A 72,089-nucleotide genomic window follows, 5' to 3' on the forward strand; every position below is an offset into this window, starting at 1 on the left:
GAATGTTGTAGATTAAAACTCTTCTCTCTGTACCTGGAGGAATGGTTACTTGTGTTGAATTGGTGGATTCAGTCCTTGGTTAAATCATCTTCTGATATTAGAAGAACAGTGATTAAAAAATTCAAAGACCCTTGGGTTAGACTATCTGGTTTAGGATTCCAAATCTGCCATGTACCTTTTGGAATTTAATTTAGTCTCCTTTGCCTCAGTTTTCTTATTGACAGAATTGAGATAAGAACCCCTATTTGATAGGATACTATGAAATTTAAATGAGTCAATGCACGTCGTGTACCTAAAAGAATGCCTGGCTCTAGGAAAGCTCTTGATGATTGTTATTTCTCTCTAATATTTGTTCATGATACCTTGTAGAATTAATTCATTCTTTTGAGCATTTTACTGTGGGCCTTGATGATTCTATTCTTTTTTTTTTAAGAGAGAGAGAGAGAGAGAGAGAGAGAGAGAGAGAGAGAATTTTAGTATTTTTTTTTTTTTTAGGTTTTTCGGCGGACACAACATCTTTGTTGTATGTGGTGCTGAGGATCGAACCCGGGCCGCACGCATGCCAGGCGAGCACGCTACCACTTAAGCCACATCCCCATCCCTGATTCTATTCTTTATGACACTCACTTTCATAATTATGACCCTGGGCTTGTGAAGTAACTCAGTCCCATTAAATCCCTGCTCCTTTTTGTTTCTGACATTACCATGTTATTAGATTTCTGCTGTGACCTCTGATTTCTAGAGAAGCCCACACCCTGGAAATCATTCTGTGGCTCTGAAGCAGGAAAGAGCTTTGGATGCACTCTTTCTTTTCCTTATAGAAATATATCCTCTGTTATTCCAGACCCTAGGTGCTCCTTTTGTTTCCTTTCTATGCTATCAAAGGAGTTTTTCCTAAAACTTTTAGTAACAATCAATGCACATCACACAAAACACCAAACATCTCCCAAATTCCTTTGGTGCTTAACACTTTTCTCCTATTTTTTCCCCTGAACTTAGACAGTTTTGATTTGGTTTGAAGAAAACAAAATGCCCAGAATCTTATCACTTAGGTTACGAGCCTTAAAACAACCACAGACTTGTGGCTACCGCAATCACACCACAGCCATTGTCATCTGGAGGGCAACATCCTCGGGCCCTGGCAGTGGGCGTACTTCAGAAGGAAGTGGGCAGCATGTGCCTGTGGAAAGAAGCACACTTTAGGAAACTGTTTTGGGAAAAAGGGGGCAGTATTTAGGAATTGGGATTATTTATCTCAGCAACAAGATTACTATGGAAGGCTCAAGCTTTTGAAGGGTTAACACAGAAAATAAGGACTACCTGTTCTTCATCTCTAACGACTCCTAAAGAGAGGGCCCAAAACAGCATGAGGTAATTCAGTTAGGTATGAAGGGGAACATCCAGATGGTGAAAGTGGAACAGGGAAAGGAACTCTCAGAAGAATACTTTAGCATCTGGAAGAATCCTGAAGCAGGACGATCCTTCTCCTGGCACGCTTTCTACATCTGCCATCTGTAAAACACACTGTATTTTTGTGAGTGTGAAATAACACCTGCATTCCTCATTATGAACCTTGAATATCCTATGTTACTCATGCTCACGGGAGTGTGTTTTGTGTGTATTTCATATACATTTCCTATACTGCCAACCAATTGTGGGTTGAAAATCCTTTACAGAATGGTACTGAGCATGTGCAGATGTTTTCCTTGTTATTATCATTTAAAAAACACAGCAGAACAACTGTTCACACATCACTGATGTGGACTTAAACAGTATAGGCAAACTGGAGATGACTTAGAGTACCCAGAAGGGTGTGTGAGGCCATTTTGCATGTGAGGAGCCTGGGATTTGTGGGTCTGGAGGTCCTGGATGCTTATTGTAGGACAGCTGTATACTCTCTGTACTTTGTTCTCTCTAGTGGTTCTGGTGATACAGTCTTGGGAGGTGGAAGGAGAGTAGGCTTCAGAATTGGCATAGCTGGCGGGCATCTCTGTTGCACTGTTTTGAATCTGAGATCCACCGCTTGCTTATTGTGTCTGAGACTTGGTCTTCTGCTATAAAACAGGATGATTAAGGAATAGGTCAACCAACGTATTGTGTCACAAATACAATGCTAGCACATAGGAGTTACTATGTACATATTAGTACATTTGTATACAGGCATTTAAATATATACACATACATACATGTGCACACATTAAATAAAAATACTTTATACACTATGCCCTAATGTGGGACACAAAACTCCCTGAACAGATACATATGCATATAATAGGGATAACCCTTCGATCTATAAGAAGTTTCTCTGTGTGGTTTGTTCAAAGAAAATATTAAATGGAAATTCAAATAATTATTTGGTCAAAGAGAAAATAAAAATCAAATGTCAAAATATCCAGAAAATATTACTAATTAAAACATTACATGTCCAAACCTATGGGCTACGACTAACACTGTGTTCAGAGGTAACATAATCTTAAATATTTGCATGGATAAGCAAGAAAAATGAAAATAAATGAATCAAGGACCAATTTAAAAATGTAGACAAAGAACAAGCTTAAGAAAAATCAAATGAAATAACTGATAATAATAAAAGCAAAAACTGATGAAATACAAACAACAAAACTATAAAACTAAAGAGTAAATTCAAGAGCTGGTTCCTTGGAAAACTAGTTAAAAGGAGAAAAGCACAATTACATAAAATAATAAAAATGAAAATGAGGAAATGACCACAGATATTGAAGGAATGGAAATAATTGACTTTAGTTCAAATTAATACTGAGATGAAATGGAATAATTTATTAGGAAAAGATAAATTGCTAAAACCATTCCCAGAAGAGAAAGGCCATTTATGGTATTGAGAGATCACTGACTATGGAAGAGAGTGATTAATGGTTTCTTAATGAAAGTGTTCTTCTGGGAACATTAGCTGAAGTGATTGTAAACAGGAGGGGGGATCAGACAAAAGGAGGTAAAATTACCGTCTATAGATAATGATTGCATATGCCACAACCCAAGCAAATCAATGGAAAAATTTCCACTGACCATTAGCAAATTTCACAAGTTGTCTGTATGCAAAATTCATAGAAAAAGTATGTGAGTAAAAACATAACTACAAAAACATACAAAATATTTTAACTGGGGGGGGCGTAATTAAAAAATGTGCAAAGTTCCATGAAGAAGGTTCTAGCATGTGACCCGGAATGCAGACGAAGTCTTGTCTAAATGGAAAGGATGCACTGTTCCTGGGAGACAGACTGAAGATCACCACCTCCCCCCACCTCTAGACCAGTCCCTTTATCCACAGCCAGTCAAGAAAAAAAAAAAAATGACAGAAATCTTTATTTAGTTATTTTTGGTATTAAGTAAAGTTGTTTGAAATTTCAAAAGGAAAATTGAGTATTTCAGAATAGCTGAAATAAATTCTGAAAATAAAAGCAATGAAAGGCAGCAAGACATGCAGACTTTAAAACATATTATAAAGCTGGGTTATCTAAAATGCACTGTGACTAGGGCAGGAACAGGCAGATCATTCATTGGTTGAAAGCTAGCAAGCCAAAAAGAAGTGAATTTGGTTTTACGTCTTGATAGGAGCGCAGCTCACAGAGGTGTTATGTGTGTTGCTGAAACTCAGGGAAAGCTCAGGCCTGATTTATGTATTTCATTGCATGTAAAGTTTATCTTGGAAGAAAAATGCATAAAAAAGCTGAAACTTTAGTCTCGTGGTAGGTATACTAAAGTATTTGAAGAGAAATGTGTTGTTACCTGCAATTTATCCTGAAATAAATCAGAAGATCGGAAAAATCAGAACATAAGATGGACTGATAGTGGGCCAGAGAGTTGCACTAATGAACACTATGTAATTATGTGAAATTATATCATCGTTGCTATATGCTTAAGTATTCCCTTTTAAAGTCTTAGGAAAATGGGTTCAGATGTATAAAAAAATTTAGTATGCAGTGAAGATGACACTATAAATTTTTAAGTTATAATCTTAGTAATGGAATGAAATGTTTTGTTTTGTTTTTCCGGTTACAAGTTCCAGGGTCCAGAATGCAGATGAGATGGTTTAGGCATGGGGACAGAACTGCCCTGGAGGACTCTCCCAGCTCCCGTGGTGTGTCCTGATGGTGTGACTTCAGAGGCCCGAGGGAACCCTGGCGCCCCTCCCAAGAGAGCTCTGTGCTGGGCCAAACAAAGTCTGCCGGAGCCCTGTGGTCCAGCAAGGGGAGGGCAGGTCCTGGGAACTGGTGCCCGTGCAAAGGGCTGGGGGAATGCAGTCCTGTACAGGAGCACATGCGTGGGTCAGGTGTACCTCTGCTCCTCAGGCCTGGTGATTGTTTACTCCCTTGAGTTTTTTGTTCAATTTGTCTTTCATAGCGACAATTTAGAAGTGAGAATAATTTATTCAAGAGTTCTGAGTTATTCACAAAGTATCATTATTTAACTATTGGTTGAATATTTTTCTGCTGTTCAACATTATATTCATACATTTCTCAAAGACTATATGGAATGGGTGTGGGAAGAGGTGTTACTCTCCTGAATGTAGCTTCAAAATTGGGGGGTCTTGGGGGCTCACTGGAGTCCCAGCAACAGTAACCCACCCCCATGTAGAGAGAATTGGCCTGGCTTCTCAACTTGAGGGGTACTAGCTTTGCGGTGTTGGTGTAGGGCTCTTTTTATTTGGGTGCCAGCGTCGGGAGGGATGTATTGATTTGGTATCCAAAGGGGAACACTAGAAATTCAAACAGGCGGGGATTCTCTCGTTTGGAGAGCTCTCCATGAGAGCACTAAAGAAGCAGTTTGCAGGTGTGGCCAGAGCTGAATGCATTTTTTCATCACACCTGGAATTGACCCTGTCACTCTTGATGTCAGCCTTTACATCTTGAAAAACTTACCTTTTAATTATGGAGGTGCTAATGCCTCATTTCTAAGAAAAACCTTCTTTAGCTTTCGGTTTAAATGGACTTAGTGGACAGTATTCCAGGCTTTGGAACTCTGTGCCTGCCTGAGCCCTCCTGCAGCAGGCCCTGGAAGCTGCCAGTACGAAGGTCACCCAGCTCTGCCACTCACGTGTCGTTCCTGCTGCACATTATTTCCATGAGGTGTGAGGTATATAATTAGAAGAAGGTCAACAAATGAGCTTCTAAATGTGATCATAGAAGCAGAAAAGACTTCAGGCGAGTTTGTAAAATCCAGTGTTTAGGCAAGTGGTGCTTGGGAAGGAGCTGAGGCTGATGGTGAGGACTGGACCCTGTCCCTGATTCCAGCAGCCCCCCTCCCCCCTTAGGAGCCCACACTCAGGGCTGTGATGTGGCTGAGAGGTGACACACTGGCTTAGCATGCACGAGTCCCCTCACAACCAAAATAAAACAAGACTCCCAAACCAACCGCACACAGAGCCCACAAGGATTAGAAAGCTCCTCACCTCTAAAGCTCAGGAGCGACAGGCTCTGCAGAGCATCGCACACTCTACAAGGTAGGCATTGCATCTCCATCCTGCAGACACAGAAACGGAGGCAGAGACAATTGTCATGTTAATTTATACATTTTCAAACGGACAACTTGACGCTCAACAAATATGAGGACATGTGTTGACCATCTTACTGAATTCCTTAACAACTGAAGGAAGAAGTAAGATGTCATCAGCAGGTCAAAGTGCACTCAAGAGCCAAGCTCAGGGGCACACTCCTGTAGTCCAGAAGGATTGAAAGTTCAAGTCCAGCCTGAGCAACTTGGCAATATCCTACTCAAAATTAAAAATTATAAAAGGGCTGGGTATGTAGTCCAGCAGTGAAGTGCCTTTGGGTCCAATCCCCAGTAACACACACTCACACACTCACATACATACACATTCACACACTCACATTCATGCATACTCACACACACTCACACTCACTCACACAAACACACACACTCTCACACACTCACACACACCCACACTTACACTCACACACACCCACACCCATACTTAAACATATACACTCACACATACACACACTCACACACACTCTCATACACACTCTCACACATATACACTCACAGCATTTAAGAAGCAAGGATAGTTATTAGGATGAGATTGTTGAGCTGAATATAAAATAGGTTAGCATCCAGCAGGCCATGAATATTAGGGGTTGTTTCATTTAAAAATTTTTTAATTAACACCCATTAATTGTACATATTAATGAGGTTCAATGTGATATTTCTAACATAGGGAGAGTGCATTGGTCAAATCCAGCACCCTCCCTTGCCCACACACACCTTCCCAACCTCTGGTAATCACTATTCTACTTTTAGAAAAGTTGACGTTTTTAGCTTCCATATATAAGAGAACACGTAGTACCTATCTTTCTGTGTATGGCTTACTTCCCTTAACATGATGACCATCCATTTGCTGCAAAGGGTGGGATTTCATTCTTCTTTATGGCTGAATACTACTCCATTGTGTATATGTACCACATTTCTTTGTCCTTTGTCTGTTGATGGACAAGGATTCCTAGGCCAATTCTGCATCTTAGCAGTTGTGAATGGGGCTGCAATAACATGGCCATGCAGGTGTCCCTTTGCATGCTGACTACATTTCCTCTGAATATACACCAAGAAGTGAGATAGCTGGATCATAGGGTGGGTCTGTAGTTTTTGAGGAATCTCCATGTTCTTCTCCATGAGGCTGTACTAATCGACATCCCCACTACCAATGTTTAAGAGCTTTTCTTCACACCCTTGCTAGCATTTGCTATTTTTTTTAAAATAATAGCCATTGAACTGGGGTGTGGTGTTGTCTCAGTGTGGTTTTGATTTGTATTTCCCCGATGACTAACAATATTGAGCATATTTTCATATATTTGTTGACCATTTGTATTTCTCCTTTTGATCTGTCTTTTTTAATATTTATTTTTAAAATTTTAGGTGGGACACAATATATTTTATGTTTATGTGGTGCTGAGGATTGAACCCAGTGCGTCTTGCATGCTAGGCAAGCACTCTACCCCAAAGCCACAACCCCAGCCCCATAAACTATTCTTTTTTGTTTGTTTGTTTGTTTTTGGTACCAGGAATTGTACTGAGCCACATCCCCAGCCCTATTTTGTAGTTTATTTGAAGATAGGGTCTCAACTGAGTTGCTTAGTGCCTCCTCACAGTTGCTGAGGCTGGCTTGGAACTCACAATTCTCCTGTCTCAGCCTCCCCAAGCCGCTGGGATTACAGGCATGTGCCACTGCACCCGAATTGTCCTTTTGAAAAGTGGCTATTCAGGTCATCTGCACATTTCAAAATTGGATTGCTTAGTTTTTTAAAGTTTTTAAAGTTCTTTTTATATTCTGGATGTTAAGTCTCTGTCAGAGAACTGCAAATATTTTCTCCCATTCTGTAGGTTGCATCTTTGGCTGTTGATTGTTTCCTTTCCTGTGCAGGAATTATTTTTTTCAGTTTGATGCCATCTTATTTGTCAATTTTTGCTTTTGTTTCCTGTGTGTTTTGGGTCCTATCCAGAATAATCATTGCCCGTAACAAGGCCTTGAATTAGAAACTTCATTTTCAATCTACCGTTTTTGAAAGTATCAATGGCTCGTGGCAGTTATAAGATTGAAAATGATTTTTGATAACATATTTTTTATCTTTTTTGTTGATGCCATTGTTACTGGAGCTGTTAAGAATATTTTATATGCCATGACAATCTTGAGATACATTTCTGATAAATTTTATAATTTTAGTACTTCCAGAGTAGATGATTCCTGTTTGTTTTTTTTTTTTTTGAAAAAGATTTAACTCTTCATAAAAATCAGTTCTGAATTTAATTTTAAATGTAAATTTATACAATGACATTTCAATATTTTTCTCCAGCATTTGTATCTTATGGAGATTGCACAAGAAATTTCGTGATTTGTATGTATTTCAAAACATCTGTTTATTCATTCTGTTGTTTTGTCATAAGGAAAAATCAATTGTAAAATGATCTAAATCATTCATACTTGGCTTATCCAAAGCTTCATGTGATAATAGTATTATTTTCCACCAACATGATAATATTGAAATACAAGCCTTATTTTTAAGACTGTGGATATTTGTCCTGCAAAGCTGGGCAGGTTTTGAACCTGGAGAGTCCACACTTTCCTGCTGAGATTTACTCCCAAGCACCAGCAGCTCCTGGGCTGGGATCCCTGCTGCCACAGCTTCAGGTCCCAGCTGGCTCCACTCCTCTGCTTCTCCTGCGCTCTGGACTGTCCAGGGCACTGGCCTGCCTGTGGGGCTGCTGTCTTGTGCCTGCTGTTCACAGTGCCCATAGCCCAAGCCTGCCCAGGCAGGCTGCAGCCAGCGTCCCAGTGTCACATGCTGCCCCCTGGGAGGTTGCCTCTGTCAGGAGCCTCTCCAATTTCCCACTGAATTGAACTTACGAAACAGGTTCAAGGGTAACATTAGTAAGAATTTCCACACACTGAGAACAGAGCATTCAAGCAGGCAGGAGGCCCTTCTCAGCCAGGGACCTGCCTGACTACATGTCGCAGGTCCATGAAGCTGGCCCTGTAAGGACCCTTGGGGCTCTGGGAGTGCAACAGACTTCATGATTTTCTTCATCAGTTCTCTCTCCTCTTCATTTTCCATGCTGTACAAGCTCCATTCTGGTGCATTGGTGCAGGAGCTAATATTTAACATTTGGGTGGATGAGGGTAAGTGTACTAGACCAAGAAGGAACAGTCTGTACAAGTCAGAAGATGCTGATAACACAGAGGCCAAGAAAAGAGAGAGTTTCAAAAAGGAAGTAACCAAAGGAGTCAAGAAAAGCCAAGAGGTCTAGTGGCAACAGGACCGAGAAAGTTGCATTGACTTTAGCCACACAGAGGTCAGGTGATCTTGGGTCTTAGGAACCTTAGAGATGAGCTGTTTTGATGGAGAAATGCAGGCTGAATCAAAACCGAGCTGAGGAGTGAGTGGGGGTCCTGGCAGGAGGATTTGTAGACTCAGTCCCTCTCAGGTGACCCTCAGAATGGCCAGGGAGCCTTTGTGTATGTCATTTCCACTTCCTCTCTGTTCCTGCCATTGAGGCTCACCAACAGCAAGCTCCAGGCTTGGAACCCCCTGTGTGCCCGGCTGGTGCTGAGCACTGGTAGGGGCTTATCTCTAATTCTCCTACAACAGCATGCTAGTCCCTGTCTTCCAAATGGAGAGGGACTTCAAGTGCCTATGTGACTTCCTTAAGTGCCATGGCTATCACCACAGCCAGCGTGAGACTTCTGCAGTGAGTGGCACTTTCTTTGGCATGCCAGGAGGAGACCCTGGGGAAGAAGGCCACTTAGCCTGTATGGAGTCGCCTCTTATCTTCATCAGTCTCAGTACATCTCACATTTTGAACACAGATTGGATAGACCTTGCACAATGTATTCTAGTGTCATTTGTTAAATCTCTTGAGACTTTGAACACAGATTTCTCCATACAACACCTCAGTCAGCAGAAGTTTGTAGAACAGGGAACTTGATTGTGAATAAAGAAAATCCCTCAAACAGAAGCCTTCTTTGAAGAAGTTATAACCAGTACTTTGTAAATTCTTTTCAAAATAAGAAAATGAACATGACACTTCCCAACTCATTCTATGAGGGCACTCTTACCCCAATATCAAAACCAAAGATGTTAAAAAAAAAATGGAAAAAGAACACAGACTGATCTCTCTTGTGCATAGAAATGGAAAAGTCATCATGGAACAGGAGAAAATAATTGCAGACCAAATTAAAAATCTAGTATTCAGCATATACAAAAACTCCCACAACTCAACAATAAAAAGACAAGCTTACTTGGAAAAGGGCAAGGGATTTGAATGAACATTTATCCAAAGAAGATATGAAGGAGTCCAATACAGGCATGAAATCATGTTCAACATCATTTGTCATTAGGGAAATGAAAGCACATCCAGGTTGCTATAATAAAAAAGACAGACAGTAACAAATGTGGATTAAACTTCTTTGCTCTTCAAAGCAGGAGAGAAACTGGAACTCTCACAGAGAGCTGGCACTTCGAAAACAGGCTAGAAAAGTTGCTCAGAAAAGTTAGCATACGTTCACCTTATGACTCAGCAGTTCCATTCCTAGGTGTCTGTCTGCATGAGGGAACAGAAGACAGAAGTTCAAAGAAAAATGACATGAATGCTCATAGTAACTTGCTCCCTCATAGCCAGCAGACACACAGAACAATCCAAGCATCTGTGAACTGAGGAATGAGTAAACAAATGTGGCATCTCCTCATCATGGGGATTAGTACTAATACTCAGCCATAAAAAGGAATGAAGTACTAATTCACAACATGGTGGAACTTTGAAAATATGTGCTAAACAAAAGGACCCTTATTGTATAGTGCTATTCCATTTATATGAACTATCCAAAACAGGTCAATCTATAGAGGCAAAAGTAGATCCGTGGTCACTCGGGGCTGGGGGAGATGAGAACAGGGACTGACTGGGAAAGGGATGAGGTTACTTTGGAAAGTGAAGAAATATACTGGGATTAGATGGTGGTGATGGTCACACAAACTTGTGAATGTACACAATCCACCGAACTGTGTGTGCACTACAAAACAGCGAATTTTGTGATGTGTGAATTATATCTCAAATTTTTTTAAGTAAATTAATTCTTAAAATAACAAAAGACCAATTTTGATTTGTTGATCTTATCAATTTTCTTTTCTTTATTTCATGAGTTTGCTTTCTAACATTTATTGACTTCTCTCTTTTGCTTATTTTATGCCTACTTTGCTTTCTCTTTTCCAGGGTCTTATGGTTGACATTAAGGTTATTGATTTAAGATTTTCCTTCTTTTTAATGTTAGAATTTACAGCTGTAAGTTTACTTCTCATCATTGTTTTTGCTAGATCATATGAATTTTGTATGTTGTCCTTTCATTTTCATTCATTTCAATTATTTTCTAGTTTCTCTAACCAGTTCCTTGACCCATGGGTTATTTGGACATGTTGTTATTTTATTTCCATGTATTTGAGAATTTCCTGATTTTTCTGTTAAAGAATGTATAATCTGCTGCTGTTGGGGTACTGTTCAAGAGATGTCTGCTAGATAGATGTAGCTGGTTTCTGTGTTATTCGAGACTCCTATTGCCTGCATGCTATCCTGTTGTTCTAGCCATTATTGAAAGTAGGATATTAAGGTCTGTAAGAACTATTGTTGAATTGTGTATTTTGCCCTACAACTTAGTTCATTTTGTTTGATTGTATTTTGTGCTATGCTGGTAAGTGTGTGTATAGATACTTATCATCCCTTTATCATTATCAAATGTACTTCATTTTCTCTAGTATCAATTTTTGTCTTAAATCTATTTTATCTGATATTAACAGTTACTCCATCTTTAGTTGAAGTGTGGTTTGTATGACATACCTTTTTATATCCTTTTACTTTTAAACTATTTGTGTCTTTAAATCTAAACTATTTGTTACAGATAGCACATAGTTGGATTGCTTTTTAAAAATCCATCCATCTACTCCCATCTTGTGTTTGGAGTGGCTAATCTATTCAAATTTAATGTGATAACTTACAGAGTGGGATTTGCATTTCCAATTTGATTGATGTTCTTCTATTTGATTTTTGTTCCTCTATACCTCTGTTACCATGATCTGTTGTATTAGTAGATATTTTCTAATGTATCATTTTAATTCTCTTATAGTTTATTTTACCATAGTTTTTGAGTTTCTTTCTTAGCAGTTACCCTGGGGATGACATTGAATGTCCTAATTTATAACCATTTAATTTGGATGAATACCAACTTAATTCCAGTAGTGTGCAACAACTCTGTTTCTATAGAGCTCCACTTACACCCTCACTTTTTTATTGTTATTATCATATGAGTTGCATCATTACACATTGTGTGCCACCATTGTTGGTCTATAATTATTGCAGTCCTCTTTTCAATCAGATAAACAAACAAACAAAAAAAGAATTCCAAACAAAAATACATTTATACTGTATTTTAAATTTATCTGTGTAGTCACCCACAGAGAAGTTATTTGTATTTTCCTGTGGTTGAATTTTCTCTCTGGTATTCTTTCATTTACCCTGAAGAGACTTGCTTTTCTATTACTTATGAGCAACACATTGTTTCAATTTTTGTGTATCTGTGAATGTCTTAATTTTCCATTTATGTTTTTTAAATAGTTTTGCTTGTTAAGACATTCTTAGTTGATAACATTGTTCTTTGAATGTCATTCCACTACCTCTTGGGCTCCATTCTTCTCTTAAGAAATTGGCTGTTAATCTTATTAGGGCTTCTTTGCATGTAATGAATCACTTCTCTTTTGCTTCTTTCAAGGTTCTTTTTGTCTTTGGCTTTCTGACAGTTTGAATATGATGTGTCTGGGTATAAGTCTCTTTGAGTTTATCCTATTGGAATTAATTGAGCTTTTTGGCTATGTTCATTAATATTATTCACAAATTTGGGGGAGTCTGGGGCTATTACTTCTTCAAATATTCTTACTTTGCCTGTTTTTCTCCTCCTTCTCCATTTCCTTTTATTCTTATTCTTGGATTCCCATTATGCATATGTTTATATGCTTGAGGATCTGTCACAGATCTCAAGGTTCAATGAATTTTTCTTCACCTGTTTCTTTCTGTTCCCTGGATAAGATAAACTCAATCAAACTGTCCTCAAATTCACTGGTTTTTTCTTCTGCTTGCTCACTTAAGTCATTGTACCCTTCAACTTCAGGATTTCTGTTTTCTCTTTTCAAAATACTTTCTATCTCACTACTGATATTCTTTATTTGATAAGACAATATTCTCATACTTTTCTTTAGTTATTTGATAAGATTTAAAGTAACTGATTTAAAATCTTTGTCAGTTAGTTTAATTTGTGGGTTTCATCAGAGACATTCCCCAACTTATGATTTTTTTGACCTCATGGTGGTGTGGAAGTGAGATGTATTTTGAGTTTTGAATGGGATCCTTTCTTAGGATAACAGTGTGCAGTATAGTACCTTCTCATGATGCTGGACAACCACTGCCTCCAGTCCGCCATGCAATCATGAGGGTGAAGTATCAGTGTTCTGAATGTACTTTGTCGCTGGTGTCTTGGGATATTGCACCTGTGTTTTCACATCCCCTCATGTCTACAAAATGCTCACTGTGTGTCTTGTTTTGAGTGAGAAGAGGAAGGCAATTACTCTTGAGATAAAATTCAAAATAATTGCCCAGTATGAAAGTATCAAGGCAGAAATGGCCATTGCATGCTAGTTAGGACTTTCACCATCAACAACCTTGATCATCTTAAAGGATGAGAAGCTTGTCAGCAATGCTGTGAAACTGTCACTTAAAAATTGCCTTTAAGAAGAAAAGAGATGGCCTCATTGATGATATGATAAAAATGAGTTCTTCCTTGAATGGAAGACCAGATACAGACGTACATAACACTTAGCCTAAGGATGATTCAAATGAAGGCAAGGAATATTTTCAACACACTAACAGAGCATACCAGTATTCTAATACACACGCAAATGTTTGTAACAATTCATGAATAGTTCAAATGCTTCAAAAGTCACCATAATTTTTATAATATGAAGGACAGTGGTAAGATAGCAAGTGTTGTTATTGAAGATGCTGAAGCTTTTAAGCAAGAGCTGCATAGGATAATGAGGATGAGAAAAATCTGCCAGAATAAACATTCTATGCTGATGAAACAAGCTTTTACTGGGATCATACACCAGAACATCCATCCATCCATCAAGAATCCAAGATAATGTTGGTTTTCAGGGCATTCAAAGACCATGTGATAATGCTTTTAGATGGAGTCATTGCTGGGGTCAAAGTAAAGCCTTTCACAGTTAGTTTCTTGGAGAACTCTAAAGTATGTAAGGTTGTGAGAAATCACATGTTTTTGGTTTATTATCACCATAACAAGAAAGCCTAGATGAGGCCAGCAAATTTTGAAGGCTAGCTTTTGAACTGTTTTACTCTACAGGCAACGGAATATCGTAGACAAAACAATATGTCACTCAAGCTTCCTCTGATTTTAGACAATGCTCCAGGGTATTCACATCCTACCAGTCACATGTATTCCAATATAAGGGCTGTGTATTTGCCACAGAATACAGTCACACTCATTAGTCCAAGACACAATAGTTTTGATTCATTGTACGGTACATGCTATCATATATATGCCAAATGTTTGTGCAAGTTATTGAAGCCACTGAATCCAGTCAGAGGTTCTGAGCTTTGGAAAAGGTTTAATATTCTGAATCTTATCCAGAACATAACTGCAGCATAGGAAGAAATCACACAGTCATTCATGAATGGCATTTGGAAGAAAGTTTTGAAGGCATCTGTGAACACATTCAAAGGCTTTACCAAAGATTTTGCTGTTGACAAAATGGTAAGTAACAAGGCATCAGTGATTGGGGAACAGATTGAACTGAATACTGATAAAGAGGATATTCATGAGCTTTTTTTGGTACTGTGGTTGAAGAGCTTTCTAACAAGGGGCTGATCAAACTGGAGGAATAAAGAAGTAAAGAAATTGAGGCGGAGAAAGAAAAATATATATCCAAGAAAGTTCACAACAAAGAAACTGGTGGAGGTGTTTGCTACTACCAGCAATGATATATGAATGTTTAAAAAACGGCACCAATTAATAGAAGTTCCTTGGATTAGACAAAGGGAATGAAGGGAAGGGAGAAGGTATGGGAATAGGAAAGATAGTGGAGTGAATCAGACATAACTTTCCTATGTTCATATATGAATACACCACCACATTATGTTCAAGCACCAGAATGGGCTCCTAATTAGAATAAGTTATACTCCTTGTATGCCCAAATACACTCTCCTGTCATGTATATATAAAAAGAACAAATAAAAAAGAAAGAAAATGGCAAGTGGCACCAATTATGAGAGATCCTCCTGAGCTGACAGGCAAGACAGGTTGATACAGGAGGCTCTCTTGTTTGCTACTGAGAAATTCATAATGCAAATCAGAAACAAACTGTAAAGTCAAGATGACATTTTCCTGAGGAACACTATGGTTGCCAACCTATCAAGTGTGAATGTCCCAGTGCCTTCTTTCAGTTATTCCCAAGCCTCATCAGAAGACAGCCAAGTGGATAGCCCTGTTGCAGTCGCATTTCTATCATTCAGCGTCAAACATTTTCCAGGACCTGTGCGCTTTTTGTTGTGATAATGGTGAGCACCCATATGACCATTCTCTTTTTCATTTTCAGTCTGGTATCCAATAATCACATGAGATAGTGAATGCTTCATTATAAAATAGCCTTTGTGGTAGATGAACCAACCATGGGCCAATAGAAACACTCTGAGAATGTTTCAAGTAGGCTAGGCTGAGCTATGATGTTTGGAAGGTTAGATGTATCAAATGCATTTTTGACTAATGATATTTTTAATTTACAATGAGTTTGTTGGGACATAATCCCACTGCAAGTTGAGGAGTAGCTGTGATTTTGATTACTTCTTCCTACTGGTATATGGACCATATATTTTTTTTTGTTCATTTGCATGTCTCATAACTTGTAGTTGAAAACTGGTGTTATGGTTTAGATGTGAGGTGTCCCCCCAAAATCCCACATGTGAGACAATGTGAGCAGGTTCAGAGGAGAAAGGATTGGGTTGTGAGAGCCTTGACCCAATCAGCGAATTAATTACCTGATTAGAATAATTGAGTAGTAATTGAAGGCAAGTAGGGTGTGGCTGGAGGAGGTGGAGCATTGTGGGTGTGGCTTTGGGGTATATCCTTGTATCTGGTGAGTGGAGTCTCTCTTCCTCCTGATCACCATGTGGCTGCTTTCCCCCTGCTACACTCTTCTGCCATGATGAGCCCCAAAGGAATGTAGCCAGGTTTCTATGGACTAAGACCTCTGAAACCATAAGCCCCAAATAAACTTTTCCTCCTAAAATTGTTATGGTCAGATATTTCAGTCACCCCAGCAAAAAAGCTGACTAAAACAACTGGGTTTGAATTATATAATTTGCCAACTCTTGAAATCAGATTCTGCCCCTCCCAAGAGTTTGTTGTTGCTGCTGTTATTCATGTTTGTTTGCTGAGTGATTTTCTGCACTGATTTTGTGCTGTCTGTATTCTTTGTCTTTTGTGGCCATTGGTCTTTCTGCTCAGTTGGCTTAGTGGTCAACTAATGATCGAACAGACATTTCCTTAAATGCCTGGGACTATGTAGTCGCCCAGACTTTGAAAAAGGGCTTTCACTTTGTGAAAGTGTTAGAGAATGCCTTTAATGATCAAACCGACAGTTAATAAATTGCCTTACCCTGCACTTCCTCTCTCCAGCCCCAAGGTTAGCCTGAGGATCTTTTTAGGTCTTTTCTATGCATGCCCACAGGCATGGGCCCACAAACATCTGATCATACACTTGTGGCCTAAATCCTCAAGGATGTGGAGAGCCTTTCAAAGCCTCTATGAATGTCTCACTCCCTAGTTTCCCCTTAAAGCCATTTCTTAGCCCATTGTTCACTCTGTTAACCAGCAGCTGACATTCAACACTCGCCTCTAATTATTTTCAACAAATGCTCTGAGTGGGGATAATTTTCACACTGGGTGAGCTCTGAGCCAACAATAGCCTTGCAAGGGTGGAGTCACTTGGGGGGAATAACCAGACAAGTCAAATAATGAAGATTTCCCTAGAATGAGACTTCTAAGGAGCTTTACTGTGCCTCTGGTGGGGGCCAGATCCTGGTGTTCACTGGTATTGTGGCATACAGGTTTTCAAGTCTACTGCAAAGAGCAGATGGAGAGATGGAATAAGTCAAATTAAGGCAACAAAAACTCTGCCATTCATGCTGAGATTAAGACTTTTTATAAATAAATGTTATAAATGCTTTCCCAATTGCTGTAAACCTAAGGTTAGTTTCCAGAATTCTGAGAAATTTGATTCCTAAATTGTAGTGAGCTTTCTTATTGCTTTTATTGAGAAAAGAGAGTTTTGGAGATTCTTACTTCTCTATTTCTGCTGATTTCACTCTTTTATTTGACCATATCATGAACTACAGATTATTCTAATATAAACAATAATTAAGACTGGAAAATATTTTCACTATAAGCATACAAGATGAGGCTAGCATATAGTTAAGACTGTTTTATTACTTGTGACTTGTTTAGGGATTACGATAAGTAAATCTTTGTTTAGTGTGAAAACTGAGCTGCCATTGTAATGCCAGACTCATGGGACCCCAATAGACCTCCAGGAGCCGAATCTGATGCAATCACACAAGAGTCTTTATTGCAAGCTCGAGCCTGGACTCACAACTGTTCCTGATGCAGCAGTCCCAGGGAGTGAGTCCTGATCCTTTGTTCAGTGAGATTTTATAGGTTTGGGGGGATACTCTATGCATCACAACATCACACAGCAAATCATTCCATACCTCGGGAAAATCAAACAACAACTCTTAACATTGATTAGCACATTCAATGGCGGGAACAAGATGGATAGGGATGATTGGTTAGTACAAGAAGGGGATTCTTTTGAACTGATGGGTTTAGGCCACATGGGGTGTACGTGCTAAACTACATGATTTCCCAACATGTTATCAACCACCATAAACTACTGGGAAGGTCATCTGGCATCCTAGGTATTTCCCTGTCTCACGCTGATTGGAGTTTGCTAGGGGGGTTGCTATGGGTCCTCACCTAGCCTAACTGAGTCAGGGACACCTGGGCCACAGACCTCTCCTGTTATTTACAGACAAACAACTCAGCAGGGTGGGTGTGTACTTAGGAGTGCTCTGTGGTTTTTTCCAAGGACAAGGGTCATGCCCCCTTCCTTAGGACAGGCCTTGAGGTAGAAGCTGCTGTTATTTATTTATTTTTAAAAATGGAGCCACATTAGTTTCTCACCATCTTCCGCATTCCTTGATTTAGCCACCCAGCCAGCTGGCCAGCCCCAAGCAGAGCATCTACCACAATCAGGGCCATATACTGTAATTCCAGATACAAGTGGTAAAAATATTTGAAAAGTGATGAATTCTGACTTCTGACTTATTTTGAGTAAGGAATAAAATAGTTTAATTTTTTTTAAGCTCAAGTACTCTAGAAGAATCTAATGTCACCTTGAGAATAAGGGATTTAAGAGCTAAACCTTTAAGAGAGTATGTAAAGTAGAAATAGAAAATGTTCTTAAATAGTTTGTCCTAAGAGGAAGATTAGAAATTGGTCAAATAAAGGCCCTTGGGTTTATGAGTTCAAAGTGAAACCAGTCTATTGATGAATAAAACATTTTCCTGAATAAATATTATAAAATTTTTAAAAATTTACTTATGAAATACCAAGGAAATGAGATTCTTGACTGAACCTTTTTCTGAGATCTGGGAAATTCATGTCCATTGAATTAGTTCCCCCACTTCTTTCTTTCTATAGAAAAGTCGGAAAAATAAATGATGAGGTATAAAGTAATCCATTCCCAATCCCCAAATTGATAGCAATAATGTTAATAACAGTCTATTTTATATCAAAGAAGAAAGCTTAAGATAATTGAAATGGAAATGAGTGTTTAAAATGTAGAAACCTTTTAGTACATTCTATTTCTACTTATTTTAAGCAAATTATTTTACTTTAGTATGTATCTGTATTGTGTTCTTTGCGGGGGGTACTTCACTATTTAAAAAAAAAATGTTTTCCTTATAAGATAATATGAGTATTTGTTTGAAACTATGAATGTTCAAGATGATGGGCAGCTTGAATATCCTGGGTGGATTATTTCACAAGGTAGGAATGCACCCAACATCACACTGTGGCTCAGAGATGCATAATTATTATTATTAATCAATTAAACTGAATACATAAGAACATAATTTAAAATTGTATTAAGTGAGATCAGTGATAATTTTTCCTTCTCTATGTCAATTTATGGCACTCAGTTAACCTTTTTAAAGTATATTAGTTAAGATTGAGAAAAATGCCCAAATTTTCTAGATAAGAAAGGGATTTTGTTATATGGACAATACATTATTTCTCTGCTTACCTGGTACAGCCAGGAACCATTTTTCAATGTTAAATAGGAGAGGGAAAGGGAGAGGGAGAGGGTCAGAGAGAGAGAGAGAGAGAGAGAGAGAGAGAGAGAGAGAGAGAGATGTGTGTGGCAATTTGGCTTAAATGACACAAACATGCCAGATCTTGGCTTCACACTAATTAAGGTAGAAAAGCATACAATGTCCTTGCCTTGTGCTGGATGCTCAGTACAGCTGAAATGTCATTGCAAATACAGGAGGAGAGGGGCTTTTCAGGTGCCTAAACAGGAGTTCAGAGAACCCTGGACTGACCCTGAGCATTGGGGCCATGTGGCCATTTGTAGGGAAACATGACTCTTGGAGTTCTGTGGGGATCTTTGTTCAAGTCTCTTGCTGGAGAACCTGCTCAGTCCCAGGCTGGGTTTTGGAGATGTTAATCACCGGGTCACTTTGAGAAATTTTTTTCCAGCCAGACTCCCAAATTAAAGCCATTCCAATGAGAACCTAGAGAATAGTGCAGGTCATGTTGTATAAACCAGGTCGGACTTTGAAAAATGAAATGTCTTTTTCTTAACGTCACTAGTACAAACAACCGGCTTATGACTGCTCCCTGAAAATCTAGGCAACACCACAGGGTCTTTGTTGCTAAGTTTCTAGTACATTTATATCAACAATTTCTGATTTTAGGATGGTTCAAAGGCTGGGGCATCATTTAATTTATTTTATCTTTTGCATCTGCAATATAATAAAGAACTGTCTAGATTTCATATGGCTTTTCATTTTGCCATTATGTAATTCCCCTGTATAAGTATTTTTATTCTCATTTTAAAATTAAAGAACTCAAAGCCCGGGTTAAAGGACTTAGTTTTCATTACAGAAATAGCAGGGCTGGAATTTGAACCCAGATCTCTCCACCTCCCAAATCCTTTCTTTCTTATGTATCACCCTCCCTCCTGATGGAGTCTGTAGTTTCCAAGTCATTTTTCCTGAGTGCCCCCTTACTGAACATTTTCTTCTCATCATCTAAAGAGGATTAAAAATGTGCATGCCTCTGCGTTAGGAAGACTCAGCTTACCTAAGTGTTCCAGTCCCGGGAGCCCCCTGTTTGCTCCATAATAAAAGAATATAGCAGAAGCAGGAGTTCTGCTTTCCAATGACTTACATCACCCTGCAGACAATTGGCAGGCAGGAGAGGGGCAGCTGCCACACTCTTCAGATATCTCTCTATTTAAAGTTCAAAGAGACGCTGGATAACAATAAGGAAGAGGTAAGTGTGCCCCGCGGCGCCACTCCACAGCAGGAAGAATGGCCGGGAAAGGTAAGAGCCAAGGCACAGATTCTTGAGCAAAGAAGGATTCGGGACTTGGGTTTATTTGTGTTTCTTAGCGTTTGCATTCTAAAGAACAGGGTATCTCTGCTAAAGGATCATTAGCCATTTTAATGTAGCTGCCAAAAGGGAATTCGATAGATATGCCGTTCAGAAATCATGCTTATGAGTTGTACTGAATTTTGAAAGAATCAGACAATAAAAGGAGCTTAATCTTATTCATGCTCATTTTGAAAGATGAGTTGTCAACCCCGATACTTCTCTGGATGTGAGGTCGTTGGGGTGCTGGGCCAGGGTTAAGGACAGCCAAGTTCTGTGCTGGATCCACTAATGGGCCAGGTGAATTTGGAGCAGTCGCTGGGCTTCTCCCAGCCTGCTTTCTGATTGTAAAATGAGAAAATTTGGCTTAGTCATCTCTAATAAGCTCCATACCTAAATTTATTTTTTTTTCTGCTCTTTAAACATTTTTCATGTTTACATAATTGACTCCAATATAATAAAATAGGCTGAATATATCTGTGCTAAGATGTGTTCTTTAAAAACCTGCAGGAATTTTTGCTTTTAATGCCAACAACGACCTGGTACAATATGTTTCTTCTCGTCGTCCCCCTTTTACAGATAAGGAAACTGACACATGGCTAAGTTTAGTGTCTGTCCACAGGCACTGGAGTGGTGGCAGCAGGTCTGGGCTTGGGCAGTCTGGACCCACAGTGCAGTGCCCTTAAGAGCACCTCCAGCGGTCACCACGTGGTGTGCTCAGAGCTGGACAAAGAAAGAAGCATTTCGAAATTACTCTCTGGATTTAAAAAGAAGTTTTGCTCTTGTGCTGATAACATGAGTGTGCAGAGTATGTCGGGGCTTATGTACCCCCATTTCCAAACAGTGCTACACATAGAGGAAAAGCCAGAAATATCAGTGCTCAAAGAACACTAACGAGGGTTACATGTGAGTGCCGAAATGCATGGCAAGTTATACTGTTTTACAAGGAATAGAAAATAATAGAATATTTACTTTTAGAGCTTTATTAAATGCAAATTTCATTAAAATATGCCTTATTAAATTTTATTAAATATGCTTGCATAAAATATTTATACGTGTTCAATTGAAAGATCAATATTAATTTTCAAGTTCTTTGAAACTGACAAAAATCCATTCTCATTTATATGAACAGTTAAACATTTACTGTTCTATATTTTCACTGTACTGGCCCCTTAACTCACGAACAGGCTCTTGTCCAAATGAGAGTCAAGGGCATCTACTGCTTTACACGTACAGCCAGAGCACACGATGGGCAAAGAGCATTCTTATTAACCGATTCACGCCTCGTTCAAGGTCACAGTGAAAAGAGCAGCAAGGGAAGACCACTCTAGTCATCAGTTAAGAGAGACGGTCGACCCTTGTAAAAATAGCTTGCAAGTATTAAAGTTCCTTTAAACTTCAGAGAGTTTGCTTTTATGAAAGCATGTTCTAATTTTAGAAATGTCTTGTCTCTTGATGACTTTATATTAATAGCGTTTAAAAAGCCCTTCACAGTTGGAAGTGCTGGGAGGTGTGGTGGGGAGAGCACTTGGAAGAGAACATGCCTCCCTGTAGCTAACGGCAGACCTGGCTGTGCTTTCCAGTTAAGAATTGGAGTCCTGAACCCTGATTCTGAGCTGTCTTCCTGTGCTGTCTGAACCTTTCCACAAGGTGTATGTGCACAAGTGTTTGCTTGAATGAGCAGGATTGATGCAGTGACTATTTACAAATTGCTTTTCACTGGTAAAGAGACAAATAGGAGGGGCCAGAGGAATATGATAATCAAAACATCTTCCCTTCGTGAGTTGTTGGGTTATTGCTGCCTAGAGATTCCAGTTCAGTGCTGGTGGTTATAATGAACAAGTTTAAAGAAATAGTCTCTTTTCTTCATTTGAAAATGATTATGTAAGGTATGCTCTTTTCCTTTCCCTGTGGAATATAAAGCCAGTCTTTGAGACCAAGAACAATCCTCCAACACTTCTCCCCATTATGATTTCCAGTTTTGTGGGAACCACCTCCGAGTTACAGCGGGTGGTGGTTGGGTAAGCAGCCCTCTAGGTGTCATTGCACAAATGACAGATGTGTTCTGTGTACACTAACCCCACGGGGCCTGGAGTTGACAAAGCCTAGCATGCATTGTACCATTTGACCCTTACCACTCCAGGAGGTAGGTATCACACATCTTGTCACCTAGACCTTCAAGTAGGGAAGTTCCAGCTGAGAGCTGCCCAAGGTCACACACTATAAAAGGACAGCCTTTGGTATTCCAAGGGGCTGGGGCTGACCCACAGGCATCCTTAATACAGAAGAAAGAATACCTATGCACAGGATGCTAGGGAGTGAATTTTCCCTTCACATTACCATACACTTATTCTCTTGATCAGAAGATTTAACACCAAAACGACTTAACTAATCATTTTCCTTTGTTTATTTTTAAGCGGAGTCCACGTTACAGCACTTTCTGGTCCCCATTCTTCTCCTGATCGGCTGGATTGTGGGCTGCATCATAGTGATTTATGTTGTCTTCTCTTAGGCAGGTGAGGGTTTTAACAATTGAATAGGTTTGTTTATTCATAGCATAGATTGCTTCAGAAATATTCTCTATTTTCCTAATGGAACTTTTTGTCATTTAGGCAAGAAGACCTCAGATTGACATCTTTTAGAAGACTTCAGAAAGATGTGGATGTGACTGATTAATAAATGTGTCTCATGTTAAAAAAAAAAAAAACTGCGGTGTTCAGCATCACTTTATTAGTTTGGAATATTAGCTGGTGCTTTGGTTCATAAACATCTCTTCAGGAACTTATTTAAAATCATTGGTTAAAAAAAGATTATAAGAAAACATGGGTGAATTTCTCTATATCCAGAGAGTAGGCAAACTCTAACCATACATAAGCAATGGGGAAAAATTTGATAAATTTAATTAAATATGTTGCCCCCCCCTCAAAAAAATATGGGAGAATGAACTGAAAGGAAGAACAGACCATTCATACAAAACAAAGTGTAAAGTTAAACTTGGCTCTTAATCTCTTGCTAATAACAAGAAAAATGAAATTAAAACTACTATTGAGGAGCCATTATTCACTTACCAGGTATAAAAAAATAAAGATGCTTACATATTGACAATGTGGGAAATAGCATGTTCACACACTGTCTTTGCAAATCCAAAATGGAACAACTTTTTGAGAGAGGGTCTTTCTCTGTTGGCCAGACTAGTCTTGAACTTTAGGACTGAGTGATCATCTTGCCTCAGGCTTCCCAGTAGCTGGGACTACAGGTGTAGACCATTGCACTAGCCTATGTACCGCATTCTGGGGGGATTTGGCAGCTGGATCTCTCTGAATGCACTTTGTTTTACAGTTTTTTTTTTAATTCTATAATTATTTTAGAATTTGAAAAGGAAAAAGTAATCCCCCAAATTTAAAACAAGCTAGAACAAACCTAATAGAGTATCAAGTTGGTGGTATAGACACAAAGAGTACAGAAATCTCCCCAGTGACTTTAAAACAGTGTTTCTTTACTGTATATGTTGTGAGGCAGACAGCTTAAAACCATGTTCAGTGATGTTTTTGTTAGTGGTAATATGGATATTATTGGTTTGAAAGTCAGACCATCAGTATAAATGTCAAATAAATGCCTGGTGATCTTGAATTGAATAGCAACTATTAATATGAACTCACTACTTATTTTCCTTCTTATAAAAAATAAATATGTTTCATAGTTCTGATCACTGAAAATGCCTGGTTGGGGAGGAGAACCCTGCTTTCATTGTGTCTTGAAGGACCAGCCTCCACTCAAGATGGCCAGGGGTCCTGTGTGGGAGGCCGACATAACCTGTGACCAGTGTTGGCTTCCCCTCCTGGTCGGCTGAGGCACTGTTGGTCACCCTGTGTTCTGGTTACTTAGGTAACTGAAGACAGTAACCCTGATCTTGAGGGTAGTGAAAATGCAAATGTGCCTTCCCACATCCCCAGGGATCGAGCTATGCTCACCTGTCCTTGTAACCCTGCCCCCTTTGACCTTCATTGGATGGAAATTTCTAAAGAATCTAGAGTCCCCCCAGTAAAAGTCCACTCTGAATCGTGCTTGAGCTCTCTCACCAGCCTCTCATGAGACTCCTCGCTCGCCCATTTGGGGAGCTTGAGGCCGAGGGCAGAGGAGCCATCTGGGGCTTGATTTAAAGGTAAATTGTGTGTCTGTGTTTTATTTGATGCCTTAGGGAGTTCACTCCAGTGACCCTTAGTTGAGCTGTCTGTGGGGGTCGTACACGGCAGTCCTGGCCTAGTCTGAGGCAGGAAAAACACAATGTGATTTGCACCTTTAATTGGATAATTCAGTCTGACGACACCTGTACCCTTTGATCAATCTCACTGCCCAGAAAGGGTTAAAACTGGACCTTGCGCCCCTCCTGATAGGGCAGCAAGTACACTGGGCCACCCAGAAAGACTGCTTCCCAGACACAGTACCTCCAGGGAAACTAGTCTCTGGATCAATCTAGCAGGCCATTCAAGACAAAAATCCTGATTTCGCATTCAGCCAAGTCCAGAGTGTGGAAAACTGAAGCTCACAGCCCAGGTTTTCTAACAAATACCTGGCACTGAGAAGTGGGGTGGGTGAGGAGCTATTCCAGAATATGCGAGAGCAAACAAAAGTGGTGTATGGACCTACAAAAGACACTTTTTTTGTATTTCTGTGATAAAGATTTAAGAGAATTGTTATTAATTTTATTCATTGTAACAATGGCAACTAATAATAGAAAACAAAAACCTTTTTCTGGGAGAGACACATACTGAGTTATCTGCTGGGGAGATGATAGGCATTTCATTAAATTATCCTCACGGAAAATAAACTAAAAAATAAATAATATTTATATTTTTTAAGGTGAGTAATAATTTCATGAGGGTTTATTAGAGTCTTGGATATATTTTTGTGCATAAACATTTTTTTTTTTGGTTTCTTTCTTCCTCGCAGTGGCTCTGTGTTACAAACCACGACAAATGCAAATAGTTTCGAATGGAATAAAACCTGGTTTTATTCCTGAACCTCACCCCTGAGGTTTCTGGTTTAACAATTGTGTGGTGGGGCCAGGAGCCCGCACTTTAATGAATTCTCCCAGGGATGCTTGGTCACCTGAAATCTGAGACCATTGCTTTAGGGAAGTGGTCCCTAGACTGTAGTGCAGGCCACCATCCCTGGAGATCTCAAAACACACGCCACATTCTCAGAGTGTCTGACCCAGAAGCTCTGGGGAGTGGGCTTAGGAACCTAATTTCTATCAGGGTTTCAGGTGATGCTGCTGCTGCTGGCTCAGGATCCCTATTTTGAGAGTCACTGCTCTAGAAGGGACCTGATTTCTTCCTTGTAACTCTGGCACCCTCTACCATTTCATCCTCTTCCATTAATTTTTCTACAGACCTTAATTTCCTCATCAAAAAGTAAGAGAAGATTTTTTTTCCTTAATTCATGATTCTTGTCTTTTAAACTCAGTTCAGCATTTTCAGAAGTCTTCCTAATATTCTTCTGTTTAAAGTAATACTTCCAAAATTTAAAGAGAAAATGCATGGAAGGTCAGGCTCACCTATGTTCATTAGTGACCTAATTTGAGTTTTCTCCAGACCTGAAAACTTACCTGTCTTGTCTCTGGAGCCAACTCCTCCAGGCTGGAAGAAGCTGGTTCATGTTTTCAAAGACGTAGGCGTTGGTCAGTATCTCCCTGGCAGCTGGAAGTCAGCATGGTGTAAGTGCATGCCACAGAGCACAGGCTGGACACTAGGGCTGGTCCCACTGGATGGGCAGCTCTGAGTTGGCTCATGTGGGCTTTCAGGGATCCGAGAACACCACCTTCTTCTTTTTCATAATTACTGATTTAATTTAAACGATGATCTGTTCATTCACTTGAACTTCATCTGGGCTGTAGATTTTTAAAGAGAGAAACTGCGAGAGCTTTAAACTCTCAAATATTTGTGCAAACTGAAGATACTATTTCAAGGTTCATGGACCTCCTGAAAGCTACTGAAAACACCCTCTAGGCTAAGCAGCTTCTACTCTCTGAAGCCCAGACTTCTTCACTACGTGGCTCCAGTTTTACTTGGAGCTAAAGACATGACCTCATGGCTTAGCTTGCTTTCTAGCTGGAGATCGGTTTCTCTTTCTTTCCCTTTTTAAAAATATTTTCAAAATTTATTTTCATTGACAAAAACTGTATATATTTGTGGTATGCAATGTGATGTTTTGACATCTGTACACCCTGTGGAATGACTAAATCCAGCTAATTAATAGATCCCATTGCCTCACATACCTATCATTTGCTGCAGTGGGAGTATTTAAAATCGACTCTCAGCAATTTTGAAAGATATAATACATTATTATTAAATATAATTACCATGTTGCAAATATATCTTCCAATCTCTGCAATCTTGGGTCCTTTGACCCACATCCCTCCCTTTGCCCACTGCCCAGCCCCTATGAACCGACATTCTACTCAGCTTCCGTGAGCAGCATGGTCTGGGACTACACACACTTGGGAGACAGTTTGGGTGGCTTTCTGCTCCTGGCATATTTCCCGTAGTGCAGGGTTGTCTTCCAGATCCTTCCGTGTTGTGGCCAGGCATGAGCTCCTCCTTCCTGAGGCTGGACCGCATTCCGCTGTGTGTATGTACCACATTATCTTCTTCCACTGGTGGATGGATTTCACATCTTGGCAACTGTGAACAGGGCTGCAATGGACTTGGGAGTGTAGATTTCTGTGACCTTCTGGTTTCAGTTTCTTTGGACACATACCCAGAAGTGAAATTTCTGAATCTCCTGGCCGACTGGAGTTTCTGAGGCGCCTCCTTGCTGTTTCCCGTAATGGCAGACTGTCTCCTTACTTCTTCCCATTGACATTGATCCTCCCCATCAGCTTCCTTACTTTCTTAGCCTGCAGGTCCTGGCATTTTGTTCTGTACAGGCAAGATTGTGGCAACCCACGGCCAGCGTCTGTAAGAGCTTTCTCCGTGTGCACTTGGTCCTCTAGTGCGCTGAAGCTGTAGAGCATCTTGCTTCTTAGGTACCAGTTGCCCAGCCTCCTCCTGCGACTCTAAAGTCCACCTCTGACAAACATTTCATTATTTCAAGAGATCAATGTCCTTTAAACTTATTGAAACATTGTTTTTACGCAGGAATAGAAATAACTTTTCCTACAATAAGTAATTTAGTTTCATGTCTCTACATCCACAGTTGAAAAAAAATCACTGTGATGTGTAATATTTCATTATATTTAATAATTACACGAAAGCATAATGATGATACACAATGTTATTTGGGGATTAATAGTTTCATAAATGTGCATCATATTTTCCCCATTAAATTTTAAGCTATTTATGGGTGAATCCATTTCTCACCTTCCCGACTGAGGATATAGTTAACAGAAGGCAAGTAGTAAATGTGGATCAGATGCGTGATCGGTTTATTTTCTCCTTAAAACAGTACTGAATACACAATGATAATATTCTAACTTTAAATGTTAAAGGTGTCACTAGGGCAATTTAAGCTGGATTGGAGTTCTCAAAGAAGTGATCGGTGATCTTCCAACCGTAGATTCAGGTAACTGATTACATACAGACCTCACAAGGCATAAAATCTTACATGTAGAATTTCCAAATTTTTGGCTTACAGTCTTTCAGAATGCCCATATAATTATTTGAGAGGATGATTACATTGAGTTGGCTAGTCCATGAAATGTTTCAATTGCATTGATGCCCAGTTTACATGGCGAAAACACCTCCACTCTCTGCTTCTCCCCCTTGTCCCCTCAAAATACAAACTGGATTTTAGAGCTGAGAAAGATTACTTTCTACATATCCTGCATTAGGACATAAAATTAACTAAAAAAAAAAAAACTCTTGAAGAAGGCTTCTTATTCTTAGTGTGTCTGGGGAGAGAGATAAATTCCAATGAATTTTGAAATATTTAATGAAACTTCTCACGACTTACCAAGCTTGGTAGAACTGAGAAGATTTCCTAGAGCACAGAATCCTACAGGAGAGATCCTTATGCACAAACAGAAATAACATCTTTCAGTAAAATCCACCTCCTCGGAGTAAAATGGACCTTAATTTCACTTTCTTTTTGCAATAAAATTATTTTCTATTTATATGTACTCAAAACACTTATTCTTGCTTATTGCCGTTACTCAAACTTTCCCTGTATTTCTTATTTTCTTTTCTATTTTGGACAGGCAGTATCATATAAAACATAAATATACATTAGCCTAAGTTTCCCTTCGAGGGGAGAAAGGAACACTGAAAGCAGAAGAATTCTATTTTGAGTCAGTCATTTCCCGTAGAATGAAAAAGATGAATGTTTTATTTTTACTCCACTCTCTTTTGAAAGTGATTCTTGGTTTGAAAAAGTGAGGTGGGTATGTAATTTCTTACAAATCATCTGCATGAATCATGGGCACAAGATCTGTGGCTTTCATGGAAGAGCAGACATATCCCAGGACTTAGGGCTTTGGTCATTGTCCTTGATTTAGGTCCACTGTCAGTCATTTGCTTGGACTGGACAGACAGGCCCTTCTAAACTCAATATTCCCCATGCAGATGTGCACCCGACAGAGTTCTTTTTTTTGAGATTATGCCTACAAATAGTAGAGGAAATAGGATATTGATTGGAAGCCTGATGGCGAATGAAACAGGGTCATAGAGAAACCATTTGGAGTTTTTATAGGTTACTTGCTCTGTAAAATTGGTCCAGAAATAGCGGGTAAGTGGAAATAGGATTTTCAGGGGGTTTGCATATTGATGTGTTCCAAGTCCTGAAACTGCTCCTTTATGCATTTCCTCTCATCTCATTACATGAGACGTCCTCGGGGTAGGATTCATTTTGACTTAGAAAACACACTAACCTACTCTAATAGACAGTAATCACATCAGCATGTTATAGACATGAAATATATTTTTCATTTATCTTGCTAGGGGTAAAAAATTGCTTTCAAGCCTGCTGACAACAGTGGCAACTTGGTAAATGGATTGTTTTGTGTCCGAGTGGATGGCCTCTTCAAGCGTGTGGCCATATCCACTCAGTTTTATTTTCCTCTTTGCTTTCTGCTCTTGTCTATTTATTGGTCTCTTCTATTTCTCTTCTTATTCTCATAAATGTAATCATCCCTTTGCTGGTCTCAGTAACCTGGGGAGAATAATAGTATCCCTTTGATGATAGTCATTTCAAGTTTCCTGGCTCCTGCCTCCTCTCCTGAAGAACCCAGCAAGGTCCTGTCTTAGCCTGTGTTCTGCTGCTAAAACAAGATATCACAGACTAAGTCAATTTTAAATAAGAGATGTTTATTTGTCTCCTGGTTCTTATTCCACTCAAGCTATGTACCTTTATTCTGAAAGCCTCTGATGCAAATAAGTGGAGTCAGTGATCATTTAAGACAGAATGTTGCTCTCAGCCCACCCAACTGAAGAGTTTGAAGAACATATTCAAGATTCAGTGCTTTTAGTTGGCACTGCTTTTAGTGAGCACTTCTCTGGTCACCTACGTGCCCAGTGACTCACCACTAGGACTCTCTGATCCTCCTCAGTGTGGGTCTTTCCCCTCTGTGTCCCTCGCCAGACTTGAGCTCCTCCAACATTGATTGAGTGGCACTGTGCAACACAGGGAGATACCTGATGGCATGTATGAAGTGGTAAATTCCAGGATGCTGCCTTTACAGGCAGCCTCATGAGACACAGTATGTGGGTGGCATTCCTAGGGGCGTTGCTTGGTAAATTCAGGCTAATGTGAAACGTGCTCTTCCGCCTCATCCCCTGGCCATGCTTCTCACTGTGTTAAACATTGCTGCTTATTCCACTATACAACTTTGTGCAGTGGATTTTGTCACCATATTGACGCTGGGCAGAAGGGAGCTGGCATACAGAGATGCCAGTGTCTCTTGTTTGTATAGTTCATAAGTGATATGATCAGGACTTGAACTTATGTCTTCTGGTTCCAAACTGTCCTTCCACTGTCCCGTAGGATCACCGAAGGACCGTGTTCTGCTTTGTTTCCAACTATGCTGTAAGCGTTCCCACATCTCAGGATGGCAACCCTCCAGTCTCTTCATCAAGGATTGCCGATTGCATTTGTTTCTTTTGGGCAACGCTTATCGTGTGTTCTGACCACATCTCTTGGACTGATGTTCACTTAGCTGCTGGGAGAAGTCACCTCTGAAGGGAGGGGAGCTGAAGATTGGAGAAGGGGATCTGAACTTCTCCCTTCTTTCTGGGTGGCCTGTTAGAAGGTGAGCGAGCGCTGTGCTCCCACAGGAAATATTTGGAGAGCCGTCCATGGGCTGTGTGTGGACTACATCGGCCATCGCAGCCCAGTGAATAGGAGAATCTGGTGTCTGGGAACTTCCAGTGGACATTTCCTCTGACTCAAATGCATTGTGAGCCCTATTCAGCTCTGCCTGGTCCCACATAGCACCAGAGATGGGTGACCTGCTATAGCTGCATAGGCCCTGAGATGGGTGTGACCTGCCAAGATGCCAATCAACCTGCTGACTTTAACACATCACGAGGCAAGACTCTCCCCTGAAACCTTATCCCTGCCTTTGATGTACCCCCTTACCCATTTTCTAACTGTCTACCTCCAGCTCCTATGTGGGCTGGATCTATCAGGTGCTCCAAGTTTTGGCTCTTTATCTTTTGTTCCTCACTAATTATTCTAGACTTTAATTTCTTAGGAGTCTTACATCCTCCTGAGCATGAAGAAGAACCCCCCCCCCAATGAGGCTCCGGACACCTCCCCATAATAACGGACATCTTATTTCTGGATTTATGGTGTTGCGTGTTGCGTGTGTTGCTTATGCTTTAGCATCAGGGTAGACCTGAACCTCTGCATGCTTGGAGCACTCTGGATGATTCTGCTTGGAGGAGGCAGTCAAGAGCTTGCCCTCCTTCTCCTCTTTCTCCTCTTCTGCAAGATCTCCATGGTTCCCTTTCTCTAACCACCTTCTGGCCTTCTACTCTTTCAGCCCCTTCCTAAGGCTTATGGTCAAGTTCTTAGATTTCATCATTCTCTTGGCTTGAAGGGATCTCCATGCCACAGAATTTAAGGTTCTCAGCTACTTACATCTGAGCTGCCAACTCCTGGTGCTAGCTTTAAGCCAGCTCTGCACAATCAGTTCCAGAAAAGAGCCTCCCTGACCCCCTAGGCCTCCTTGAGATACTCCATCCTTGTTCCCAACACCCAAGTCCATGCCACCGTCCCTTCTAGCATTTAATTTTTTTTTTGCCATATTTGATTTGGGTTTTTTTTATTGTTGGTTGTTCAAAACATTACAAAGCTCATATCATATTTCATACATTTGATTCAAGTGGGTTATGAACTCCCATTTTTACCCTGTATACAGATTGCAGAATCACATCGGTTACACATCCACATTTTTACATAATGCCCTATTAGTAACTGTTGTATTCTGCTTCTTTCCTATCCTCTGCTATCCCCCCTCCCCTCCCCTCCCATCTTCTTTCTCTACCCCATCTACTGTAATTCATTTCTCTCCCTTTTTTCCCTTTCCCCTCACATCCTCTTATATGTAATTTTGTATAACAATGAGGGTTTCCTTCCATTTCCATGCAATTTCCCTTCTCTCTCCCTTTCCCTCCCACCTCTCGTCCCTGTTTAATGATAATCTTTTTCTCATGCTCTTCCTCCCTGCTCTGTTTTTAGTTGCTCTCCTTATATCAAAGAAGACATTTGGCATTTGTTTTTTAGGGATTGGCTAGCTTCACTTAGCATAATCTGCTCTAATGCCATCTATTTCCCTGCAAATTCCATGATTTTGTCATTTTTTAGTGCTGAGTAATACTCCATTGTGTATAAATGCCACATTTTTAATCCATTCATCTACTGAAGGGCATCTAAGTTGGTTCCACAGTCTAGCTATTGTGAATTGAGCTGCTATGAACATCGATGTAGCAGTATCCCCATAGTACGCTCTTTTAAGTTCTTCAGGGAATATTCGGAGAAGGGAAATAGCTGGGTCAAATGGTGGTTCCATTCCCAGCTTTCCCAGGAATCTCCATACTGCTTTCCAAATTGGCCGCACCAATTTGCAGTCCCACCAGCAATGTACAAGTGTACCCTTTTCCCCACATCCTCGCCAGCACTTGTTGTTGTTTGACTTCATAATGGCTGCCAATCTTACTGGAGTGAGATGGTATCTTAGGGTGGTTTTGATTTGCATTTCTCTGACTGCTAGCGATGGTGAGCATTTTTTCATGTACTTATTGATTGATTGTATGTCCTCCTCTGAGAAGTGTCTGTTCAGGTCCTTGGCCCATTTTTTGATTGGGTTATTTGTTATCTTATTGTCTAATTTTTTGAGTTCTTTGTATATTCTGGTTATTAGGGCTCTATCTGAAGTGTGTGGAGTAAAGATTTGTTCCCAGGATGTAGGCTCCCTGTTTATCTCTCTTATTGTTTCTTTTGCTGAGAAAAAACTTTTTAGTTTGAGTAAGTCCCATTTGTTGATTCTAGTTGTTAACTCTTGTGCTATGGGTGTCCTATTGAGGAATTTGGAGCCCGACCCCACAATATGTAGATGGGAGCCAACTTTTTCTTCTATCAGACGCAGAGTCTCTGATTTGATATCAAGCTCCCCCTTCTAGCGTTTAAATAGCAGCTCACAGTGAGCTTTCTCCAAGCAGCAAAGGGATAGGGAGCTTCAAGCCTTCCCTTCCGTCTGCAGGCCTGGACAGTAAGTTGAGGGTTTTCATGGTATAAATTCTATACAGGGACGTCCACCTGGTGCTTGGAAACAAAGCTGAAATCTCTAGATGACACAGACTTTAGATTCTTGCACACTGTTCACGAATAACCATGACATCAAGAGAACCCTATCATCAAAAGGTACGTAAGTAATGAATGAACGTGTTCACCCTGACAAAGGCCCACCGTACAGAGGGAATGAGAGGCTCAAATGCCCCCTGCCTATCTTCAACTCTGCTCCCTTCTCAGAGGTGACACTCCCAGCAGTTTAGAGGGTGTCGATCTAGAATGACTGCAGTGTGTGCCCAAGACTGCTCACAGGTTTTATTAGTGTGAGTGTTTTCTAGTGCAGCTGGCCCCGGCTTTAGGATGTTGTCCTTAAGAGTTTTAGACTCTATCATTTGTGTGACGATGATATGCCTGAAATAGAAATCGTGCTTTGAATTTTGACTCCCTGGACTGGAGTGGCATGACACGCTCACGACACAGGGCAGTGGTAGCAAAGCTCAGCTATATGTCTATAGAATACAATTTTTAAAAAACCCATGTCTAAATAAATTCATTATGGAGACAAAAGGAAGAAAATAAATCAAGGGATATTTCCGTGGTGACTCTCAGCTAAGAATCCAAATAAGTTTAAAAACATCAACAGCCGTCCTAGCTGACTGATCTCGGTAACTTGGTCACCCCCATGTCAAGGAGAACTTTGGGAAGGGAAAGTGCTGTGGTGTGTCCCAGAGACACCGGGGTGTGTCCCCAGGGGGCGGAGGTCACTGGAGTTCAGGCAGAGAGCAGGGCTCTGGGCTGCACTCCCTGGAGGAAAGCAGCAAGGTCAGGCGCAGAGCTCAGTGGCACACTTTGAAACCGCGTCTGTGCTTTCTTTGATGTCACATTAACAAATTCAGCTACTAGAAGCATTTGAGTCTCACTGCCTCAGCCACTGCGCTCACCAATCGTGCTCTGGAGTCTCTTTTTGTCCCGGCTGGTGAAAGCCCTGGAGCCCTTCCCATCATCATTAGTCCAAGATGACAGTCAAGTCCTTCTCTGTGCCAGCCCTGGACAAGCTGGCGGGACCCCCTGCCTTTGGCGTGGGTGACCAAGCTAGTGACCTCCTGGGAAGGGCTTGAAGTGGCACCAAGGTGAGGCTCGGCTCTCACCAGTGCTGGTGAAGAATGCTGGTGACCTAAAGCCCTGAGTTGGTTTCTTTCTCCATGTCTGACCTCACTTGATAAAAGGTCATTGCAGAGGTGACAGAGGTGGTTTTGTTTTCGTATTTATTTTTTACAAGCAAGTCGATGAAAATGGGTGTGTGTGTGTGTTTTCCCCCAATAGACCAGAGATCTGTGTAGTTCGAATCACCTTTGTATGTAAGTGACCAAACCACAGGGCTGCAGCACAGTCCCCTAGAGACCAGCTCCTCTATAGTCAGTGCTCTTGTTACAGAGCCGTCCACTCACACCACCTGTTTGGCTCTCTCCTGCAGCTCTCCGGATTGCACTGTGGCTTGCCAGCCATCCATTACCGACATTTTGTTTCCATTAAGTTCTATCTAAACGACCCTCAATCATTTAGTAAAGAAAATAAAGTCCCTATGGTATGGATGTGGGTCCTGAAAAATCAGTGTGACAAAGAAATTATCCTTCTTAAAAATAACTTTTTCAGGCCCCTGAGTATTTCTTTTCCGGTTCTCAGAGTTTGGTCCGTGGACAAATAGCAGCATTGCCTGGGGACTTGTGAGGAAGCAAACACTTGGGCTCCAGCCCTTGAACTGAAGCCTCTGGGGTGGCCCAGCAGTGCTTCTGATGCTCAAGTTTGAGAACCACTGTCTCTGAGCCATCCCTAATTTTTCCTAAAGTACCTTCTCAGTGTGACATGCACCTACACAACACTTGACATGGTCTTCCCTTGAAGCCCATGAATTTCTTTTTTTGATGAAAGATGACAGCACAAGTTGCACTCTCTTTCTGAATCGGACCCTAATTTAGCTGTGGTGAACACAAAGTTAGTACATTCATTGATCATTCAGGACTCACACGCTCATGTGCTTTTGGGGTCAGCAATGTGGCACAGGTGAGAGAAAAACAACGTACGAAAATAGGGAGTATGCACAACCACGTGCCCAAATGGAGGTTTGTTCCTTCCTGCTTAATGCCACTGACGTTCACGTTGAAGAGAATATTGTCTGATCAAACAGAACACGTTTGTCTCTAATGTTCAGTTTATACTACTGCCAATCAGGCTAAAGACGTCTATTTAAAGTCTATTGCCGAGAATAAGAATTGTAAATAGTGATGTTATTTGATTTTGATGACTGTTGGGATTAGATATTTCTAGACATATGAGAATGTCTTATTTAAAAAAATAAAAGAAAATAAAAATGTATAGAATGCTAAAGCTTTGCTTTGAGTCAAAATTTGTACAAAATTCAAAGTAGAGTCTATAACAAGGTTTAAAGACTTGCGTAGGCTTTGAGGTCTTACCATGACTTGACTTCATTTCTCATCTGATTTCACTTAGCATTAAGTTAAAAAAATATATATATGCAAGAGCAAATCCAAGACAGCTGCCACTTGAAAAGAAATCAAAGCCAGGCGAGGCAGAGAAACTAACACGAGATAACACGTTTCTGATCTCAGATCACCATGAGGCAGGACTCGTGGGTTTGGGGATCAAAAGTTAATATAAGTAAAGCAAGTGTTCCTGATTTCCTTTCATCTGAGAAAGGTTAAGAAAAGGAAATGGCATGCCTAGGTATTTTTTTTCCCCTTCCAAGAGAAGATAATGTCTTTTTGATGAGCATGTATTTCCCTTTCTCTAAAAAAATAAATGTACTGAAAAATAAACATCTAGGCTCTTTAGTTTAATGAACATATTTGTTTTAGGCTTCTAGAAACTCTTAAGTATAAAATCAAAGGACATTTAGATACAGACTCTCTCATTATTTTCCTTGAAACAAGATCATCTGTATGTTTAAGAACTCCTACCTTTATACCATCAGAGTCTTTCTCTAGAACCCTGTATTTCCAGACATCATGGAGCTACCTATGTAAGTTGGTCCAGGAAGCACTCATTTCTGAATCGTTTCTTCCTTCCTTGACCCCACCTTCCAGCTGAGACCTGGGTGAGGGACTGACTTGCCTGTAGGGCACAGGTAGGGAAAGAAGCAGCCAGGGGGAGACTTCGATGCTTGGTGTGAAGGCCCCATGGAACCAGGAAGCTGCCCTACTGCTGCAACAGGTTTTTGGCATGTGTGGATTTGGGATCAAGTTTACAGTCATCCAAGCTTTCTAGCCTACTCTTTGTGAAATCTCTGTTCAGAATACTGCTGACTTAAAGAGGGTTGGGCAGACAGAGTGCTTGGTGCTCCTGTCCTCTGAGCCAGCATTCATCCCCCTTTCCTCTGGCGGCTGCCAAATGTGTTGAATGATGGGTGTCCCATGGGGCGCTTTCCTAAAGTGTTGGGCATGAGACATCCTTTTCCAGGGCTGTAGTGTAGGTGCCAACTGGCAGACGATCTCGTGTAGAAAACCAGGCTGGTGGGGCACCCCTTGCAGAGACTTCTAGTACCGAGGATGGAGCCCAGGGCCTCTGGCATGCTGGGCAAGCGCTCTACCACTGAGCTGCACTCCCAGCTGAAGCATCTCATAATGGTAAGCTGAAGTACCAAGGTCTGGAAATGCGCTTGATACCTCCAGGCCACCAAGCATCACAGCGTGGTAGCCCAGGGTGCTGTGGACTACACCCACTTACTCTCATGATCATGAGGCTGACTGGGCACCAAAGCTCACCCAGTGCTGCCCAGCATCTCCAGACGGTCACATGGCATATCCTTAGCCTAGGCAAAGACGAGAAGTCAAAGTACCATTTCCCTGAATGTGCGTGACTTTCACCCCATTGAAGTGTTGAAAAATCATAAATCATTGTTAAGTCAGAGATTGTCTGAGATTCCTGGAAATGCCTCATTTCTTTTTTAAACCAGGCTAAAGCTGAGGCCCAGGAAAAGTTTAAACACTTAGAGACTTGGACAGAAAGAATTTATTTCAAAGCTTCTCAGGATTCCGACACTATTTGGAGGTTGTTCCATACCAAGAGACTGTACTGTGTCAGGGTAAATTCAATATAACAGCGATTTATTGTGCATCTGCTGTAGGCATCAGTTCTAGGTACTCGTATATCATGGAAAAAGAAAAGACTCTTGGGGTAGGTGGGGATTGGGACTGCAGTGGTTGGGGTGGAATTGCAGCCTAGAATCCTGTGGGAGCCGGTGGCCTAGCAGGCACCTGGCAAGGTGCTCTAGGCAAGAATCAACTGGATCCAAGGTTCCAGGGCAAATGCACCTGTACATCCAGGAGGGAAGGAGGCCAGAATACTCAGGCTGGAGGAGTGTGGGCCCTGGAGAGGAAGGGGGAGGCCAGAGCAGTGAGGTCACTGGGACTGGCAGGTCACCCAAAGGACTGTGGCTTTTGCTCCATAAGGAGTGGGAGTCATTTCAGGGTCTGAGCCCAGGAGTGACCACTTTGACTAGCACTTTCAGAGAATCATTCTGCTGAGTTGATCATAGATTTCAGGCATGTGAGTGTGAGGGGTGGGAGACAGAGAGACTGCAAAGAAGCCGTGGAAAAAATAACCCAGGAATGAAGATCCTGGCCGTTCATACCACGGTGGCAACCGTGTTGATGAAAGTGATCACTCTGGATTTTGAAAAGGCTTCATTTCAAAATGATTTTATAGGATTTACAAGCATAGCACAGAGAGTTCCCAAATACCCTTTATCCAGCTTCCCCTGAGGCAAATAGCTTATGTAATTGTGGCACATTATTTCAAAACTTAAGAAATTTAAATGGGTACAATGCCATTAACCAGATTGCAGACTCTCTTTATAATCTAGCAGTTTTCCCGTAAATGTCTTTTTATTTTTTCTGTCTCAGGATCCAATCCAGCATCCCATATTGAACTTAGTTGTCAGGTCTCCTTAGTCAAAAGTGATCACTTCTCAGTCTTGCCCTGTTCCTGACCTTGGACATTTTGAGGATGACCGGTCAGGTTCTTTGTAGACTGTGGAATTGACATTGTCTGTTATTTCCTTAGCATTGAGCTAAGATCATAGGTTTGGGGAATGAGTACCATAGATGGTGGGCCTTCTCATCATATTGTGTCAGGACTGTGAGATGAGAACCTGGTTTTTCCCAGTGATGTTAGCTGATCCATCATTTGGAATTTCCAGTGTCTTCCAGGTATCTCCATGAGAAGTGACTCTTTTCTTATTTCCACACTCTCTTCCTTGGAAGTGAGTCACTAAGTCCAGCCCACTCTCAAGGAATTGGGGATTAAGCCTAGACTTCTAGAGGGAGGGATGGCAAAGTCTTTGTGGACATACGATAAAATTACTATAGTAATGATTACATTTTGGGGGGAAGAGATATTTTGAAGTTGTGAAAATATCCTTTCTCCTTAAGGAGATGCATGCTACTAACCCAAGGTTATCTGTTTCTTATGACCTGGAACAAATTGCCGCAAACCAAGTGTCTTAAACCCATATTGATTTACCATCTTACAGTTGTAGGGGTCAAAAGCCTACAGTATGATCACAATGCTGGTAGGTTGGTACTTCCAGAGATCCTAAGAAAGAATCTGTTTTCTTGATTTTCATTTTCTACAGGCTGCATTCTTTCATTCCTGATGCCTTTGTCTGTCTTGAAAGCCAGCAGCACAGGGCCCTTGGATCCACCAGGTAAATCAGATTAATCTCTGCTGTCAAGGTTCTTAACTTGAGATGCCAAGTCCCTTTCCCATGTAAGGTAACATATTCACAGAAGCCAAAAATGAGAATGTCCACATATTGAGGAAAGGGACTTTGTTTACTTACTCCCCTCACTTATTTACCCATATACATATGTGTATATACAACTACATTTATTTATGTGCGTCTTTGGACACATATGTGTGTGTGTGTGTGTGTGTATTTATATAATACACATGAATTTGACTATCTGGATCTGTGTCAAGGATAGGAACCATTGAATTTCCAGGTAGGTGTGAGAAACAGGAATTCAGAAGGACATGAAGTTTGGACCAGAGTTACTGATAGCATAAAGCTGATAGTTGGTATCAGCTGAAAACAGGAAAGTTCCATGCAGAGTAGCTTTTGCAGAAATTTAGTTTTAGTGTTGGACATGATGAGCTTTTAATTTATTTTTTAAATAGGAATATAAGTGAAGCTATTAACTAGGAATTTGAATATAATTGTTTGGAATTTCTAAGTGTGGTTTCAGCTAGAAATGCGAAGTTGGGAATGATCAGCAAGCAGATGGCAGTTAATACCCAAATGAGACACAAAGGAGTGAGCCAACAGAAAAGGCCCTAAAACTGAGTGTTGGCCTTTTTCAACCTAAAGAGATTGTAGAGAAGAGAAATATGAAGCAGAGAATTAATTGAAAAGGGTAGATTCTAGCTCCCTTGGTAAGAGGGTGAACAACCACTTTGACTTGGACAGATTATGCTTTAAATATGGATATATAATTTTAAAATAGAATACCAAATACCAGGTTAAAAAATGCTGGATATTTTAAAATGTTACTGCAGAAATATTAAATCAAACAAAAGTCTCCCTCAGTCCTAATAGAGATTAATACTTCTAGAGTTGCTTCTTCTAAAAGGACAATGAGTAAAAATATCACCCAATTAGTATTCATTACTTATCCAGATACTTAAAACTTAATGGTTCTACTGAACTTTATCCTAACCCATTAGTTCCAAAAGACTAAATTGTTGCAGGAGAACTTCACTCTGGCCTGGTCTTAGCAGAGTTTACTCTCTCGCTGTTTTGTTCAGACTTTTTGGGTGGTAAGCAGACTTTGAAGAACTAAGAAGTAGGGGAGATAGCCCCCCAATTTACCAGGCCTAAAAGGCAATCAGAGTTGATTTTAGCTATTCTAGGAGGCAGATAGTTAGAGACAAACCACTATTCAAAGGCAATTGCTTCGAGTTATAGAAATTCTTTGAATCTCAGAATGTTTCCTATGGAGCTGTAAAGAAATGAGTCCTTATTAACAAACTTATTATCCTCTAATTCTCACAATAGCAATTATGGGTATGGAAACATACGCAAAAGCAGTATTAAGGGCAAAATTACAGCAAATAATCCTTTCTACCTCAGTCTAAAAATATCCATTCAGGGGTGGAGATAAGCAAAGGCAAAAGAATAGCTGATTACAAAATGAGCCATAACATCGGTCCATTGATCAGAGATGTAAATGTAATTTCCTCTTAAATTATCCCACGGATTGCAGTTTAGCAGTATTAGACAATGATAACCACATGAGGTTATCTAGACACTTTTCTCTTTAATTTAGCAGCTATCTCAGGAGGAGTGGTCTACAGGAAGCTGACAGGAATACCGATGGGTATAGAGGAAGCTGGGGCAGAGTCTTGCCTAGGCTAGAATTTAAGGATCCTAAAATCATTAAATCAGCTCATGATTGCCAAACAAATTTTAATCCCAAGGGTCTGTGTCTTTATTAAGGACCCCAGAGAAACTGAACCCATAAGTGATATAGATATAATAGGAGATTCATTATGAGATTTGGCTCATGAGATTATGGAGATTGAGAAGTCCTGCAAATGCCCTTGGCAGTGCGGAGAATCAGTGGAGTGAGTTAGTTGGAGGTCAAAGGCTCAACACCAGGGTGGCTTGATGGTGTGATTCGTCTGAGGTCAGAGGCCTGCCATCTGGGATTGGGGAACACCTTGGTATAAATCCCAGAGTCTGAAGATCCGAGAAACAGAAGCTCTGATGTCTGAGACCAGGAGAAGATGGCTGTCCCAGCTCAAGGAAAGAGAGGGGATTTACTGTTTTACCCTACTTTTAAAATCCTATCCAGGCCCTCCATGTTAGGATGATGCCTATACACATTGGTGAGGTCAGATCTTTTTTACTTAAAGTCCACTGACTCGAATGCTAATCTCTTCCGGAGACACCCTCACAGATGTATCCAAAAATGAACAGAGAGCCTACATTTTGGGAGTAAATTTTTTTGCCACATGCACATCAGATAGAGTGCTAATCTCTAGGATATATAAAGAACTCAAAAAACTTAACACCAAAAAACTCCCAAAACAGCCCAATCAGAAATAATATTTTGCTTGGTATGTGGGCATCCTTAGCGCAGTCAAATTGACACCTAAAATTAACCATCACAAGTCTACTTCTTGTCAACTTGGCATCCATAGGCAGCTCCCTAAACCATAATCTCCAAATAAAAATAATACTGAAGTCATAATCCCACAGCGTAGTGATGTTACTGACCACTTTTGGGTGTTACTTACAGATTATGTAGAAATATCAACAAATGAGGCTCAAGTCTTCTCCTCGGTCATCTGACCAAAGGGAAATCTTCATGAGGCCATGGGTACAGGCTGGAAGAGAGAAAGCAGTATATTAGGAGTGGGAGCCTTGGATATTTGGACCACTTCTTCCTGTAATTTACTTGTGTCTTTGGGGCCCGCTTCCATCTGATGATGCAGTCTCGTTAGGCACTTCCAACTTCATGAAGCTGTGGTTCAGGTGACAACCAGCTTATGACAGCAAGTTCTGGTTGCACGGTAAGTTGGTGGTCCTTGGTCAGTTTTTACTGAGGCTCAGTAGCAGACCCAGAAGTAGCAATCAAAAAGAGAGTAGTTTTCTGTATATAATGACAGGCCCTTGATGCAAAGTCCTGAGCACTTGCAGTGAGATTTACCTACACGACCTGCCAAAACCCCAAACAGGATCCCTGGCTGCTGCTGATATTCCAAGCCCCACTGGATATGCTGGATCCTCTGTCTCGAAGGGCAGAGCAGCCCATGCAGCAGCCTAGGCTCATCGCACACTTTCTTTTTGACCAAGGTCCTGCTCAAAATTAGCAGCTTTTTGGGTCACTCAATAAATATTCAAGAGCAATGCTCCAAAATCCTAACTGAACTCTAAGCACTGTACCCCGTTCTTGGTTAGAGGAGAGGTCAGATGCAGCAGCATCTCCTTCACCCTGGAAGAGAGGTCTTGATGTGTCCCATGCAAATGGACCCCTATACATTTCACCAAAGTGGAAGCTTCCTGAATTTTAGTTGGAGTTATTTTCCACCCTCTTACATGCAGGTAGGTATCTTACCAATATGGCTAGAGTAGTCACCACTCAACACTCTGTCCAATCAATACAATGTCATCAGTGTAATGGACAAGGAGTCCTATCTTGTAGAAGGGAAGAAGATCAAGATATCTGCAAACTCAATCATGACATAGGGCTGGAGAGTTGATTGCCATTGATGTGGAATGGTGAAGGTACATGGTTGACCCTGCCAGCTAAAACCAAACTACTTCTGGTAGGCCTTGTATTAGGCTTGGAGAAAAAGGCACTCATGATATAAGTAAGTAGCTACATATGAGGTATAAAGGGACATCTTAATTTGCTCAAGCAATGAAACCACATGTGCAAATGTAGATGCAGTCGGATTCACTGTTGGTCAAGCTTACAAAAGTCTACTGTAACCCTCCAAAATCAACCATCCATCCCCTGTGAGGCCAAGTAGGAGAGTGGATGGATCGTGTCAGGAATCACCTCGCCTGCACCTTTCAACCTCCATGGGAACGCTCACCTCTGTGGTCCCCTATTGCTGTCACTGGCTATTTTCCTGGGCATGTACACTTCTAATGGCTTACATTTGGCTTTTACCACCATAACAGCCTTCACTCCATGGGCCAGGAAACTGACACGGAGATTCTCCCAGCTGCTAGGTATGGCTATTACACAGGCTTTATGGAATTAGGGAAATAACCACAGGACAGGTTTTGGGAGCCACCAGGCCTACTTTGGTGTGTCTTTTGATCTATGTTTCAACCATCCTCCAAACAATCATCAGAGCCCTTTTTATTTCCTGAGTGGTAATAAAAAAAAAAGCCAAATCTCTGCTCAGTGGGCCCATATCTGTACATTCAGCCTGATCCAATTTTATGTTCCTTTGATCATTATTCCACACCCATAATATCCATTTCAACACATGTTCCCTGCATTTCTACTTATATAAGTTAGAAAACAAAGTAGTTCTTTGGTGCATAGCATAGTTAATCATGAGTCAAACTGAGCACCTCACCTTCAGGGGTCTGCTGGGATTTCAATCTATAAGGAAGAAAAGAGGACAGGAGAGGTCCAGAGGAGAATTAGCTCTCTTGAATGGCACCTGCCTCCAGGAGGCCATTACCATCCCCTCAGGCAATTCAGGATTAATCCTCTCAGATGGAGGTGGAAATGCTGACGCTGGGATATGGACCCACTTGCACTGTGGGTAGGGAGGCCACTCTGCTGGGGATGAGACCCCTTCCACTGACTGTGAATATTAATTAGAATTTAGGGCTCCATGGCCATGCTTCCTAGGGGTCTTCCCTCATGATCCCATCTCAGTTTACAGAACCACATTCTTTCTCTATTAATGCCCTCACCTGGATGTAGACATCCTGTGAATCTGGGAGGTTCAATAGTGCTATAATTCAATTATATAAGTCAATTATAGAATAAGGTCTTGGGCTTGATTTTCAGCACTTTTAGCTTTGGTCTATAGGAGATAAAGCTTTTCCTTAGGCCACAGCTAGAAGCTCTTAGGTGATTTGTGCAGGGCGTCACCTGGGCATTCAAATCCCTGAGCTCACCTTTTTTCCCATTACTTTGTTCAGTGATATTAGGAGTAACCAAGCAATGCCCTTCCATTCCATAGTTTTCTGAAAATGTTAAAAAACACCACGTAAGAGGTAGCTAGCTTCTTGCTTCTTATAAGTGTTGGCTGGGTGTACTCAATGCAGATATTATGCATCTCTCTATGAACAGCTTATGCCATGGGCTATGAGTGCTCTTTCCCCTATAGCAAATACAGTCATTAGCATTCTTAAATATTCTCAGAGAGCTAATTCCAAATTTTCAAAGCCAATTCAGGAAATTTATCCTTATAATTCTGTCCCTTTAAGACAACTCTTGGTGCCCCAAATTTCTATTAGTCAAGGTTCTCTAGAGAAATAGCATGAGTAAGATATAATGAGAATGGTCTCACACGATTATGGAGATTGAGAAGTCCCATGTTATGCCATCTGCAAGGTACAGAACAACAAAAGCCAGAAGTATACAGCAATCCAAGTCCACACATCTGAGAACCAGGGCTGCTGTCACTCAGTCCCAGGCCCAAGGTCTCAGAACCAGAAGGGGCTGGTGGAGGGTGGCCTGAAAACAGGGAAAGAAAGTACTTTTGCAAGTAATAGAGGCCAAAGGTTAAAAGAACACGTGTTCTGATATGTGAGACCAGGACATGGGGAGAGAGAGGGTTCCCCAGGAGGGTTCCACCCCTACTGCCCTCGGTGGATTCCATGATGCCTGCACACAATGAGGCAGGTCGTCCTTGCTCAGTTCTGATTCAAATGCTTTTTTTTCTGGAGATATTTTCACAGACATATCCTGAAACAACAAATTACCAGCACTCCAGGCATCTGTGAGTTTGCGGGTGTGTGTGTGTGTGTGTGTGTGTGTATGTGTGTGTGTGTGTGTGTGTGTGTGTGTGTGTGTGTTTGGGGAAATCATGCTAACTCAAGGAAACTCAGAGGACTCTTTAACATTGGACCAATTATCTAGAAATCACTCTGGGATGAGGGACATGGAAGGGCCTCCACATCTGGCAACAGTGAATGTCATCATGACGTTTCTGAAAACCTCTACACGGTATTCACCTGAACCTCCTTGTGTTTAACTTGGAGGTAAGATTCATGGTTAAAGCTAATTGTATTCTTTATGATACTCTAAAATGGACAAACAGTTCTGTTGTATGGGGAGCTCACTTTCTGTTTTATATCAAAGTAATCTCTACATAAGTGGAAGAAAATTCTCTTCAAATGAGTTGTTATGCATCTAACGTTAAGACCACCTTCCTCGGGCTGGGGATGTGGCTCAAGCGGTAGCTCGCTCACCTGGCATGCGTGCGGCCCTGGGTTCGATCCTCAGCACCACATACCAACAAAGATGTTGTGTCCGCCAAAAACTAAAAAATAAATATTAAAAATTCTCTCTCTCTCTCTCTCTCTCTCTCTCTCTCTCTCTCTCTCCTCTCTCACTCTCTCTAAAAAAAAAAAAAAAAAAAAAAAAAGACCACCTTCCTCTGAAAAAACTGGGCCAAGGTCATATCAGCTGCAAATGTACACAAGTGCAGAGACTGCCATCAATTCTGAGTCACAAACCGAGTGTGCATAGAGAGAACTTTGGCACCTCACTGTGACTGTGATGAGTTGGTTGAATAAATGAAACTGTATGGGGTTTTATTTAAGAATCTATTTTTATATGCTGTCCATATTTTTATATTGAATATAATAGGTTGAAAATAATGAACCAGTGGAGCAAAAAGTAATAATTATGGATACAACTGAGGTTTTGGTGCAGAAGTCTCGTGATTTAGTTTCACAGAATGGTAGGAATGGTGGCATGGCCCAAAGGGCATCAGAGTCAGTCATTCTGGAAAAAGCTGATCCTAGTAAAGTTAAAAAAACATTTATTGAATGAAAGATTACTCAGAATTTCCTGTATGATAGCGTGCACTGTGAATCATTAGGAAAGGAATATATATATGTGTGTGTGTGTGTGTGTGTGAGAGAGAGAGAGAGAGAGAGAGAGAGAGAGAGAGAGATGGATAAAGTTTTGGATCTTTTGCAGCTTGGAGACACCAGGCTCTGTTTTGTGCAAGGGTGTCATTAACCTTGCTGACATTAACACAAGATGCGTATGGAACACCACAAGCTTTTCTCAATGACACACTGGATCTACAAACCGTGAATTCATCTGAGCCCTTCTGTAAGTTGTGACTCAGTGTTTTCAAATAACAACGCTCACTCAGTTTACGTGTCTGTTCTTTGACTTAATTCAGGAGAACTTATGTTTCCTGGTTCTTATTCCAGGGCTTGGGGTGAGCTGTGTCAAGAAGTGCACTTTGTTTTGGCTGCTGCCCTAAGTTGCTTTTGTTCTGAACTGAGTGCCTGAGGTGTCTTGGAACCTCTCCCAGCATCTTGAAATCAGTTCTGTTAGCTCTTGAGACACTCAACATTAAGCACAGTGGCATTGCCCAACTTGGATTGGGATCCTTGGTGAGTCTCTCCCAAGAATTGGCTTTCTGCATGCAATCCCAGCTGCTCAGGAAGCGGAGGCAAGAGGATTGTGAGTTCAAAGCCAGCCTCAGCAAAAGTGAGGAGCTGTGCAACTCAGTGAGACCCTATCTCTAAATAAGATACAAAATAGGGCTGGGGATGTGGCTCAGTGGTCAAGTGCCCCTGAGTTCAATCCTAGGGAAGATCTTGAACAATGCTATTGCCCTTTGGTCCCAGGACAAGATGGCGTCTGGATCCAGGCCTCAGGAATAGGCTGGGGTCCTCTCAGTGTGGAGCATTACTTCAGCACTCCTATGACACAGTGGGGGCCTAGCAGGACAGAGCATTGTTTTCTGGGGTGATGTTTCTTTTGTTGTTCTAGTGATGGAATTTGGGGGTACATTTTTCCCTCTTATTTAACCATCTTCTGGAACATAGCTATATTTGAAAAACTCTTCATTATTTACAACTTATGGAAACGACCGATCAAAATGATATACATATGTGGATATTTTCTTGCCTGATACCTATTCAAGGGAACAAGATATTTTAATCGACAGAAAGATCATCTGTAAAACACAGTACATTTTAGTTATCTATAGACATTATCTCAAAAATAAAATTCAGCTGGATGCAGTGGCACAGTCCTGTAAACCCAGTGACTCAGGAAGCTGAGGCAGGAGGATCTCAAGTTCAAAGCCAGCATCAATAAGAGCAAGACACTAAGCAACTCAATGAGACCCTGTCTCTAAATAAAATACAAAAAATAGGGCTGGGGATGTAGCTCAGTAGTCAAGTGCCCCTGAGTTCAATCCCTGCTACCTTTCCCCCAAAAAATTCAGAAGAATTACACACAGGAAATTCAATTTTTTTTAAGGAAAAGAATAGGCAAGATTTACACCGAGTGTGGTGGCGCACTCCGGTAATCCCAGCAACTTGAGTGGCTGAGGCTGGAGGACTGTAAATCCGAGGCCAGCCTCAGGAACTTAGCAAGGGCCCACCTTAAAATGAAGTAAAAAAGGCTGGGGATGTAGTTCAGTGGTAGAGGGACTCTGGGTTCAATCTCAGTACCCAAAAATAAATAAAATAAAATAAAAAAGACGAAGAAAGGCAAGAAGAATATTCTACACAGTATTGTATGTCTTTTAGAATTTAACATTTTTAAGACAAATGGCATGAATAAACAATGGCATTGGCCCTCAATTTTTGAAAAAAAAAAAAAACATATGTCATGAATAATTTGGAGAGAGCCAGTTTGTGGTCTACCAAAAAGCATGGGTGCCCAGCGTTGCCTCGAGGGATCTCCAAACACTCCAGGCCTCCTGAGTGGGAGCCAGGAGCATGGGTGGGTGTGTGTCTCCTCTTCCTTTCCAACGTCCACCCCACAGTCCTCTTGCCTAAGAAAACACAACTCACATCATCAAAAGCAAATATTTCTTCCTCTGCTCTTTGTTGGGTTAACTCGAGATAATTGGAAATGAATGTCCAGTCGTGTTAAAGAAAAAGGAAAATTGCATTAATCAAGTGCGGCTCTCTCATGATGATTAAGAGGTCGAGCCAATGTGTGGGGTAATCATGACCCTCTACTTTCCTCTGAATAGACTGTGCTCATCCCCTTGGTCTCAGGACACTCTCCACTATCAATGCTGGTTGGCTTCTCCATCAGGGAGGCATGCTGGGCTTCTCAAGGGACATGCGTCCTGATTCCCTTACTGGAAGGAATGGTCCAGGAGCACCGGGGAAAGCTGGGTATCTGCAGCTTCCAGTTCATCCTTCTCAATCTCTCTCCCTGGCTGGGGCCAGAACAGCCAGCCTGGCCTTTTCTCTTGGTTTGGAAATTGAATGGCGGGGAGTGAAAGCGGGCAGGTGGGGAAGGTGCAGGAGATCTTAGGCAAGAAGAATATTCTACACAATATTGTATGTCTTTTGGAATTTAACATTTTTTAAGACAAATGGCATGAATAAACAATGGCATTGGCCCTCAATTTTTGAAAAAAAAAAAAACATATGTCGTGAATAATTTGGAGGTAAGGCTAACCTTTGGTGAAACTGTGAAGTGTTTGAATTGGAGAGGAGGAAAGTGTCTATTCAGTCCTTTTCTAGAATTGTCTCCTGCACTTTCTCCAAATTTCAAGACACACACACACAAGCTTCATTCCTTACTTTGCCATGGTCTCTCTCGAATCTCCTTTTACTCTCTGCTGTCAATCCATCCATCCATCCTCTGGGATATCCACTGACAATAAACACAAGCTAAAATCTCTCTCAGTGTTTGCTCTTCATCTAGGCTGGAGACCAAAAGCCTTAGGGAATCTATAGAATCAAAGAAAAAGTGTTCCCCGTAGAAGCATCGTTAATGTTGGAGTCATTGCGTTGTGGTAAATTGGCCCGAATTGGAGAAGATCTTGCAAGAAGCACGATGAAAAGTAGACCACTGTATATCAAAATGACAACCACACAGATTTACTGCAATAAATTTTATTTAGAATTTTCTGTCAACATGACTTTTTGGATTTGGAAATAGTAAACAGCTAATTGTATTAGACATTGATCTACATGAAAGTTTCCACTCCATGGTCCGTCCAGATTATCCACATTTAACTACATTTTGCCTTGAACTTCCCTTCATTATCATCTGGCTGCCTTCAAAATAAGCTTGTTACTCTGAGGGAATTTAGATGGGAAAACTTGGTGGAGCTCCCAATTAGTGACACGGATGGGATCGTCACGACTTTTCCCATACTTAACTTTCTTCCAGAACTTAATTATGGCTCTGATCTTTGACCTGCTGGCTAAGTGCATTTGGTAAGCTTTTATGCTTCATCTGCTGGTGAATTGGCTGGTTTTGCTGTCCACACATGTTGATGCAGGTTTCCACAGTGGGAAGGGAGTGAGCCTCCTCCTCATCTCTGTGTGCTGGGAACAGGCGGTGCCTGTGGTCGTCACCTGTGGTCGTCACATAATCAGTGTTTCTTCCGTGGCTGTAGCCCAAAGGACACTGTGCCTCTCTCCAGACAGTGGCTGGAAAGGGTCCAGGGAAAGGAGAATGCAAGGTCAATTGGGTTCAGGAGACTTCACCAGAAGATGGCAAAGAGTGAGATCTGGAAAGACCAGGGTAAAAGGTGACATGAAGGAGCCAGAGCAACTGGCTGGGAGCGACGTTGGTGTATGACAGTTGGCAGGGAGTGGCTGCTCTCTGGAATCTAAAGAAAGTCACCCTGCCCTGAAGAGAAAGAATGAGCCTTCCCCTCTGCCCTATTTGCTGATAATCCTCTGCAGCTTATGGAGGCATCTGAAAGGGGACTGTAGCTGTGCCTTGTGGGAGTCAGGGCACCCCAACAGGAAGCTGATACTGGGAGGTCCACTTGGGATGACATGGCATTTTTTAACCCTGGCATGTAATGTATCTGACTCCTCCCTCGCTTCAGATAGGAATATTATTTTTCTAGCTCAGAAGCATGGCCTTTTGGCAGGCAAAGCCAGTGCTTGCAGGCTGATAAGCATTATCCCCTTGCACGCTCAGTGCCTTCCCAGGTGACATGAACAGCTGCTGCAGATCCCAGGCCTCCGTTCCTGCCAGACCACAGGCCACTGAGCCCAGAAAACAAAGCCATGAGTCATGGTGAGCATTCACTGTCCCCGAGGTGGATACGATGACAAGCTCACACACAGGGCTTGCCCAGCTGTGTCCTGGTGAGGAGGCCAACCCCACTTGTTCTCACCAGAATCCAAAGATTTTGGGAATTCCACTTCCAGCCTGAGGAAGGAGTCTGGCTCCCACATGGTGGGGGCACGTGAGCGCCTGGTGGAACCTCCTTTCATTACTCCTTTGTCAGACTTTTCTAGGAATTTGTATTTGGGAAAGATGTACGTTTTGAGTCTGATTCTTTCCTTGAGCATAGGTCACATAGACTTTGGGCTCTTCCAGGTCCCTGTGGTTGCGTGGCCTCCTTCAGAATCTATGGGCTCTGATCAGAAAAATGGGCTCATCCCAGCCCCATGGTTCCCTGATTTGAAACCTGGACAGATCAGGTTCAACTTCTGGATCGGATTGCTGGGAAGAGTGTCTTAAAATTTTTTAAGAGAAATCAAAGGTGGAAAAGAAAGTGATACATGCTAGCAAATGACCCAAATGATTCAGTGTCACCCTGGAATAAAAGGTACAGCTTTCATTACTTCCCGGTGCCAGGCAAGAGAAGCAGGCCACGAGTCTGATGGTGGTGTGGACAGGAAGTGGTGGGGACAGTGGCATGCTTGTGGGACCAGGTCTCGTCTAAAGTGGGAAGCTGGCACCTCCCCCAGGAGGATGTGGATATAAGTTGACAGGATCTCCCTGTTTTTCTCAGCCAAACCTAGAAATCCATCTTAGTAAACGAACCCCTGAACCTGGAGCATTGGCCACTAGTTCCCAAATCCCTCTGTGGTTCCAACAAGACGTGCAGATTAGGCAGAATAGGTCAGGGGTGCCAGGGGTGCACCTCTGCTACAGGAAGACACTCCAGTGCAAGCATTCTCACTGAAGCCTTAAGTGGGAGGGCCTTGCACTGCACTCCTGTCAGCTGGGAGGAATGACCCCTGCAGGGAGGCTCTGGGGAATGGCACTGGCCTCTGGAAGGGTGCAGGCTCTCCTATGGCTCTTTCATTGTTCCTTAATATTCATGCTAGCCACCTTCTTTATAAGACAATCTTGGCTTTAGATTGAATCGCTATCTCTGTGCTTAGCATTAAAAAGACTTTCATTAAACATCTGTGAAATGACTGCAGTGCAACTGGCACTTGGGTCCCTTTGATGCTGTTGTCTCAGAGCTGCAGTGGAAGAAGTCGGGCAAGGAGCAGAGGGCAGGTGGCTCCACAGTGGGTGATGGGGGCAACGGTGTCCTCAGCACCCTCAGGCAGCACTAGGTACTGCCTGGAGTCAGTCACAGATTTCCATCAACGATGCCTCCCTCCGTGGGCTGCTGGGATGACTGCTGTCACCATCAGGTCGGGGGTCTCAGCCTTGGCTGTCCCCTCCCTGGCTTTGGCCATGTGTTATGAAGCATCTCCCATTTTGCAGACAAGGGGTGGACAAGTAAACAGCTGCATTACAATCCAACATGGAGAGTGGAATCCGAGGCGCCAGGGCGGGATGTGCCCTATAGGATGGTGGTCACACCCTCGGAGCCCGGACCCAGCCCTCCTATCCAGGAAGTCAGTGTCACAGTCTTTTCCTTTGTTTTAAATGTCCTATTGCATGAACCCAGCGTGTGGAACCACAGTAACTTACTGCTGCCTCTCTTAGATCCGTGGGCTCCCTGGCCCAGGCGAGGCTGCCCTGGCTCAAGCTCTCTGTGGCTGTGCCAGGTGATGGCTGTGCCAGGTGATGGCTGTGTCTGCAGCACCTTAAAGCCTTCCTCACTGAGGTGCTGCAGTGACTCTGGCCTTGCAGTGAAGGCAGCTGCCCACACACCTACGTGCCACCCCTCCAGGTGGGTTGGCCTCCTCACTCGGTGGCAGCTGGGTGCTCTGGGTGACATCCTCAAGGTAGAGAGCCAGGTGGAGGCTGTGTTGCCTTCCCTAAGGTGGCCTCAGGAGTCTTGCAGTGTCATGTGAAACCCTAGCCTTATTCAAGGTGGGGGCACAAAGAGACCTCAACCGGAGGAAGATCAGAGAACCTGCAGATGCGTTTAAAACCATGAAAACCTCTATCCTCCTCTGCCTTGCAGTGTCTTCTGAAGGGACTTGGCAGCAGCTTCTCATCCCTCAGCTATGTTGTCACTCTGGCAGACAGAGCTTCTGCCTTGCTCAGGGTCAGGCAGTGACTGACAATGGGATCAGAGGAGCGCTGTGGGCTGGAGGACTAGAAGAGCCTCATTCTAGTCCATAACTGGGATACGCTTGCCTAGTGCCACCCAGAGGACCCTCAGCCAGAGTGAAGCAAGGCAAACCTTCCGGAGCACGAATTAACTCAGTTATTGAGGAAGAGAAAACCCTTGGCTTTTACATGAAAGTAAATCAACTCCATTTTAACAAATAAACATGATACTTGCATGGAGTCTCTCTGAGGTTCCCACATTCTGGGTGTACCTTCAGCTTCCTCTTTTATCACCTTGGGGGTCTTTTGGGGACAGTTCTTCAAGTCCTAGCTCTGTCACTCTATGATTAAAGGTCAGGAAGAGAGTGCCAGCTCCGGCAGGGATCTGAGCCCAGGTCTCCCTGATGCCAGGACACGTGCTCGATGCCCTTCCTGATGTGCACTCTTTCGGGCCCTGGAGCAGGAAAGCCTGTGTGGTTGCTGTGGTGGGTTCTCGGTGGTCCAGGCCCAGCTCCAAGCCCTCGTGTTCCTGCCTGGCTTGCTTCCTTCCTTCTACCTCTAGCATTTTTGCTTTTGAGTAGTTTTAGGCTCTAAGAATTATTGTTTGCATGTTGATTGTATTCGTTAAGCTTCCTTTCTAGCCACTTATAACAAAGGAATTTCATTTTGGGGAAATTCCATGTGGCCTTGGGAATACCAGCAATCATGTGGCATCTGTCCCCTTCCCGCCATCCCTGGCCAACTCTTACCCCTTCCTTGACTACAAATCAAAGTTTGTAAACAAAACTGAGCCAAATTGGGAGACCCCTTGATGAGTTTCTACGCAGCTGTGACACATCAAACTTAGTGGGTTGAGGAAATGAAAATCCATGCTTTCACAGTCCCAGAGGCCAGAGTCCAAGGTCAGTTCCTCTGGGCGGAAGTTGAGGGGCCATCAGGGCAGATCCCTCCTTGAGGATGGAGGGGAGAACCTGGTCGCTTGGCTGTTCACCTTCTTTAAGCCACATATCCCCCCACACACACACACACTTCCTGAAAATGTGGCATTCAGCTGTCACGAGTGGAGTTTCAGCTGTCGCCTAGGACCACGAGGCAGTTTCGTGGATGAAAATCATACCCAAGAAGGCAGAGGGGCTTGGAGATCCTTCTTCCACCTTCAAAGTGCCTCAAGGCAGTCTCTGTTTCCTCTGTCACCTCTTCTCCATCTCTGACTTCGGCATCTCTCTTAGGGTGAGCCTTGTGGGTATACTGGGCCCACCTGGGTAATCCAGGATAACCTCCCCATCCCTAAATCCACGATTTCATCACATCTGCAACATCCCCTTTGCTGTGAAAACTAGCAAATTCAACTGTCATGGAGATTATTGTGGGGACTTCTGGGGGGGTGTCATTACCTCGTCTGCTATACTATACACACTTCTGAGAAAGTCATTCATCCAGAGGTGGACATGTGACCTAGATGGAAAATCAGACCTTCCCTGAGATTGTTGGTAGGGTGGTAGGAGAAGTAGTTTCCCTGAGGGTGGCTGTTCCAGAAGACAATGACACTGGGTTGTGGCACCTCTTTTCTCTTGCATAGAAGGAGTGCACCTCAGTCAGGAGGACATGAAGTAACAGACTGAGGATCATTGCCAAGAAGGTGAAAACAGGCCTGCAATGAGTGTATTGAGCACCTATATGGACTTACATTTTAAATCAGACCTCATCCTGATTTTTCTGGCTTAGAAACTATAAATTCCCTTTTGGCTTAAATTACTCTGAGGTGAATTTCTGTACTAGTAACTACCCATAAAATTTTCTGAAACAGCGAAATGAGGAGGAAGGTGAGAGCTAATCCAAAAATTTTATGCTATTTTTTAAGGATTCTGATAGACTATGTTTAAATACCAAGAAGGTTGAAATTATCAAAATAAGACTTTAAAGTCATTATTGGCTTTTGTTTTCTTTTATCTACATCCATCCTACGTTTATATTCTATAAAGCTACAATAGAGAAGTAGAAACTATATTTAAAAATACAAGTGTGACTGTAACTTGAGAAGTTACTTAAATACTGGATTTTTAAAATGTTTTCTATTGTTTTCTCATTTCCAACAGGAAAAAAAAGGACATTTTAATTTCATAAGAAGCCTGAGTCCATATATGCAGGCTCCCTTGCCTGAGGGAGGCAGGTGGATTATATTAACAGTTTTTTTGTCTTTCAGACTTGGAAATCTTTACTTTGTAAGCTTAGGCCCATTCAGCAATTGCCGTGGGCTTGTCCAGAGAGGATGCAGCACGTGGAGGCAAGTAGTTCAAGAAGGGGGAGTGGCCTAGCCTCAGAGGAGGGCTGTACAGGGTGGATTATGGTAGTCCAGCATAGTTCAAGTATGGCACCCCTTTCCCTTCCCCTTCCCCTTCCCCTTCCCCTTGAATCTGCTCTGGCCTTATAGCTTGTTTTGACCAGTAGAAAAATGGTGGAAGTGATGTCTGGCTAGTATCAGGGCCACTCTTTAGAGGACGGTCAGCTCCTCTTGACTGGTCCTTGGGGTACTCCCTCTTGGTATCCAGCCACCATGGAGGAAGACTGGGCAGCCCTGGCAAGTGATAAGAGAGTCCCAGAAAAAAGAGCCTCTTTGTAAATTTCCTACCCCAGGAGCGTTCCAAGTTGAAGGAAGTCACAAGAATGTTCCCAATCAACCCACCAGGAACAAAGTGGGGCTTTCCCACCAACGTCTGCCCCAGTGGAACAATCCTGAGCAAACTACTGGCTGTATTTTAAGCTACTGACTTTGAGGTTATTTGTTATACTACCAAGGATGTCAAAGACAGGTGGAGTGCCTAAGATTGGACATAAGTGTGGGCAACATGGTGGCAGAGAATCACATCTCAGTTCTGCCTCAGCGATGCACTTTCCTTCAGAGCATTCTGGACACGTCAGGACCACACGCTGGAGAGAGCTGCATGTGTTAGGAGACGGGGTTCCAGGGAAATGTCAGCATGAGCTGTGAAGGAAGGTTTCCATGGCCCTGTCTGGCCTGGGTTGGGGAGGAACTTGGAGGGGTAGGACTTGGGGAGAGTCCCTCAACTGGATGTGCCCTCCCCGCCACTTCCTGAAAGTCTAGCATTCATCTGTCACGAGTGGAGTTCCAGCTGTCGTCTAGGACCACGAGACAGTTTCGTGGATGAAAATCATACTCAATAAGTCAGAGGGGAGGGCTGAAAGGATTCTGGGAAATAGAGGATATTCTAGAGCTTTCTAAACTCCTAACTTTCCAGCTTTCTTCTTTGGTTGAAATTATTCTTAATACTTCCAGCCACTTTAAGTCTCAGTTACAGGCATCCTAGCTGATAGATCCCACAAAGTAACTGAGGTTGTATTTTTCCTAGACCATATTAAACACAATTTAGGAAAGTAAAGAAATCTGATGTTTCCACTACCCGCATGTCATAAAGCAGATTAAGAAAAGGTCTTTAGCAAATAGTAGTGTAAGTCCTTGTAGACACTATAGCCGGGCAGGTTTCTCACCATCCTGGAAACCTGTGGAGAAATCTGGAGCTTGAAATGGACAGAAGTCTGATTTGAACCTCCGCTCCTTCCCTTTGGTGACAATCTCTCCAAACCCCAGTATTCCTAGGTATAAAGCACAATTTACACTCCTCTGTAAAATGAGTGTTCCAGACTGTGTGTAAGGGGAGAGAGGAGACGTAATATAAAAGGGAAGAGTGGAAGCAGAGAGATGCCAGTGAGCCAAGAGCAGGCTGGCACGTGATGGTGACGCTCTCAAAGCCTGACTTCTGTTGACCTTCGTTCATCTCCCTGCAGAGGAGAGCAAGGAGGTGAGCAAGCTCTTCCATCCAGCTCCAGGCCCAGCATCTGCAACCTTCAGAGGGGGGCACTTGTGAAGCAGACGACCAGCTAGGAATGAAGAAGTCCCTGTTTGGCTCTCAGTGGCTGTGCCATTCCAGTGTCCCAAGCACAGGGAGAGCAGGACAGGGAGGGCCTGCCCTGGGGAAGCTTGTGCTCCAGTAGCGGTCAGGTGACACGTGGTGCACAGAGCCCACCCAGGCAGCTCCCCGGGTGTGCTGCAGGGAAACCAAGGCAGAGAGAGAACAGGTGGGAGGGGAGCTTTTAGATGGGCTACTCTGCTGGGTCCAAAATAATAGCTAGTAGATGTAAATTAAATGAATGGAGACAAAAAGTTGCTGAGGACTTCATCTTCTGATAATTCTAGGTTTTGTCTGAAGGTCAGAGAAGACGCTGGACGATCCCTGTGGAAGGACTTGGTGGATCTGGTTCTGGATTCTTATTGCTCTTATCATTGCTGGGTGCCCAGGGGTGGGGGTGAGGCTGCTTATGTCATCTTCCACACTTTGGTTTTCTTGTCTGTCAGCAAGAGACCACGATATCCACTTGACTAGGGCGCAGGAAGGCTGTTAAGAGGTTAAGGTGTGTGAAGTGCATGGGACACATTTGCACACCCAGGGATTACTACTGCTTTCTCCTTCCTGGGTGGAATTGAACACAGGGATTCAGACCCACAGAGAGGCCAGCTGTCGGAAGACTGCCGAGGTGGTGACTTCGAAACTGAGGCTCTGATGGCATTTGAGGGTTGCTGAGACTCCGGGAGACAGGCCACTGGCATCTCTAATTAGGGCAGAGAGCACGCTGGGCCCACCAGGCTGCCTTGTGCCTCCAACTCTGCAATCTCACAGTGGCTTCTGCCCTTTGTCTGCAGGCTGGACATCGGAGGTGCCATGCCGAGTCCCCGACTGTGGCCCACAGGCCTGCATTACTGCCATCTAAAAGCAGGCTTGCTGCTCCAGCTCTAAGGGTGTTATTCACTAGAGGAGAGGCGGGGCCTAGAATGTCAGGCAGACAGAATCGTACCAAATTCCATTTTAGGCAGTTCATTCGGTTTCAATGAACATGCTTATTTTCCTTGGAGTTCCATTTGCCTTAAATCTGTAAAGTTAAAAAAAATAAAAAGCCCCACAGCATTTCTCTAACATAATCTTAACATTTTCCTCACTGAACTTCCTATACTCCTTCCAATCCATGTTATTTATTCAAAGGAAGAATCTTTTTTAAAAATTTATTTTAGTTGTAGATGGACACATATCTTTACTTATTTATTTTTTTTTATGTGGTGCTAGGGATCGAACCCAGTGCCCACGCATGCGAGGCAAGCCCTTAACCACTGAGCCACAACCTCAGCCCCCAAAGGCAGAATCTTAAGACCAAGTTTCAACTCTTCAGCTTTGATGTTCAGATGAATTGTACACAAACAGTGGCTACTTTCCTAACCCCCTTCCTTTTATGATTTAAACTCAGAAAATAATGAGACTTCACTATATCTAGCTAGACATTTAAAATTTATTTATTTTTACTTTTAAAAAAAATTTTTTTAGCTGTAGTTGGACACAATATCTTTATTTATTTTTATGTGGTGCTGAAGATCAAACCCAGTGCCTCACGCATGTGAGGTGAGCGCTCTACCACTGAGCCCCAGCCCCAGCCCCTAAAATTTATTTTTAAGTACCCCCCCAAACATGGGTTTCTCAGCAACAGTCACTCAGTAACTGGTACAATTGGGAAACTCAGTGGAAAAAGAAATTGGGTCTGTCATACTGTCCATTGGTATAAATTCCAGATGGATCACATATTTACATGTGAAAAAATTAAACCATGCAAATACTGAAAGAACACATGGATAAATTAAAAAATTTCAATTAGGTAAGGTCTTTCTGTGACTCAAATTTCAGATGCTATAAAAGCAAAACTAAGTAAAACCAACAAGAACACGCATACACAAAAAAATCCCACTAGAATTATATTTGAAAACAAAGAAAAAACTGAGCAAAAAATCTTTAGTTGAGAAGTAATATCCCTAATATATACAGAGCTCTCTTAAATTAAATTAAAAAGTATGTGAAACTTTAGAAAAATCGGTAGAGGGACAGACAAAAATCAATACAAATGGCCTGTAAGACTTATGGAAAGATATTTGTTCCTCATAAAATAATAAAATAAATGCAAGTTTAAAAAGTACATCAAGATATCATTTATCACCTAGTGGATTGGTAAAAGCTAAACGTTTCCCTTCCGGCACCTGGGTATGTTGCTAGTGGGAATATGGATTGGTGCAGTTCTGTTAGCAAGCGACTTGACATTAATAATCAGAATGACAACTGCGTTTACCCTTGGACTTGGCACATCCACTGCTGGAGCGGTCCCCCCGCTTGTGCAAGGTGGTGTGTGTATGAGGTTATTGGTCACAGCGTTGCTTTTTGGTAACAGTCCAAGTGAGCAAAAAGGAAGGACTGTTTGAATAGCTCACATACATTCAAGCCATGGAACATGCCTCTGTAAGCATGTGGATGGCATGCCTGGGTATGGGAATACTCCAAGACACAGTCACACAAAGCAAGCAAGACAAGGCCATGTGTGGAGGTGGACTTTTCTATGTAAAAGAGAGAAGAAAAGAGTGCACATTTGTATTTCCTGGTATTTGAATGAAAAAAAATCTCTGAGAAAAATAAGAAATGAATGAAGACACTGACTGAGGATAAGGGAGAGAGCAGCATGAAATTCAGGGATGGGGCCGTGTGTCTGTTTTGCAGTTGGTATGGATAACAGTCTTGGGAAGAAGACTAGAGGACATCAACTTTGTGACATTTTCCAGTAAGTGGATGTACCAGGAGACTATCATTTTAAGTGAAATAAGCCAATCCCAAAAACCCAATGGTTGAATGTTTTTGCTGATATGTGCAAGCTAATCCACAATAAGGGGAGTGGGACTAGAAGTTCAATATATTAGACAAATGGAGGGAAGGGAGGGGAATAGGAAAAGGAAAGACAGTCGAGTGAATCTGACATAATTTCTATGTACATATATGAAAACAAGACAGGGAATCCCACCATCATGTACATCCACAAGAATGGGGTCCTAATTAGGATAAGATATATTCCATGCTAGTATAATTATGTCAAAATGGATTCTACTGCCATGTATAATTAAAAAGAACCAATAAAAAATAAAATCTGACAATTGTCTTTAACCTGTGGCCCTCAAAAGGGGCTGAAGGGTGTTCACTGCCTTGCTCTGGATGCTGTTGCTTTTCATGAACTACCTGACCAAATCTCCCGATATATATTTAAGAATGGAGAAGTCTCTGGGAAAGCAAGAAGGAGCAGACCTCAGACGAGGAGTTGGGAACTATGACCACCCCACACCAAGCTTCAGCAAGGCTCCTGGGAAGACTGTATGGAGTGGAAAGAGGGGCCCTTAGGGCTGCCCAGAGTGAGCCTGGGCCCACCACGAGCCACAGTGCCTGGGTGCCGCAGTCTGGCTGGGCACAAATCACGAGCCACTCAAGCAGGAACAAACTTTATTTCCGAACTCCATCAGCACACTCCACCCATGTTCCCCGGGAACTCTCCCGAACGCCACCCACGCCGCTCCTCCAGGAACACACCACACACCAAGGGAACTTCACCAACCAACTCGAACTCTTCAGGAATCCCCGCGAGAGCTCAACTGGAACTCAACGGGAACTCTGCGAGAACTCAAAAGTCATCATCTTAAGGGCTCGCTGGCGTCACCTCTCAACCACTACTTCTGGCAAAAATGCCATGCGTCATTCTGACTCGGCTGTGGCCCTCAACACCTGGGGCCCTAGTTCTCCCCTGCGTTCTGGCAGTGGGTAGCGCACACACCTCTCACAGTGTGGTAGCCAAGAGGAAGGTGTGTGGGTGTGCTCTGTCATTAGCTTGGAGACTCCACACTGTCACATACCTGCTCCAGAGCCCTAGCCACTTGCACGCTCGTTCAAGGAAGATGAAGGGAAACGGGTGTCACTTGTCTTTATCAGAAGGAAAGAAAAAGCAGTAGCCTTGCCCAAACTCTCCAGAGCACTTCTGTAACTCGGCCTCAGCTAAACTGCCATGTGGCCACTGAGGAACACAGAGGGTAGATTGGCTTTGCTAGCCTCTATGGTGGGACAGGCACTCCCAGATGATAAATCATCTGGTCTGAGTTACTTAGAGCGCTCCAGCACCTTTGGCAGCTGGGGTCAGGGGGGAACATTTCTGGTCATATGATTATCAAAGGTACCCCCCCACTCCCAGTCAAATAATTAACCCAAGACAAGCCTTGTAAAACAGAGGCAAATCCTCTTAATCAGAAAATATAATTTTGAAAAAGTATCATCTTGCCATTACCTCTGGACATGCTTTTTCTCCAAGGGCTTTATATTACTCTAAGGCATAATTCCAATATCTCCCTTATTAAGAGTCAGTGTTGATGATTTTTCCATGATCAGCTTTTTCAAGAAGCTCCCCATATTTATCATGACAGACATTCAGAAATTGGTATCTATAATCATCTGGTGCGGGTGGCGTTTGTTCCAATGCCGTGTTCACTGCGACAGGCTGCTCTGCTTGATGATTCTGTATTAAAGTTCTTTCCAACTCCATTTAATGTTTTGTGATTCTGTGGATGTTCGTGTTGACACCTAAGTTATGGTTTGTTGAAATTCTGAACTCATCATTTCTTTTGCTTTTAAATTCAAATTGGTGCCTGACTTCTGGTGCTAAAGGAGTCTTGAAAGATTTTGGAGAACTCCCCAATTACTGAGACCACCTGACCCTTGATATTGCTAAGAAGAGACAGACTTTTCCTGTCTTCATTATAGACTCCTTTGAATGCAGATTCCCCTGGCAGAGTGATAACTCACCTTACTTGGAGATGAATTTGCTCATTTGGGCAGAGGGTGGGATGAGAATCAGGCCTCAAGGAGGGTAGAAAAGGAAGACTGGGTGGAGGGTTCACTGCTTGCTCAAATATATATTCCTTAAAGGAAGGAGAGTCATCCACCCCTAGAACAAACAGACTGTCTGTCCATTTAGTCATTTAATAGATTTTTCCTGAGCTCCTGACCCCTAAGGACTTCCATGTAGAAGAAAGGTGGCTTTGGGCTGGGGATGTGGCTCAAGTGGTAGCGCGCTCGCCTGGCATGCGTGCGGCCCAGGTTCAATCCTCAGCACCACATACAAACAGGGATGTTGTGCCCGCCGAAAACTAAAAAAAAAAAAAAAAGAAGAAAGGTGGCTGTTGGGGATGGGAGCATAGAAGGCTTGGGGCAATGGTTCTACAACACACCTGGTACCAAAGAAGCCCATAATTAGGGCTATTTACGCAGATGCCCTATACCTAAGGCAGATGCAGACTGAGCCAAGTGTGCAGTGGACACAGGACCCTGCCAGTCCAGCAGCTCTCCTCACTCTCGGAAGCCTTGATGGAGTGCAGCATGGACACTCTGATTGCATGATTAAAATGAGCACCTGCACTGAGCAGTAGTCTCCCTTCTGAAGAGCTGCCGCTCACAGCTCGGCTGTCTCATCTCCAAACTTCCATGGCTCAGGGAATGGTCTGATCACAGACGTTGACCTCCAAGCCTCCAGGATTCCAGCGATTTCGAATGGAGGGAGTCCTCCCAGCTGACACCAGGTTTGCAAATTGAAATGCTTGCAGAAGCCTTAGAGGCAAAGAAGTGAAATGGAGTGACACTGTGGGGCCCAGGGTAACTGCCCCACCCAAAGGGCACCGAAGCTCCCCAGCCTCAGGTCATTGCTGCCCAGACCTTCACATTTTATAAGAGAAGCCAGAAAGCCATACTTCTTATTAACAACTCTACCGATCTTTACCACTTTGGAGGTCTCATGGTTGAGGGCATGATTCAATGTGGCAGCGTTCAGAGGTGAGGCATTGGGGCAGATTGGCTCTGTGTGCTTCCTCCTCCTGCCTGGATTATTACACTTATGGACTCATAGATTAATGGTTTTGGGAAGAGCGTGTTATAAAAGTGAGCCCTCTCTCTGCTTCCTGGATGCCATGAGTTGAGCTTTGCTTTATCATACCCTCCTGACCATGATGGTGGGCTCACCTTGGCCCAAAGCAATGGGACCAAGCAAACTTCTGAAACTTAAGCCAAAGTAAACATTTCTTTTTTAAAGTTGTTTACATCAAGTATTTTGTCACAGTGATGAAATTGTGATTACCGGAGGAGCTAAGCAAACCATCTGTGGGTTGGTGGTCAATTTCAGATTTCCTTCTGTTTTCCTTCTGTACCAGGGATTGAACCAGGGGTGATTAACCACTGAGCCACATCCCCAGCCATTTTTATTTTTTTATTTTGAGACAAGATCTTGCTAAGTTGTTTAGGGCCTCCCTAAGTTGCTGAGGCTGGCCTTGAACTCACAATCCTCTGGCTTCAGCCTTCCAAATCACTGGGATTATAGATGTGCATCACTGCGGCTGGCTCTGGTAAAGTCTTTGACCACTTTGCTTTGTTTCAATTTCTTCATCTGTAAAATGAGGATTCAGATACATTAATGTGTACCTTAAAAGTTTGTGATGAGGATTAAGTTAGATAATGCACGTAAAACAGAATGCAGAATTAATGATGCACACTATTCAGCTTTTGGGGGTGGTCCCAAAATAACACTTCTCTGGACTGCCCACACTCTGATTAGTTAAAATATAATAGCATGATTCCATGAAGAACTAAAATATTCCCAAGATCAACGAGAAGAGCTGAGTTGCAAGATACAACTTAGTGTGAGCAACAAAATAGGCTTCTCTTCATTCTCAGCCTCCAACCAACTCTCCTGAGGGAAACTTTTCTTCAGAGGAGCAGACAGAGCCCAGGTTACTCCCTGTCCCTGGTGTGGATGCAGAGGAAAGGGAAGAGGCTTGGTGTCTTTGACCCTTCCACTCTGAATGTTGTACGTGACTTCTGCTCCCCGCCCCCACCAAAAAAAAAAAAAACAAAAAACACACACACAGCCAGCTGCTGTCAGCTGATACAGATGCTCCTCCAGGATGGAACTAGAGACCATGGAGTGAGGAGAAATACTCAAGAATGAGACAGAGTGCAGAATGAGAAAGAGGCACTTTCCCTGACACTTTCCAAGTGCTTATGGGCAGTACCTACATGGTCATCATCATGCATATGTAGAGCCCGGATCATTCAGAGTGCCAGCTTGTCAGGGCAGGATGGACCCTGACCACTTGTCAACCTTGCATCCCCAAATTGGAGTCCTGCAGACTGTACTTTGTGAGGCACTTAAAGGGTTGCTGGGGAAAAATGGATTCCAGCCTCAAATGATTTTGGAAAAACCTGAATCAAGAAAAACAAAACAATTTCTTCCCTTTAGGACACCATAGGGTCTTTTATGTGCTAGCACACATTTGACAAGCTGATGAATAAATATTCTCCTCTATTTCACACCTTCCCTCCTCTGTTGATCGACAGTTCAGGAACAGTGTTCTGTGGATGGCTCTATGGTTGACAGTCAGGGAGAGGCCGATTCAGATTAATCTTAAATCAACCAATTTATCCAACTGCTTAGAAGAATAATGATAACTATTGTATATTGTACATGTCAACTTACTCCTGATTTGGACCAAACAAGACAAGCTCATGGAAATCGAAGTAAAGTACATTTTACAAAATAAATATTGCTTTCTTTTCTTTTTTTTTGACCCAGGAAGAAAAATAAGAGTTAGCTGATTCTCTTAAGTAAAGGCTTAACTTTTTTTTTTTTTTCTTTTCCAGTTTTGGCATCCAGTGGCCCTCGCTTGGCCCTCCTTACAGGGAAAGGGAAGTTTTCTGCATATCAGACATGATAGATACTGCTGGAGGGGGAGAGTTTGAATTTGGGGGCTCATTGAATTTAGGTTTTAATTCAAGCTAAAGGTTCCTGAGAAACTGGTTTTGACCTGGAAGTTTCTTGCTTAATTTCCAAAGTCACTATAATAATAAAAGTTAGAAGCCATAAGCTTGTAATTCCTTTATAATTCTTGTTCCCAAATGTTGTATTAAAAATTATTTGTTTATGAAGGCCACAGAAGAGCATCATAAAGTAGTGGAAGGAAACTGCTGTGGACTGGATTTCTTACCCAGAGAAAGTATCTTTCACAAAGGAATAACGTACTGGGGCTGGGGTTGTGGCTCAGAGGTAGAGCACTCACCTAGCATGTGTGAGGCACTGGGTTCAATCCTCAGCACCACATAAAAAAATAAACAAAATAAAGGTATTCTTTTTTTAAAAAAAGAATAATGTACTATGCATTTCACAATCTAGAGGGGTTTTGAATGTGTTCATCACAAAGGAATGAGAAATGTTAGAAGTTAGATGTTCACCTGGATGTAAACACGATACAATGTATGCATGTATTGAACCATCACATGATACCTTATAAACATGTACAATCTTTACATGTTTAGAATCTGTTAAAAATAAATTTAAGCTGGGTGCTGTGGTACCCACCAGTAATAAGGAGTGGCTGTGGAGGCTGAGGCAGGAGAATTGTTAAATTTAAAGCCAGCCTCAGAAAGTTATCAAGGCCCTAAGGAAATTAGTGAGACCCTGTCTCTAAATAAAAAATAAAATAGGACTGGGGATGTGGCTCAGTGGTTGAGTGCCCCTGAGTTCAATCCCCAGTACCAAAAGTAAATGAAAAAACTTTAAAAGAATTATGAAAAAGGAAAGGAAAATAAAGACCTTCTCTCTCTCTCATACACACACACACACACACACACACACACACACACTCACACACAAATATAGAATTCTGAATATTTCTGTTTTAATTCAACCAGTTCATTTCCTCTCTGTAGTTGGCAGGTGCGGCCGTCTAACCAGTTTCTGTGAGCACTTGTTCTTTGGCAAATCCATGACACTCTTTTAGCCTTGTTTTGTTAATAAAAGCACCCATGGTGGTGTGTGAGCACATTTCTTTCCCTGATCGTCACCAGAGCCCTCTGAGATCCATGGGTCGGTTGCCCTGTACACAGAAGGGACTGTGGAGAGGTGGGTAGCTCCTGAGGCCCCGACCGCCCATAGCAGAGGCTGGGTGGGAGCGGAGGCCAACTGTGCACTTGACCTTCACCTCCGTGTCAGTTTGCGAGTACTTGGAGACACTGTCCTTAAAATCCATCTGGTCTTCAAGGTCTTCCCAGCATCATAAACTGTGTGAATCCAAACATACTTTGTTTACTGTTCACATGAATGACTCTATATTCGGTAACTCCCAGGGCTCGCTTAATAATTTAAAAACCACAATGTTCAAACTGTCCTGGGAGGAAATGATTAATAGGAACAAAGAGTCAGCTAATCTTGTTTAATTGGGCCAGCATAAGTGGCTGAATAGAAAGGAAAAATAAGAGCACAGTCGCTGGTGGGACGAGACGGGATGAGCATGGGGCTGTGTTCCTGAAGCTTCAAATGGACCTGGGTGCAGTGCCAGCTGCCATCCAGGCGTCTTAGGAACGTGAACAGGGTGAATCAAATGCAGCAGAAATCCCAGGCCTCCGACTCCCGAAAACTGCTCTCAAAATATTTGCCATAAACAATGATCCTTTCGTTGTTTATGGGCACTTTGGCAGATGTGCCAAGATTCATACCTTACCTGGTTTGAATTCTGAAAAAGGGTGTGATCACAGATGAGGGTAAATCACCTCCTCAAATGTGACAATGTTTCCGCCTTTGTTTTCCTTTTATTTTTTGTTGTTCCAGCTTGAGAAATGTTCTATCATACGAAACTGATTAAGCTCTGTGTGGCCATCTGAAAGTACATTGAAGCCACATTGCCCCAGCAGGCATGATGCTTGCTTTGGGGGTGGGGGGGTTCGTTTAGGATTTCAATAATCACATAGTGCTCAACATTTGAGTTCTAGGAAGAAGATTAAACCATGTTCCCCTGTCCTCCATCCTTCCTTTAATTCCTGCCTCATCGGACTTTTAAAGTTTTCAAGAAACCTTTCTTGTGCGTGTAGCAAAGCTACTCTATAAGATGATAACGTGCCTAAAGTAGACTCCTGGGTCCACAGGATGCACAGGCCCACTGAGAAGCCGGCCATCAAATTCCTTCTGCCTGAGGAGGAGGACGGGGCCACGAAACTGCAAACCCAGAGGAGGCAGAACTGAACTCAGCCTGAGAGCCCCAGGGAGCAGGTCCTGGAGGAGGAAGTGACATTGGAGATTGAGTTAAAGGACAGGGGATATTTTGACTGATTGAAAAAAAAATGTTAGGTAAGAATTTCAAACTTAAAAGTAGCTTAATAGAAGAAGGTGCGGTGAACACATCACAGACACAGTTGTTTCAGACTCAGCTGGTGGGTTGGCGGTTTCCAATCTCTGGGTTAAAGATCAAAGGGCAGAGATCACAGCCACTGAACCCGTCACCATTCAGAGCTCCAAATCTGCCTTCTCATTGCTCGGCTCTTCAGTATGAGCAGATGAGCAGATACCTTAGGACAGCCTCTGGCATGGATGGCAAACACACACACACACACACACACACACCAAGAGACTCTTGGAGGAAACCAAAACTATGCAGAAATGTGAAAACAAAAAGAGGAAAACAGCCATTGTTAATCTCCTCAGGGAGCTCAGAAAAGATACCGTATCCTTGAAGCAGGGGCAAGATGCTCTCATAAACGGAACATTTAGAGAACAAAAAAGGACTCTTAAAAACAAAACATGTGATAGCAAGTAGGAGGAAATTTTTAGATACACTTTGGAAAAATCAAGAACTGCTGTGAGGCCGGCCGTTAGCTCACCAGGGCTGCCAGATACAGTGCCACAGACCGGGTGGCCCAGCCACAGACCGGGTGGCCCAGCCACCGAGGGCCATGTTCTCCCAGGCATGGAGATGCAGAGCTTGCTCCAGGCCTTGCAGTTGATATCTTCTGAGCCCCTCCTCCCCTCAAGGTCACGTGGTGTCTGTCCCGCACCTGTGTTGTGTCCTATTTCTTCTTTTTAAAAAAAAAACAAACACACTATCATATGGATCAGGGTCCACCTGGATGACCTCACTTTAACATGATTACCTCCTTCTGAGGAATATGGGGCTCGACTGCCCCATGTGAGGCAGGGGTGGGCACAATCCAACCCAGACAGGGACCAAAAGGACTTAGAAATGGAAAGTAGGATATGCAAGAAAAGAATGATATCCGATGGTCAAGGAGATCCAACACCCCGGTGGACAAGCTCCTTGATGGGAGGACAGAAAAGAAGAGGGAGAAGTTGTTAAAGAAGAAAATTCCTGAATTAAAAGGCTCAATCTACAGGATTAGAAGAGGCTGTGGATATGCAAGAAAATAAACCAGGCACAGAAAGATCCTACAGATGCCTCAAGAGACAAGCATGGAGCTGACTGCTCCCTTGAGAAGACGGGTTGAGGGCTAACAGAGCCTTCCCTCCATGCACTGAGCCATATGTGCCTCAGCTCGCACGGGGCTCCTCTCATCCTCACCTAGAACTCTGCTGGGGAAGCCTGGAGCACCACTCACAGCCCCTGTCCTGTTCTCCGGTCTTCTGTGGCTCCTGTCTTTCTTCTGTTGAGCTCAGGGCACCCTCTGCCTATTGCTGGAATGATCCTGAGGAAACCAGCAGATCCCTGAAAACCCTACACACGTGGCCTCCTCTCTTCCATCTTCCCACCAGGACTCTCTCCTCCATGCTTTTCCAAGTACATGGCTCCTCTTGGGGTGAGAATCATCTCATTCACAGGTAACAGGAGTGCTCTTAGGAAGAGATTGTCTTTTTAAGGGAAAGTTCTCAACAATGTCCCACAGGCAATAGGTCAGCAAGGGTTCTGGTGATGCATGGTCCAGTGAGGACAGTTGGGAATCTGCCAGTACAGGAGGCAGAGGAGGTGGGGGAAAGGCAGGAAGAGGAGCCACCTGAGACTTAGAACAGGGGTGTGGACGTTCAGCGTCAGGGTGCTCACTTAGTATGTTATTTCCCAAGTTCTCAGCAGAGTATGCCACACATTTCAAAAACTTACTGAAAGTGGGGCTATTATTTATTTTTGGGAAGCATGTTTGGTTTGAAAATGGTGACAATAAAGGTACACAAAGAAGGCACAGAGTAGACTAAGTTGGCAAGCAGAAAGTCAAGGCTGAAGATGCTCATGAGTCACCGGACAAAAAACCATCCTCTCTGGATTTCAGGGGACAGTAAAACCTCAGCTGCCACCTTGGGTTCACCTTGATTATAGCAGACACCATCATCCACATGGGATCTTCTGTGATTATACATGACATGCGCGGTCAGGGGGTGGGGGCAGGGGCAGGCTGTGGGGGGCAGGGTCACGGTGAAACACAGCTGATTCCTCTGTGGTCAGAGACGTGGGGACTACAATTGGTACTAGAGGGGGTTCTAGAAGAAAAGCAACGGGTGTCTGGGTCAGACAATTTTCCTTTACTCAGCTCAGATGTAGTTGCCAAGATCATGATAAGACCCTTAACCCTGTATTGTATATCATATTGCAATTTGAGAATTCTTGCCTGGGTCTGGTCATTATCATTCAGCATGAACTTCATGTGGGAATGCTGCATTCCTGAGCTCTCCTCCTGTACCAGACACAAGTTCACACACAAGATCAAGGGCAGTTTTATGAAGACAGAAAATTACATCTATTCTGTTTACCCCTGTGTACCAGGACAGTGCCTGTCCCGCACTAGACACAAAATAAATATTTGTCGAATGAATGAAAAATTAATAGTTGCTTAGTAAATTTTTAAATAGTTTCTTAAATAATGCATTCCAATGAGCAGGAGCTCGAAGAAATGTGCTGATTGGTGATGAATGAGAAGTAGACACCAAAAATAGGCAGAATGTGCTGATCTATGTAACCCATTATCGTGCTCCCTTCTTCTTGTCTGGTGCCAACTAACCTCATGTGATGCACAGTGGAAGCATGGTTATTTCAATTCTTTGCCTGGGGAATTTTTTTTTTCCAACTTATTCACGAGTGAATTTCAGTGTTTGCCAACAAATGGAAGCTGGTTGGCTAAAATGTACTCTTTTTTTTTTCATGTTTTTTGAAATCTGTTTCTTTTGTGTTTTTAAGCAAACTAATAATGCATCTGACCTGGATCGGGTTGTTGGAAGCTATTCCCAGAGGTTCTAGAAAAGGGTACTGGTCTGCCTTTGCCTGTCACTGTGTATTCTCGGTCACCTGTATCCCAATCTTGCTGCACCAGGCTGACATCGGTGACTGAGCTTCATTAGTTAAACATCTTTCAGTTTCTGGGTGATATTAGTTTTCTCTGTGAATGGAAAATATGCTTGTCAATATCACATGCATGAATCTTGGCGAATACAGTTCTAGGGAGGCTTAAAACGACTTACCAGACTAAAAGCTTTTATATTGTGAGCAATTAATGTAATTAAAATACTTGGTTACATCTGATGGCCTCATTTTCTGAATACAGTAGTGATCACAGTAGAATAAATGCCTATCGATCAAATATTGGATTACTTTTGCCTTCTGAATTTTTGTTTGATTTTTCTGGGTAGTTTCATGTTGTATAATCTCCTGCTTTCTTTTACTGGCCTGTGTATTATTTGTGTCAAGTAAATGGTGGCTGTCTTAATTTCCTGGGGCTAATGTAATAAATTATACAAACTGGGTGGGTAAAAGAGCAGAAAATTCCTGTGTCTCAGTGCTAGTTCTGGGGGCCAGAAGTCCAGGATCCAGGCATTAGCAAGGTTCTGAGGGTCACAAGGGAGGACCTCAGTTGTATGAGATTTGGGTCAACAATGGCAGTTGTATTAGATTTGGGCCACCCTAAGGAAATCATCTTATCTTAATAATATGCAAAGACCCTATTTCCAAATAAGATCCCATTCAAAGATACTGGGGGATAGGACTTGAACATCTTTACGCGGGGGTCACAATTGAACGATAGCGGTAGCATATCATTGTCAAGAAATGGTGGTGTAAGGTCAAAGTAAATAAGAAACAGAAATTTCTTGGGGTGTTGAGCAGGGCCTCAAGGGGGCCGAGTGCAAGGTCCAATGGAAAGAAGCCAGCACCGAGGGAATTAGGAGTTACAGCGAGTCTTTTGATTGCTGTATAACAGCTGAGCCAAATGCAAACGGAAGCCTTTTTTTTTTGAAAGAGATAAATAGCCAAAAAAGAGTCGGATTTCAGGCCCAGCTTTGCTATTTTTCCAGCTAGGTAACCATCATCTGCAAACCTCATTTTCCTTGTCTGTCATGGAGGATCCAGTAATCTGTGGCTTCTATGAGACAATCTATGTGAAGTACCCAGAACTGTACCCACAATTTGGCAGAGTTCAAAAATGTAAGGTCTCTCCTGTTCCCTTTCCATTCTCCTTCACCCTGTTCCTTGGATGGATCTTAAAAGTGCCCACATTAGTGACTGTAAATAAGTGAAAGTGTTATAGCCTCGCTCTGTAATTGTTGAAGGTAGGTGATTGAAGGATGAGCTTGCAGATCTGTTATAAAAAATGGAAGGATTCTGAGCTGCTGCTCGCCTCCCATTCTGGCCCTGGAATTGGAGGTAGGGCCTGGGGCTTAGTAGTTCTTCCTCAGATGCTTGCCTTTGACCTGGGAGATTGTCATGTGAAACATGAGCACCAGATGGCTCTCAGAGGTGGGGGTATTTATTGGATGAGTCAGTAGGGCTGACAGGCTTGTGATAAGGTCAGTTTTGTTATGTCTGAAATGCTTTGGATCATTGCCTAGAATTTATCAAGCTCCTACTCTGTGCCAGCATTGGGTGGGTGCAGGATGGCTGCCTCTGAACACCTTGACTCTTCCTTCCAGGGAAGCATGGGCTGTCTCCACACGTGTGTTCCTCTACATAGGGCCAGGTGAGCCAGAAGGAAGGGGTTCTGCTACAGGCATAGAGGGAGAGGCTCTGAGGACTCACTTCATCTGTTTTGGAACTAGTGCTGAAAAACTAAACTTTACTCCTTAAACAGTGGTTATGGTGATAAGGTTAGAGTAAAACTTTTTGTTGTGGCAATACTCAAAGAGACAACCTAAAAGCAGAGCCCACTGAAAAATTACTAGTGTCATAAAAACTACAGTGTTATAAAAGAGGCCATCCTGTGGACTAGGCACAAGAAACAATGTCCTAACAAGGAAATTAGGAGAAAAGTTAGAATTCAAGCATGGGGGCCTTGTTTAATCCTAAGAAGGGGAGCAGGCGTGGGCAGTCTCACAGAAACATGCCATTCCCTGACTTAGCCACGCTGACCTTCCAGAAGCATCTCAGTAAGATACAACGTTGGAACTGGGTCAGAATTTAGATCTTGTCTACCCCAAGTCCCTCACATTACAGGAGGAATCAAAGTACAGAGAGAGTAAAATAACTTACTCAAGTTCTTGGCCTCTTTCAGGACAGTCGGGTCACTTCCAGCCCGATTCTCTTTCCTTTTGGAGTTGCTAATAAGAAACAGCACTATGATCATTTCAAGTTTTTAATTGTCAATTTCTCTGTCTATTCTTAAAAGTTGGACCTGGACTTTCTGTCCTTTTCTACATTTCTATCCAATGCAAGTTAAATGTGGGTGCTGAGGTCTTCTGAGATTTAGACTTGGAATTGTTAGAACTAGAATTTAGTAGCTTGGGAAATCTGAATTCTTTCTTTCTTGTAGGGTTCCTTCTTTTTCTGCAAATGTTCACCTTGACAGTTTTATATAATCAGTCCCCTTGCTCTTCTCACCACTGGATTGTGGTTCTCACCAACTAACTGCCAGGTGTCAGGCAGCTGGTTTCCTCATTTTGAGTTCCTTCTAATTTTGGGGTACCTCCTTTATCACCCTGGGCTCTTTTTGTATAGACTATTTTAATGTCTTAGCCTCATTTCAAACTACAAAATAGGTTTGTAATTAGTTAGATGCTTGCCAGCTCCGGTTGATTTCAGAATAAGCCCTGGTTTTTAAATACTTTTCACTAATTTTTAATACTGGCATTATATGACAACTTTATTTGTAATCTTGGATTAGAAAAAAGAGTTATATCATAATGTTCAAGGCTGGGAATGTCAAGTAATTCTGTTTGTTCTTCATGGTTCATAAGCCACAGGCATTCAAACAAAGGGATTATTATGTTGGTTCTGTGTTTCTTAATAAAGCTGGTATCCTGCAGGCATTTATTGCATGAATACCTGGTCTTATTAGTGTCCAGACAGAAGAAGTCTCTCTCTCTACCTTCTGAAGACGCAACTGATAAATGAGCTCGTTAGCCAGGTCAACGGGTGGTGAAAGGCATTTTGGAAGCCTACGTTGCCACAAATGTTGTTTTATTTTGACTGT

The 72,089-nt window shown here is 42.4% G+C and overlaps 1 protein-coding gene and 1 long non-coding RNA gene across 2 annotated transcripts; one reads left to right on the plus strand and one right to left on the minus strand.

The window, feature by feature from the left end:
* Positions 1-636: 636 nt before the first annotated feature.
* LOC113185729 (uncharacterized) lies at positions 637-20,097 on the minus strand. The gene is made up of 3 exons (XR_003301157.2): positions 20,021-20,097; positions 5,426-5,496; positions 637-2,054 (listed from the first exon to the last, which is right to left on the minus strand). It is a non-coding gene; the product is annotated as an uncharacterized LOC113185729 (long non-coding RNA).
* Positions 20,098-20,154: 57 nt separating this feature from the next.
* On the plus strand, positions 20,155-23,008 carry Strit1 (small transmembrane regulator of ion transport 1). Its single transcript, XM_026392922.2, has 3 exons — positions 20,155-20,263; positions 22,729-22,827; positions 22,924-23,008. Exons 1-2 carry the CDS (start codon positions 20,251-20,253, stop codon positions 22,821-22,823), a joined length of 108 nt encoding a protein of 35 aa, XP_026248707.1. The 5' UTR covers positions 20,155-20,250; the 3' UTR covers positions 22,824-22,827; positions 22,924-23,008.
* Positions 23,009-72,089: the final 49,081 nt, after the last annotated feature.

Source organism: Urocitellus parryii, chromosome 2 (assembly GCF_045843805.1).
Source record: "Urocitellus parryii isolate mUroPar1 chromosome 2, mUroPar1.hap1, whole genome shotgun sequence".
In the NCBI taxonomy this organism is placed as follows: domain Eukaryota; kingdom Metazoa; phylum Chordata; class Mammalia; order Rodentia; family Sciuridae; genus Urocitellus; species Urocitellus parryii.